Raw genomic sequence first — 72,089 nt, forward strand, 5'->3', positions numbered from 1 at the left:
ATCAAGGGATACATTCGATTAATTTCCAAGTTCTATACAATTATTTAGGAAAAAGTCTAGGTGTACATTTGATTGGGAATCTGCCACCTGGTCTACAACTCTCATTGCAGATCAATTAGGATTGATTGATTGATTGATTGATTGATTGATTGATTGATTGATTGATTGATTGATTGATTGATTGATTGATTGATTGATTGATTGATTGATTGATTGATTGATTGATTGATTGATTGATTGATTGATTGATTGATTGATTGATTGATTGATTCAGCCTGCAGAAATGTGGAGATACTGTAGCGTATGTAGGGGGATCAGACGTCCTATATTTTGACACTTCGTCGGGGATTTCGGAAAAATCGCCAAAAATCCAACATTAGAAGATTTCTTGCCTTAGTGTTTTCTTTTGAAAGCAAGAGGAAGAGGTACCTTTTCTTTCTCTCAAAAGTATGACAAGTTTGGAGCAGTAATCTGAGTTCCTGATAATTGCAAAATATTCACTTTCAGTACCAGGCCATAATATTAATGATGACAGGTTGTTTTCTTCAATATCTGTGCAATGGACTGATACTCGCTATAATGTAAACATTGAATAAGTGAAAGGTTTGTTATTTGTGAAGTACAGTTTGAAAAATGTTGAATGCACCGAATTTTGTATTGAAAATAATCACACCACAAGTATGATTATAATGTCAAATGATGATAAGAAAATCAATGTACTAAATAAGCGCGATGTATTTCTTTATAAAATCCGTAGTAGAACGAATCAGTGACACATTTAAAGACTTGCAATACGATGACAGGTGGTGTTCATGGAAACATATTATTGCTGTATAAAGTGTCCTACGTTTTGGTGAGATGTCCTATTATTCAGGGTTCAGTTTTATCGATTTGAGTAGTTATCTTCTCATCACTGGCCTAAGAAAAATCCTAATGAAGTAGTGACGAACATTAATAAATGGACGCTAGAATATTTTGACTATGTCATGCGACATTCAGAAAAATAGTCTCTTGCACATCGTCAATCAAGGTAGAACTGACGGTAGCGGTAGAGGAAAAATATCGTGGCTAAAGATTATAAAGAACTGGTGAGGAAAATCAATCTTTGAACGCAGTTTCGAGAGGCTACCCATAAAGGTAGGACCCCCAATGCGATCGCCAGCGTTAATTAAGCAGATTCGTTGCCGGAAGAAAAAATCGTTTAAGATAACATTAAGTCAAGAGCACCGGAAGTATTATTCAGTTCGTTTTATAAATGATTAATTGGGATGGTTAAGTTCATAACTTACGAAACATAAAATTTAACGAAAGATTATTTCTTGTACTACGTTTAAAATACACATATTAGGTTACCAATACTGAAAAGAAATGCTAAAGCAGGCAAACAAGGTGGCAGTCTTACGTGACTGTGATAGCTGAGAAACAACGAAAATTCTCATGGATTGTCACCTTCACTTGGCTATCAAGTACTATCAGCTGAGAAATTAAGAGAATTCTCAAATCTCTCACTTTCCCTTGGTTGACATGCATTGTCAGCTGAGAAACAATCTCAGCTCTTATCACCTTCACTTGGCTACCAGCTGAGAAATTAAGAGAATTTTCAAATCTCTCACTTTCCCTTGGTTGTCATGCATTGTCAGCTGAGAAACAACGAGAATTCTCAGCTCTTGTCACCTTCACTTGGCTATCAAATACTATCAGCTAAGCAATTAAGAGAATTCTCAAATCTCTCACTCTCCCTTGGCGGTCACGTATTGTCAGCTGAGAAACAACGAGAATTCTCAGCTCTTGTCACCTTCTCTTGGCTCTCCAGTTTGCCGCGGAATACGAATTGTAAGGATAAAATGTTCATTTGAAAAATCCCACAAGCATTAGCTGGGATTCACAGCATGGCCACCTTCGTGAGAAGCTAATGATTATGCCACTCGGCTATCACGCCCCACCACATAGAAACACAATAATTATGATGTTGGTAATGGTTGCCTTATGGGGAAGTACAATGAGATTTTAAGGCATTAGTAACGTTCATTTATTGAGGAAAATAAGTTCCAATTTCGAATGCAAAGTTTTATATGTTTAGATAAAAACGTAAGGCCGTTGACCTGCCAAGACGACCGCTGCTAAGCCGGATGACATCTTTTTTTCAATGTTTTTTACATCGCACCAACATAGATAGTCCTTTTTTTGCTAGGGGCTTTACGTCGCACCGGCACAGATAGATCTTATTGCGACGATGGAATAGGAAAGGCCTAGGAGTTGGAAGGAAGCGGCCGTGGCCTTAATTAAGGTACAGCCCCAGCATTTGCCTGGTGTGAAAATGGGAAACCACGGAAAACCATTTTCAGGGCTGCCGATAGATAGTTCTTAAGGCGACAATTGGATAGGAAATAGCTAGGAGTAGAGAGGAAGCATCCGTGGCCTTGATTAAGCTACAGCCCCAGCATTTGCTCGTGTGAAAATGGGAACCCACCGAAAACCATTTTCAGGCTATCGACAGTGGGGTCCGAACCCACTCTCTTCCGAATCCATGCTGACAGCTACGTCACCCAAACCGCATAGCCACTTGCTCGGTAGCCTTGAGTTACCGGCTGAAACTAAGTAGATGATGAAGATCAATAGTTGTGGTGAACTTTTTCCAGGTTACTACGGAACGCTTCGCTCGTTTTATAAACACACTGAACAGAGCGCATGCGCTGGGTTATTGATTTTCCGTGAGTGGATCAGAGACCTTGACAATGTCATATGTTTTCAAAGCTTTGATAGAAGGTTATCATAACCTAGCTTTATTTCAAAAAAGAAATTGTTTATTGTATAGTTGGTGAAATGAATATGCGGGAATGTGCCGTGTGGCTGTGGAATATTGGAAGTAGAAGGTACACTGATATTAATATATGTGTCCGAAATGTTTGATTTTGCTATCCTTACCTAATTGGTCAAACAGGTGTATCATGATGAAAATCTGCACTGTGATTGGTGGAGAACCTGTTTCATAATGCAACTTGAACTATAGTGAGCCTCATTAAGATTCAGTTTTCTGGCATATAATATTTATATTTCGGCATCGTCGAGCATAAAAATAAAACCGTAACGGCCGTGTGTCTACACATTGACTATTTTGGCGAAATTTTCGCTCAGTTATCCGTTTCAGGTTTTGTAATGACTTCTTCTTCATCTTCTTCTTCTTCTTCTTCTTCTTCTTCTTCTTATTATTATTATTATTATTATTATTATTATTATTATTATTATTATTATTCACCTGTTTACCCTCCAGGGTCGGTTTTCCTCGGACTCAGCGAGAGATCCCACCTCTACCGCCTCAAGGGCAGTGTCCTTGAACTTCAGACCCTGGGTTGGGGGATACAACTGAGGAGGATGACCAGTACTTCGCCCAGGCGGCCTCACCTGCTATGCTGAACAGAGGCCTTGTGGGGGTTTCGGGAAGATTGGAAGGGATAGACAAGGAAGAGGGAAGGAAGCGGCTGTGGCTTTAAGTTAGGTACCATCCCGGCATTTTCCTGGAGAAGTGGGAAACCACGGAAAACAACTTCCAGGATGGCCGAGGCGGGAATCAAACCCACCTCTACTCAGTTGACCTCCTGGGGGTGAGCGGACCCCGTTCCAGCCCTCGTACCACTTTGTCAAATTTCGTGGCAGAACCGCGAATCGAACCCGGGCTCCGGGCGTGGCAGTTAGTCACACTAGCCACTACACCACATAGGCGGACTTAGTAATGACTAGAGCCCGGATTTCCATGTGCTATCAAATTTCAAAATATGCATGCATTCATGCACTATCAAATGACGGAACATGCACAATAAACTAGAAAATATGCACTATCCAAATTCAGTTCCACATTGTTATATTTTCATTTCATTTTGAAACACTGTACAACAGCTAATGTCTCCACATTGTCTTTGTTACGGGGTTACCCGTGGAATGCAGAGGTGAAAGAAGGTGCGTGTTGGAATGGGTCGAACTACAAAGCTGAGTTATTAATTAAAATTGAATTAAAGGTTATATTTAGCAAAACCTAACAATTTTGACATAGAATTTAAACATACAACAAATAACAACAAGTTAACAAATCAGGTACAAGACCAGGAAAGCCAATATTTAGAGATACATTAACGATCTGGGCTTCGAGCCCCACTTTTTACAATTCCTGAGCTCTCAGCTCACAACCGCATGTTACCAAAGGGCAGAAATACCCTTATTGCCTGGAGCACTTGCTCCCACCTTTTAACTTCAAGCCTCCCAGAGGCACTTTTCAAACACAAGAAAGAGCTGACCCGCTCTCAATTTTTCAAGCCTATTAAAGGCAATACCAGACTTTTACACTAAATTGCCATCAAGACACCGCTTACATCAAATGAAACGGGGGTATCTCGTACCCAACCTACTGGGCCTCAGCAGGAAAGAACAGATTAAGTAAATGGCCCAAAATACCAAGATAAATGGAGGCGTTGCTTGCACTCCTACATGAAACCTTTTAAAACGTAAGGGGCACTAGGCCGAAGAAACAGGGGCTAATCCCAAACTATGGAGGTGACTCGTATGAGAAAACTTTAAGACATTACAGAAGGGAAGAAACAGTTACAAAACGTAGTCACCTCAAACCAAAAATGAAGGGGAGTTCAAGAGGGTAAAGCACTCTCTATCCCCGTTTTACAGTTAAAGATATGTGAAGTTTTTACAAAAGCGACGGAAAATTACATGTTTCAAGATAGGTTACATACTAAAGGTTTCGGACCTTTCCCGCGGTTTAGACTGCTGAGCTAGCGAGAAATAAAGATGTTAAGTGGCCATTACCTTGTTGAAGAGCTGCTGCCGGATGAAAGAGGCGCTTCCCGCCCCCTGCTACACTTCCATACTGCACCCTGGTGGGGGTATGATAAGCGTCATGCAATTGAAATTATGAGGAATTAATGAGGAATATATATTTCATTTTCAGAATAAATAGTATCTTACTGTACGTACAGTAAGAACAGGCCAGGCCGAGATGGCAGGTTTCACCATACCACAGACGCTTGTCTCCAGTGAGATTAACAAACACAATGGGGGGACAGAATTAGGTTTCTCAGAATTTGTAACAACAAGGAAAGAGAGAGGCTAGCTTGTTGCCAAAGTTTTCCTAGCCCGGGGCAGTCTTGGTAGTAGCAACAGCGCAGGGAGCCGGGTGCAAAATTCTGAGAAATGATGGCGAGGTATCTCCATGTAACTAGCCGGAGTGGGACACGGGGTTGGCACTAGAAGAAAAAAATATGAGCCTTCCCGGTCACGTGGTCAAGGTGGACCAATGGAAAAATTCACTTGACCAAAGCAAGGTGACAACTTCGTATTGTCAGAAGCACTAGCGAGGCTAACTCCGTGGATTAAACTTATAGAAAAAAGTGAAGTATCGATTCAGAATAAAGTGGAATTTAGGAACCTTACTATACCATAAAACTTATATAAAGTTAATAATTGCGGGAGATTGCATGGTGTAATTCTGAGAATTCATGGACGCTATTCGTTGATTGGCTGAAGGCAAAGGACGCCACAATAGAGCGCGAAACCCCGAGCCGGGTTACGGCAGCTAAATTCGCGAATATATCCATTACCAGCGAACGATGATAGTTGAGAATTGGTATAGAGCATTTGAGAACATAATTACATCATTGGATCATATATTTAAGCCACCGGCCAAACCGCAAACTGTCGTATGAAGATATCGGGACTGTGCGTTCCAAGATGACCTCCGTTGAACTCGGAAGAGAGGGGATACAAGTATAAATATGAGGTCGTACACTAGGACGGAAGTACTTCTGACGAAGTGTTCGGGCGGATACCACGCCCGTGGTACATGACTACTTTTGACAGTGTGTTCGAGCAGTGACTACGCCAGGGGTGCGAGTGTGTACTTACTCAAAGTAGAGTTCGAAGTATTATATTGTTACATAGTGCAGTGATTCATGACGTGATGTAGCTCATATTACGGACTTGAGCAGTCTACTAGTATGAAGTGTTTTAAATAGACAGGACTCAGTAAAGCATAACTTACGGAGTGTGAGATTCTACCAACAGATTAGGAAGTGCGTTACATGAGAACGGTCATGAGTGTTTATGTCACCTAGTAAACAGTCGATTCTAAACTGATACCTGGTCAGCTACACGAACGTGAGACGGGAAATTCAAGTGCGCGCACGGGCCGTTGTAAAGGGGATCCCGAGGTATCCCATGTTCCTAGTGTCCGGGAAAGGAATGAAGAATGTAAATTTACATTAAGTGGGCTAGATACAAGGCCGAGAGTGTAAAATTTGTGAATAGAATTTAGGGTGGAAATTATTCCAAAGTGCAACAGTTAACTTATTTGTTTTTATTCAGAATGTGTAAAGTTGGAAAGGGTCAAGGATTAATTCTTCAAGCTGGCATGAACACCAGCGGAATGCATTGCTAAAAACCGGAGGGGCTATGGCTTCTCGTCCGGTTTTAGCAGACTACAATGGCAGAGTTGAGTACCTTTTAATGTATTAATAGATAGCTATCGTTAGGGGGAGGAAATCATATTTTATCATGGTAACTTGATTGTGAAACGAGCCGTTACGGCTCGTATAAATTCAAAGATAGATAGACAAAGGGACAAATTAATATGTAGATTAGATCAAGCACTCATCATAATTTTGATTATTAAATAGAGTATAGTAGGGTTGAGTTGTTCAGTCAAGTGCTTGAGTTGTTTGCTATGATTATGGAGCACGTTTCACATAAAGATAATGTAAATATTCATTTAGAAGTGCTTCCAAAGTGGGGTTCCGTTATCGGAACTTTTATAGATATTAAGGCATGTTGTTAAGATAATCCAGAGGTAGGATTGCCAAGTGATTTAAATTGTTGTGGGACGGAATGAAGTCCATTGATATGTGTGTAAACATCGCGAAGTTCGCCAGTGGACAAAATAATAATAGTCTGTACAAGGGTCGAAGTAGGACATTAGAATTTGGTAATGTGTAAAGGCGTGTTTAATAATAATCTTTGAGAATAAAGGCACGGGCCTAGTTGGATAGTATGATTGCAAATTAAAGTAATTTAAAGGTGGAGATCACCGGTGCCGTGAATAATTATAATTTGTGCAGTGAATCCGGTTTTAACACTAAATGTTTGATTTAACGTTTTTTTGGACTCCATAATAATCATAAATAATTTTGGTAGAAACGAGATAGGCACTGTTATAATATGGTCACGCTATGTTTGAGATCCAGAGGGATTTGAGCCAAAGGTTGAGATTTGGAGTTTTGTGGGACAGAAATCCGGCCCGAAATGAAAGTGAATTGTACTGGTGTTGATGAAGAAATAGATGGATCTTAAGGCCCACATAGAGGTTGTATTTATATACCGGTGTATTGAGTGGTAGAATAGAGTCCACACACCGAGGATTAATTGGTGAAAATGTTTTGAAGAGTTCCAATGGATAAATGGACTTAAAAATGGAAAAAGGAAGGAATAATTTAACACTTGCAGAGACTGGAGGTATTTGCCCAACTGCGAGGTGTTATGGGATTTGAGAATCGTCTTAGGAGCATATGGTCTCCATGAATTAACGGCAGTACGAAAATGAGGTGGTGGATTCGAACACTAGTATGTCCTGACCGATGTGAATTCGGATCTTGGTGATTTCTGTTTGGGAGAGAACGTATGTGACCAAATTATAAAGATGGGGAATAAAAATAAAGATTCTCGAAAGAAGTAATAATAATAATAATATTCCAAGTAAATCATATCTGGATTGATTAGTGCCAAAATAAATAGGAATTGTAAAAGGGGTTATGCGTTAAACATATTAAGAGTGGACTACCGTGTAACAGGCGAAATTAATTTTTTTTAAAATAATAATAATAATAATAATAATAAATTTAAAAAAGTACTTTTTTTTTGAAGAAGAATTAATTTTTTTTTATAATTTGGACATAATTATGATGTTGGGAGTTGAAATGAACAATTTGAGATTTTTAACTAATAATCATAATAAGGAGAATATTTGAAGAAGGAGAAGAAGAATTATCAACGAAGGTACTTTTATTTATTTCAGATGAAAATAAAATAAAATCGCGAAAAGTTGAAATATTAGTCCGAGGATGATTACGGGTTACGATAATCATGATCTCCACAGATAATGATAATAATAATAATAATAATAATAATAATAATAATAATAATAATAATAATAATAATAATAATAATATTTAATAAAATATTTTTTTATTTTATTTTTCTTATTTATTTCGGAGGCTGTTGATGGATAATACTAGGGAAGTCAGCTGGCGAATTAACGGAATAATGTCAATTGGTTGTAAATAATAAGTTAAGTTAATATGTGTAAATGAAGGCAAATCCCTACATCTGGACCATTAGGTTAGAGTCCCTTTGTCGTATTCCTTCAACTAACGATTAGCATATCTTGGTTAGGAACCCGGGGAGAGTTTGTAGTTTCCCGGGTTGGTCTCATCTCAATTAAAGTAGAGGCGATAACATGGTCCATGTGATCGCGCCTACTTAGCCAACAGGTTATTGGTCCATGATCAAATAGGGTCATGGTGTTAACGAAGGTAAATCTGATACCTTCAGATATCAACGGTTCTACCACCAAAATGGAAGGGTGGTCAATAGTGACAAATATTATGTAATCATTTTTCAGGAATAATTTGCCAAATTACCGGCAAATCAAGGGTCAACAGATTTTGATTGTGTGTAAAAATTTCATTTGATTACTTAAATAAAATGCTCCTTTAGCATTTGCTAGGAAACAGCTCCAGGTTCTTGTTCTTGTAGAATAGTAAACCCTTGGTGACCGTTTAAATATCCGTCCCCATTCCTAGGACGGAGCCTTCATAATTTCCCTTTGATCTGAATATATATATAAATTTGTGTGTTTTATGATGAGCCTTAAAGATAAAGATTAGAGTGTCCCGTTCAACCCTGTAGTACTGATTGGATGGCGCCCTTACACTTAGTTTGAGATCTTATATCTCAAAACATTATATTTTTATTGAGTAGTAGTTGCGATGGATTCGGACCGTAACACTCCCTGAGATAAATGCTGGTTGGGACTCAGGTTTTGAGCGGGTACAATACACTAGGCTAGATGTTGTTCGAGTGGCCGAGAGACAAGAAAATCAGCAGTTTTTATACTCTCGGGGAAGATTCGAGACCTTTCATGAATAATTAAGACACACCCACAGTCGTTTATTGGCTGGCTAAAAGTTACACATCAAAATTGAAGAAGAAAGACACGATTGGTCAAAAATTAATTACAGAAATTCTGGATTGGCTAAGTTCAAAACTGGCGGAAAGAAAATATTTATATTGCCAACCCACAAATGAAAGAACGAAATTAAGTAAAGAACAAACTTATGAATACAAAATTTCTTCAAATAAAGTTCTTCCACTTCGCACCAGGGTGCATGGTCATAGTTTTTTGTAGAGACATCTATCAGAGAGAGTCCACACTTCTTGATCAATAGAAAACAAAACAAGTTGAACTCTACACAGTACTGACAACTTCGTAATCACAAAATTTACGGTTGTGACATCTTCTGAGAAAACTTATAAGTTGATACAGTTGTTAAAGTTCAGAGTTTCTCCTGTAGAGGAGTACTTACGGGCGGAAAATTCAAATGTGCGGCGTATAGGTGTACCAGCCGGTACAGTCTTCATTTACGTCCATTTGTTTTTCTGACAGAACATCTACGTCACAAGAAGTGACAGGTTCATACTTAAATGAAAACATTTAGGGCGAAGTATATCTGAAGTATATCTCAAGTTATCTCTTTTAAAAAATTAACTTAGCAATTCCTTTCCCTCAAACCATTTAGGCACGACGTCTCTTCGTAGACTTTTAACAGGTGGCGTGACACCAAAACTTCACAGCACAGTCCAACACTAAATTACAGTCTGAAGCGAGTAAGCGTGCTACCTTCCAACGCCCTTCTTTTCTCAATTATTTTGGCCTCATACGTGTTACCAGTGAGAATTTGAGTAGGAAATTCCAGGAAAACAAAACAGGATTCGGTTTGTAAGCTGCTTTCTCAGTGACGCGCCATCACAGAAGTCTGATTCAAGTTTTGATTTCTTCGTCTAACATAGATGAAAAAAAGATATAGCCGTCATTTAGTAATGCAAAATGTAGGGTTCATTTTTTAGTGGGATACCTTATTTCTAAGGATTAGAGCGTTCGACTTGGCGTCTTCCTGCTTATGTCAATGTTTACTCAAGTAACAGATAAGAAAGTGCTTCGCTAATTGGATTATAGAACCTCTATGCATCTAAATTTGGCTGTCAAGTAGTATGCTAGGAATACATTTTCTTTCTCTCTCAATGATAGACAAATAACGTGGACGTACGATCCCAAATTCTGCAAACCAATATTCAAAAAAGACACTATCATGTAAGTTAACATGTTATATGAGTCGAAGTCAGAAGAAAATTCATATAATCCAATATAAATGTTAAATGATTCGCTATTAAATCCAAAATTTTCTAAATATGCATTATGCACGAATTTTCTCCCAAAACATGCAAACATGCACGGAAAAAATACGCTTGTTTGTAATTGATTAGTCATAAAACGAATATTTACAAAGTTTCAAAAATGTAACCAGCTTATTTAGGAACATCCATTTGCAAGGAAATCCGGGCTCTAGTAATGACCATCTGCATATTTTTTAACATTGGTGTCCGTTTGTCTGAATTCTTATAACTTGACAACTACTGGATATATTTCTATCAAACTTCATATTTAGAATCCACCTCCCCTTGGGTAGGTTTTAGTTTCAATATTGCTTCTAAATCCCTGAACTGATTGGGGGAATATACGGAACCGAAACCGTGATTTTGTACTCCCACATAGAAATCTACCTGCCTTAATGGAAATCAATTTCTAAAACTTTTTTTGCTCATGTGCATCATTTCGGTACGAGGATTAATAAGGGAGATAAGGGATGAATCATTACGGTAATGGACTGTTTTACAGGCTGTCATGTCATTTCAAGGTGGATTAAAGCCATCTTTTTCTTTTCCATAGAACAGATAATAAGATAGGTTATCGTCAACGATTGGTTTCATGAGCCTTCAGCCAGTGCCGGTTTCAGAATAACAACAATATGAATAAATTACTAAAGAAAATTACGCTCAACTTCGGATGTTTTTTTTTCTATTTGCTTTACGTCGCACCGACACAGATATGTCTTATGGCGACGATGGGATAGGAAAGGCCTAGGGATTGGAAGGAAGCGGCCGTGGCCTTAATTAAGGTACAGCCCCGGCATTTGCCTGGTGTGAAAATGGGAAACCACGGAAAACCATCTTCAGGGCTGCCGACAGTGGGGCTCGAACCCACTATCTCCCGATTACTGGATACTGGCCGCACTTAAGCGTCTGCAGCTGTCTCGAGGAAATGTACCGCTCAGTAAACTCTGTGATCGTCCTCATTCTGTCTCCCCTTTGTACAGCTTTATCCGACTTCACGTTACTGCCACGTGCTTTTGTAGAAGAATATCAGTTTAACGTGCCGTATTATACGTTGGAATACAGGCGTGTAACTTCGCATAAATTCATTAAGGAATTTTGAATCGATTACCACATCCTTGCGAAAGACGGGTACATAAATATATTCACTGTACAGGATTTATCTTAATAATGCTGGTAGTCTTTAGACTCACATAACAACTGGATATCATACATTAGGACGTACACTACTATCAGACGTAAGTATTAATTAACTGAATACTCCAAATTGTGTGATACTGTTGTAACCATCAATTTTTTCTTTCAATTGAATACTTCACAAGAAACATCGCCAAAGCTAGTCAAAGTATTTTTTTTTGCTATTGGCTTTACGTCGCACCGACACAGATAGGTCTTATGGCGACGATGGGACAGGAAAGGGCTAAGACTGGAAAGGAAGTGGCCGTGGCCTTAATTAAAGTACAGCCCCAGCATTTGCCTGGTGTGAAAATGGGAAACCACGGAAAACCATCTTCAGGGCTGCCGACAGTGGTGTTCGAACTTACTATCTCCCGAATACTGGATACTGGCCGCACTAAAGCGACTGAAGCTATCGAGCTCGGTAGTCAAAGTTTAATAGCACTATCCTGTAAAATGGAGAAAAGCCATATAACATTTGTGTTTCTTGGATTAGAAGTGGGTCTGCCTCTGTGGTGTACTGGTTAGTATGATTAATTGCCACCCCCGTAGGCCGGGTTCGATTCCCGGCTCTGCCACGAAAGTTGAAAAGTGGTACGAGGGCTGGAACGGGGTCCACTCAGCCTCGGGAGGTCAACTGAGTAGAGGTGGGTCCGATTCACACCTCAGCCATCCTGGAAGTTGTTTTCCGTGGTTTCCCACTTCTCCTCCAGGCAAATGCCGGGATGGTACATAACTTAAGGCCACGGCCGCTTCCTTCCCTCTTAACTGTCCATCCCTTCCAAACTTCCCATCCCCCCGCAAGGCCTCTGTTCAGCATAGCAGGTGAGGCCACCTGGGCGAGGTACTGGCCATCCTCCCCAATTGTATCCCCGACCCAGAGCCTAAATCTCCAGGACACTGCCCTTGATGCGGTAGAGGTGTGATCCCTCGCTGAGTCCGAGGGAAAAACCAACCCTGGAGGGTAAACAGATTAAGAGAGAAAAAAGATTGCATGAAAATATGAAAAGAAAATCCCCAGGCCTGCTTCCAGTCATTCGACCGGGTCAGGAATGGAATGAATGATGCCCCCCATCTAGCGGCGAGGATATGAATTGTGCCGCTCCCGAAGCCTGTCGCACTCCTCTGGGGCAACAATTAAAGAATGACAGATGAAATGATATTGGAGAGTGTTGCTGGAATGAAATACGACAGGGGAAACCAGAGTGCCCGGAGAAAATCTTGTCCCACCTCCGCCTTTTCCGGCACAAATCTCACATGGAATGACCGGGATTTGAACCACGAAACCCAGCGGTGAGAGGCCGACATGCTGCCGCCTGTGCCACGGAGGCTCTGCACATGAAAACATATTAGGAATTAATAATAATATGCGAACATCGTCATAAATCGCATGTTGCTCATAGTGTTTACTTACAGTTTACCGTACGGTAATAAACATTAAATCTGTCCATTTCCTGGAGATATTTCCCTTGTGATCTCCTCGTTCGCTGCCGTTTCATTGTGATACTCTACGGAGGGCAGGGATGTGCCTCACACTTAGCAACATCCCTCAGTCATAAAAGACGAAGCCAGTTTTGTTTTGTTTCGATTCCCGGTAATCACAGCATGCCTAGCGGCCTAGCGCGCACCGATATTTGAATTCCATTGGTCGATCCTGTCAAAAATTTGGTAATTCTTTGATCGATTAGAAAATGTCCTATTGCACTTTCAGCACTTTTGGTAACCTTCTCAAGATGTTCAAGTATTGCAAATGATTTGAAAAGTAAACTTGTGAAGTACTGAAAATTGTTGTGAAGTATTGAATTTGATAAACTGTTGATCATGTACACGTTTATTAGACATTGGCCAGCTGTCATTGGATTAATTTCCTGAACTTTCTGTCATTAGACACACAGTAATTACTTTACATCTGCCGACTGTAGATAACCTGAAGTTCTCACATTTGAACACCCTCTAATGCCGACCTCGGTAAGGATCAAACAGGGTATCCTGGGAATAGAAGGACAGGTACTAGAAGATGGTTTATAAAGCCTTGCACAGAACTTGCTGTATGTAACAAAAGTTTCTACATGAAATACATTTTTATTGGTATTTTTGTGTCCAGGATACCGAGTTTCGTTACTTTTCAGGAAAAACTCTTTACATGAGAGCCAAACCTACGTAAGTCATATTTTATGCAACTTAGAAGTCCACTGTAATTTTATTTTATGGCAATAAAGTCATAATTATTCATTTCAGTATGCGCTAGGTAACTGAAGAATGCTACGAGAGGAATAGAGAGTTGTGTTATGTTTCGTAGATCTAGCCAAAGCATATGAGAGGGTACCGAGGGAAAAGATGTTCACCATACTGGGGGCTATGGGATCAAGGGTAGATTAGTAAAATAAATCAAAGGCATTTATGTTAAGAATTGGGCTGCAGTGAGAACTGATGGTAGAATGAGTTCTTGGTTCAGGGTACTTACAGGGTTTAAACAAGGATGTAATATTTCACCTTTGCTGTTCGTAGTTTACATGGATTATCTGCTATATATATATATCTCGTATGGCTTTACAAGTACACAAAAAAAAATATCAAATGGAAATGTCCAAATTTCACAACCAGTCCAGAGCACTCGGAGTCACTTGGTGTAGAAGCCTCAGATCACCATTAAATGCTCGAAGTGGGCACTCCTTAACGATGTGTTCCATTGTCTGCTCCTCCACTCCACAGTCGCAGTCAGTAGATGAACGGAAACCCCATTTCTTCAACATGTAGCCACACCTCCCTTCACCCGTCCTAATTCGGTTCAGCTTCGACCAGGTTTGACGCGGCAGTTGGAATCCTTCAACCTTCTTTGTTGGATCTTGAACCAAGTGAGCGTTGTTGGGTGGATGTTCATGCCAACGCTGTCGCCACTCAGAGGTCATGTCGAAAGAACTGATACTTTTAAAATCAGTCCAGGGTGGTTTGCGTGATTTCAGACGAGTTGTTGGTGGGTGTTGGAGGGCATCGTACATGGGAGAGTTCTTATGGGAAGAGATCTTCTTGAGCAAGTTTACCCTAGCTGCTTTCCTCCTTAGATCTGGCGGGGCAATATTAGCTAAGACAGGTAACCACTGAATGGGAGTAGATCTGACAGTACCAGTGATCACTCTCATGGCTTCATTAAGCTGGACATCAATCTTTGTTGTGTGAATGCTGTCTTACCATACAGGAGCACAGTATTCACCAGCAGAATACACAAGAGCGAGTGCAGCAGTGCGTAGGGTATTGGCGTCCGCACCCCAGCTACTTCCGGCAATCTTGCGGAGTAGATTCACTCTGGAGCCAAGTTTCTTAGATAACGTGATGCACTGTTGTTTGAATGTCAAGGACCGATCCAGAGTGATTCCTAGATATATGGGATTGTAGTTATGCGGTACTTCGGTTCCGTCGAAAGTCACATGTAGCTTCCTATGGGCTTCCTTATTATTTAGATGGAATGCAGTAACCTCAGTTTTATTTGGGTTAGGTTGAAGTCTCCATTTATGTAAATAGTCATTCAATTTCATCAGATCACTTGTCAGTACATTCTCACAGTGCATAAGACCTTTACTCTGGAAGACTAACGCTAGGTCATCTGCATACTGGATTTTCAATGAGTCAGTGTCTGGCATATCATGAATATACAAGTTAAACAGAATGGGGGCCAGAACTGATCCCTGAGGTAGAGTCCTCCATCTGCTAGATTATCCTTTCAGAAACACCTTAAATCGTCTGTCAGAGAGCATGTTGTTCACTAGAAATGCCAGCTTTTGACATGGGATGATTTCAATAAACTTCGACATCAAGGCATCCCTCCACACAGTGTCATAAGCTGCTGTAAGGTCCACAAAAACTGCAGCTGATCGGAGACCTCGTTGAAATCCAGCTTCAACTAGAGTTGTCAATGTTAAAACCTGGTCGCAGCAGCTCCGATGTTTCCTAAAGCCACCTTGTTCAACAGGGATGGTTTGATCAATGGCCTCTTGAATACGATTTAGAATAAGCCTTTCTAGTAGCTTATAGGTCATGATTATCTGCTGAAAGATATAAAGTGGCACGGAGGGATTCAGATAGGTTGAAATGTAGTAAGCAGTCTGGCCTATGCTGACGACTTGGTCTTAATGGCAGATTGTGCCGAAAGCCTGCAGTCTAATATCTTGGATCTTGAAAATAGGTGCAATGAGTATGGTATGAAAATTAGCCCTTCGAAGACTAAATTGTCGGTAGGTAAGAAATTCAACAGAATTGAATGTCACATTGTTGATACAAAGCTGGAACAGGTAGATAATTTCAAGTTTTTAGGATGTGTGTTCTCCCAGGATGGTAATATAGTACGTGAGATTGAATCAAGGGTTAGTAAAGCTAATGCAGTGAGCTCGCAGTTGCGATAAACAGTATTCTGTAAGAACGAAGTCACCTTCCGGACGAAACTATCTTCACATCGGTCTGTTTTCAGACCAACTTTGCTTTACGAGAGCGAAAGCTGGGTGGGCTCAGGACATCTTATTCATAAGTTAGAAATAACAGACGTGAAACTAGCGAGAATGATTGCTGGTACAAACAGGTGGGCACAATGGCAGGAGGGTACTCGAAATGAGGAGATAAAGGCTAAGTTAGGTATGAACTCGATGGACGAAGCAGTACGCATAAATCGTCTTCGGTGGTGGGGTCATGTGAGGTGAATGGAGGAGGAGGATTTACCTAGGAGACTAATAGACTCGTCTGCCTCTGTGGTGTAGTGGTTAGCGTGATTAGCTGCCACTCCCGGAGGCCCGGGTTCGATTCCCGGCTCTGCCACGAAATTTGAAAAGTGGTATGAGGGCTGGAACGGGGTCCACTCAGCCTCGGCAACTGAGTATAGGTGGGTTCGATTCCCACCTCAGCCATCCTGGAAGTGGTTTTCCGTGGTTTCCCACTTCTCCTCCAGGCGAATGTCGGGGTGGTACCTAACATAAGGCCACGGCCGCTTCCTTCCCTCTTCCTTGCTTATCCCTTCCAATCTTCCCATCCCTCCACAAGGCCCCTGTTCAGCATAGCAGGTGAGGCCGCCTGGGTGAGGTACTGGTCATTCTCCCCAGTTGTATCCCCGACCAAGAGTCAGAAGCTCCAGGACACTGCCCTTGAGGCGGTAGAGGTGGGATCCCTCGCTGAGTCCGAGGGAAAAGCCGACCCTGGAGGGTAAGCAGATGATGATGATAATGACTAATAGACTCTGTTATGAAGGGTAAGAGAAGTAGGGGAAGACCGTGACGACGATGGTTAGACTCAGTTTCTAACGATTTAAAAATAAGAGTTATAGAACTAAGTGGGGCCACAGCACTAGTTGCAAATAGAGGATTGTGATGACATTTAGTAAATTCACAGAGGATTGCAGACTGAACACTGAAAGGCATAACGGTCTATAATGAGGATATATGTATTTTAATCATTTTAGGTGTAAATTATATTTGTGAGTGTGTTCAGTGATCAAAATTACACAAAATATATCAAGAACAACGATGAAAACTTATAGCCTAAGTCACAATGCAGCAAAAATGCTCTTCAGCTAATGTTTTGCCTCTCTCCTAAAATGTCACCTACGTTGGTTTAGCTCTCACTTACAGACTGTACATGTATTTAGTTTATATGTTGTTTAACATTAATAATAATAGTAATATTGGGGTCACGTAGCTGTCAGCTTGCAGTCAGGAGATAGTGGGTTCAACCCCCACTGTCGGCAGATCTGTACATTCTGTACCTGAGAACTAAGCCAACGTACAGTAGGTCACATTTTAGTTGGTTGATTTTTTTTTTTTTTTTTTTTTTTTTTACAGTTTGCTTTACGTCGCACCGACACAGACAAGTCTTATGGCGACAATGGGACAGGCAAGGGCTAGGAGTGGGAAGGAAACATCCGTGGCGTTAATTAAGGTACATCCCCACCATGTGCCTGGTGTGAAAATGGGGAAATCACGGAAAGCCATCTTCAGTTTGTTTCGAATCCACTATCTTCCGAATTCTGGATACTGGCCACACTTAGGCGACTGCAGCTATCGAGCTCGGTTTTTAATCATTTTAGAGGGGAGAGGAAAGTCCGACTCGTTGGCTGAATGGTCAGCGTACTGACCTTCGGTTCAGAGGGTCCCGGGTTCGATTCCCGGCCGGGTCGGAGATTTTAATCGCTTCTGATTAATTCTTCTGGCTCGGGGACTGGGTGTTTGTGTCCGTCCCAGCACTCTCCTCTTCATATTCACACAACACACTACACTACCAACCCCCACAGATACACGCAATAGTGATTACATCCCTCCATAGAGGGTTGGCGTCAGGAAGGGCATCCGGCCGTAAAACAGGGCCAAATCCACGTGTGCGACACAGATCGCACCCGCGACCCCACAGGTGTGGGAAAAGCGGTAGGAAAAGAAGAAGAAGAAGAGGGGAGAGAAAAAACATCAGTTGTAGAGCATTTTTTGCTGAATTGTGTAATTTTGATCACTGAACGCATTCACTAATATAATTTACACTTAAAATGGTTAATTATTACTTTATTGCCATAAAAATAAAATGACAATGAACTTAAGTTTATATGGCTCTTAGTTTCATATAGTGAATAACCCGTGACTAACGTTGCTTTAGCTCTCATGTAAAAAAAATTCCATATCCCTGTTAAGGGTTAAATTAAAACCACACCTAAAGATTGGAACGTTTACTAACGCGATCAATTTTCCACGTCCTTTAGAAAGTACAGAGAAGAATAGTCCAATTCTAAATCTACCTCAAAACCTTCCATGCCTGAGGCGTTCTTCTTTCATTTGCGCTAACGAGGTCGCAAAAGCAATTCGACTGCAGAAATATTATCATTATATCTTACTGGCAATTTTATCTTTTAATTTATCACACAACGCCTTCGAAATGTTTTGTAAAGCTCGGTGAATAATAAAGTAAAGGAGAAAGAAAACTTGCCTGGGATAATGAGCACTGACCTCAACACGAAGGCATGCAAATTTGACTTTATAATGCAATTATAAAGATATCACTAGCACGGCTATGTCGAGCACACTTCTTTCTCTTCCTAGTGTGATAAGATAATGCGATATAATACAGCCGCAGGACATTCAGAATTCAAAAAAGGTTCATTAGGCTACTTCTGACGTGAATATAGAGTCCTATAGGTTCAACCATTAGACAAGGGTCCTGCCGTCTAAGCACTACGATCACAAGAACAAGTGAATATATCGAGCGGCAGACCTAAAGATGGCTTTTCCGAGGTTTCCCATTTTCACACCAGGAAAATGCTGTGCTTGAACCTCAATTTTGGCCACGGCCGTTTGTTATTGTACAGTAATAATGATGCCCATGTTGCCGAAGTTACTCAAGTTATTTGACACTGCAGCAGGTAATATTCCCCTCCCTTCCCACCCCCACTCGTTATGGGATACAGGACCTAAAAAGATCGAGATTCCCACCTTTCATTAATCCGCGAGTGTTCGCACTCTCTGTCGTCACACGATCGGTCGCGCGTATACCTACATTTTATCTAACACGATCTTTTTAAGTAATTGTCTAATTCTGTCTAATTTTCATATTTTATTCTTCAAAAATGCATTACGGCTATTAAAGCGTCCGTGGCTCAGGCGGCAGCGTGCCGGCTTCTCACCGCTGTGTTCCGTGGTTCGAATCCCGGTCACTTTGTTCTGGACAAAGCGGGGGCGGGACAGGTCTTTCCTGTCATCTTTCATTCCATTGACACTCTTCAATGCCACTTCATTTCATCTGTCCGTCATGAATCATTGCTCCAGAGGAATGTTACAAGCTTCGCCAGCCGGCACAATTCCTATCCTCGCCGCTAGATGGGGTCTTCATTCATCCCATTCCTGCCCCGGCCGAATGACTGGAGACTGATTGAGGATTTTCTTTTTTCATTAAGGCTACTGTCTGAATATTTATAACTGCTTGCTTCAACATCACTTTCTTATAAATAAAAACATACAGATTATGGAAAAAAATTACTAAAAATTTCATAGGCTAATTTTTCATTTCATTCATAAAATGAACTCATCCTCTTAATGACATAAACTCCTCAGTTTAGTGTAGAAAAATCACTATTTAAAAGTCAGAACCAGTTTAGAGTATTCTTCTCGTCAGATCTTAATGCCCACAGAAGAATGTGGAATATTCTCTCGAACATAACAGCCACAAAAATTCCGGCATCCACATTTAAGTAGTGTTCAACACCCTGCATGGACAGTACTCCGAAAACAGTTGTATCACTATCTCTGGGTACACAGCCTCTTACACATAGCCTACGTTACTACACTGTAAAAAAGAAAAATGTTGACGCCGTAGGTCGCATCGTTAGAAGTAATATAAGACATTAGCGTGAGCAGTCCAAATACCATGAGGGTGGTGTCCACTTCAGAATGTTCTAAAAAGTCACGTGCAACCCCTATACCCCTCAAAAGAATGGTATGACGTGGCTAAGGAAGAGGGGAAAGAATTCCAGAGAAGATCTACCCACTGATCTAGACGTAGACAATATCGCGACGTTGGGGAATAAAACAGGGCTGTATAACAATCATCAGTCATTAGCAAGCTGTCTGTGAATGAAGTCGCGATCCTATTAAACATCAGTACGAAGATGAATTTTTTTATAAATTCAACTCAAAAAAGTACAAGAATAGAAATTATTCACGCCTGAAATTTTTGAAAGTATTATCACATGATCATGGTTATTAAATTGTGACAGTGGTGCATTTTAAATCATTTTGTAACCCAGATATAGTTCAATCGATAATTCTTTGACACGTGGTTTGAAAATATATTTAACACAAGAGTTAAACTGCACACCAGGAATGACTTTCCCGTACATATCACAGGGTATCTACTCTCAACAATTATGAATACTGTTATTGTGGACAATCTTTTGTTAAGGGGTTATAAGATGCGGAGGGCCTCGAGCCCGGGTAGGATAGTAAAATAATAAAAAGGAAAATCGAAAAATAATATATTCTTTAAAATATTTTTCTTTCTCTCAGAATAAATTAATTAAAATGAGAACAAAACATCCGGCCCTGTGGTATAGTGGTTAGTGTGATTAGCTGCCACGCCCGGAGGGCCAAGTTCGATTCTCCGCTCGGCCACGAAATTTGAAAAGTGGTACGAGGACTGGAACGGGGTCCACTCAGCCTCGGGAGGTAAACAGATTAGAGGGAGGGGGGTTCGATTTCCACCTCAGCCATCCTCGAAGTGGTTTTTCGTGTGATTTCCCACTTTTGTTCCAGGTTATTGCCGGGATGGTTCCTAACTTAAGGCCTCTTCCTTCCTTCTTCCTTGCCTATCCCTTCCACCATCCTCCCACAACGCCTCTGTTCAGTATAGAATGTGAGACCCCCCTGCGCGATGTAGCGGTCCTCCTTACCAGTTGTATCCTCGATTCAAAGTCTCACGCTCCAGAACACTGTCCTTGAGGCGGTAGAGGTGGGATCCCTCGCTGAATCCGAGAGAAGAAACAACCCTGGACGTAAACAGATTAAGCAGAAAGGAAGAAACAGAAAGGAAGAAAAGAGAAAGAAAGAAAGAAAGAAAGAAAGAAAGAAAGAAAGAAAGAAAGAAAGAAAGAAAGAAGGAACAATTAACAAAACAGAATTAGGCCTAAAACTAGAAAGTATGGACACCGAACCTATAGAGAGGAAAGTAATCATTGCCAACAAAAGCAATAAGAACCTAACAGAAGGCAAACGGAAACAGTACAAGGGTATACGGATTGAAATGATAGTTATAAGTTCGAATATACAAATCCCTATTTTCATGCATCCAAATAAAATAAAAAAGGAAACGTGGTAAACTTACTTTGGGAATGGAGAATCCCCATTAGGACAAAGGCAATTACCATGCTAACAACGACAAGCAAAGTTTATAATATTACAAGGACACTCGTCTAACAAGGGCCCACTAGGCCTATATCAGAGTTACGGAAGGTCATAAATGCTGAAAAGTACAAGGGGATTTTCGAGTGTAGATTACATAAAACTACGTACTAATATCCTAATATCCTAAGTGGGCATATTTATCCAATAAAACAGTTGCTGTTCTCGTATCAAATGAGGCCTACCCGAGTATTATATTCTAATGCAAGAAAGGGTAAACCTAAAATATTCTAAGATCGCCCATAACTAGAGGCAAGAGATACATAGGAATGGCTAAGAAATTCCTCTACATGAACACCCCAGATAAAACGCATCTTAGTGGGGTATGACTGTCCAATTTTACAGGAGCTAGGTTCATACTACACTGCGAGAGAAGGGAAAACATATCTAAACACTTAGAAGAGAGGTAAATATTTTGGAAAATCCTGTCACAGCAATTTAAAATGAAGAGGAATCCGAGTGAAATATTCAACAAATATCCCAGTGACACGGTAGGCTATCATAATAGGTGTGTTTACCTTAGACTCACATCATATAGCGGCCCAGCTTTAACGTTTCTTTTAAATATTTGAATAGTGCCTAGCTCGAATAGGCACACGTTTGTTACACGATACGCCGAAGACATTAAAACGAATAATCACATAGTATTACATATTAAGCTCTGACCTTAAAATTAATATCTCCCGCACCAGGAGGGACGGAGAGATGGAGTCTAACTTATCAATTCATTGTCCTACCTTCACTCTGCCCACCATCGCCAAACGTCAGGTAACCTTCCTGTACCAACATTTCAGTTGTACACACAATCTTCCTATCCTGCTGGTTCGTAACATCAGCAGGCACCAACACAGATTTGGATGGTAGGAAGCTTAGTCATCCTACACAAATTTAGAGGAAGGTTTTTTAACCCTTAAGTGCACAATTAAATTTTTCTTTTAAATTTGATCGCTTTTCATTCAAAAAAATAATAGATTGTTACCGGAAAATTCTTTTTTAAAAAATAAGTGTCAAAATTAATATATTTATTTGGATCAGTCAAAATGTTAAGATTTCTGAATATTTTACGTACCGGTAAATGCAAAGCTGTACGATTACTGTAGCTACTGCCACTCTTCAGTCTAAGGGATGTCCTGGCTCAGGAATTCTCTGAGGTAAACCCGATTTTATTTGTTTTACCTTAACTGTGTAAAGTTTACACCACTCCGGCTAATTAGCAAGAAAAGTCATAAAGTATAAGATTGTTCATTTTAATTACACCAGCGACCCCTAGTAAGTTCATTTGCAAGGCAGAAGTAAATGGACACGTCTTGTAAAATCATAAAGCAGATATAACAACCAAGTATTTTCTCCTTTGCACATATGCAATGCTGCGCATTTAAGGGTTAAAATGCTATTTATTCGGAGCGTTGACCTAAGAAGATCTTTTGCTCCTACTTTGCACCGTATGTTGTAAACCTGCGTGTAATTGGAAATGGCGGAAGTGTTGAGTGTTGAATGTGAGGAAAGGAACATTAAGGACGACACAAACACCCACTCCCCAGGCCAAGGATATTAACCATTTACAATTAAAAACCCCTGGCTTGGCCGGGAATCGAACCCGGGGCCGCCGGGTGACAAGCGGATGCATTGCCCCCACACTGTGGGGCTGAACTAGAGGAAGGTCAATGAGGTGAACACACGTGCTTCCTCACATTTCAAGTATTTTCCCAGGGGAAATGAAAATATAAAAATCTAAAGACGAAAAGTTACATTCGTTCTTGAAAGAGAAAACCTACATTTAATTTGGGAACAGATTCAGCGACCTATTACTAAGGGGGACATAGAAATCTTCCCTAGCTTCACACGCAGTAGTTCACGTAATAAAATAGACTGCCATACCATGTTTATTATGTCACGATGCCGAAGCCCCGCCTCTTAATCTCCCGAAGGAGATATCCTCTCTCCTTAGTTTGTAGTACACACACTAAAGCTGCTGCAAGATCATACAGACTCTCCTCAAAGCTCGCGGCTTAAATAGGGGGTTCCCATCTAGATGCGAAAAGCTACTACGATTTCCTCAAGTTCACAATTTTTTCTAGAGATGGATACACAGTGTAGAATACACAGTTTAAAATTCAACGGGGGCTTTACTCATGTCACTATTATTATTATTATTATTATTATTATTATTATTATTATTATTATTATTATTATTATTATTACGGTGCGTGCCTTCCGAGGAAGCCTGGTGCAGGTCTTTCGAATTGATGCCCAATCCCCAAGCAAGAGGAATTAGCCAATGAATGTTAAAACCCCCGACCCGGCGACTGAGAATCGATCCTTGGATCCCTACGACTAAAAGCAAGGATACTAACCAGTTAGCGACAGAGACGGAAAATTTGAAAATGGGATACTGAAATCATTGTATAGAATGAATAATATATTCTACTACCAATGTGCATTTATAAATTAGGCAGCTTATTAGGCCCTAAATCTCTACAATCGTGTCACGTGACTGGTTTGAAACTAGCCGATATGTGGAAATGAACGAAAAGAGCGAGCTCTGATTATTACACTACAATGATTAATCTTCACGTTACCTTCCCTTTCAGTGGGATCCGAATTTTTAATTTAGCTAAATCTCACTTGCACTCAAAGGAATTCGAACTACGCCCACCTTAATGGGAAGCTAGCGACAATACCAATCAGCCATCATGCCCACAAAATAAGTGTTCAGTACGCCTACAGATAAATCGAGATATAACGCCCATATCTGGTTAACTCGTGTTCGTGTGTATTCCTCCATAAAAATCTGATAGGGTAAAGTTCATTTCCCTCGGGAATTGTAATGAAGTGGGCACACGATAATAATTATCCTTTGCCTCTGCGCAGATAAAATAACGTCGTTTTCGATCTTTCTATATCGGATAGCTTTCAACTTACTCTCACACAATTTCCAGAGTAGTGTTGCGATAATGTTCCAAAGTGTGGGATGGGAAGACTTGGGTGGAGAGATGGCGTGGAATGAATTATATTAGTAGACGAATACGTTTGTGTGGTGTTTTTAAGAGTAGGAAAGATCACAATATGAAGATGAAGTTGGGATTCAAGAGGACAAATTGGGGCAAATATTCATTCATATCGGAATTATTTACCAAGGGAGATGTTCAATAAATTTCCAAATTCTTTTCAGTTATTTCAGAAAAAGTCTAGCAAACGACTGATAAGGATTCTGCCACCTGGGTGATAGCAATAAACGCTAATGAATGGTGAGTGATTGATTTTTTAAATATATTTTTGTTATGTATCTATGAAGCGTGCCTGCCTCTCGCCCGGAGGCCTCGGGCTCGATTCCCGGCCAGGTCAGGGATTTTTCTCCCGACCTGAGGGCTGGTTCTAGATCCACTCAGCCTACGTGATTAGAATTGAAGAGCTATCTGATGGTGAGATCGCGGCCCCGGTCTCGAAAGCCCAGAATAACGGCTGAGAGGATGCGTCGTGCTGACCACGCGACCCCTCGTAATCTGCAGGCCTTCGGGCTGAGCAGCGGTCGCTTTCAAGGGCGTTAAGTGCCATGGGTTTTTTTAAATACAACATGTGAAGCGTCAACGTTTTAGCACTCGTGCGATTTAAATCTTTCCTCTCAGAGCTAAGAAAGTCAACTTTATGCACGAGTTGCATAAATAACTGAGGTTCGGATGTTGAGGAAAAATCATATTTCATTCCTGAGGTAATTTTAACCGAAATCTGGAAAATAACTCTGAATGATGGTTTCCTGACCCCGTTTAAAGCAATTATATGTTGCATATAAATGCATATTGCCTGCGCCGTGGTGTAGGGGTAGCGTGCCTGCCTCTTACTCGGAGGCCCCGGGTTCGATTCTCGGTCAGGTCAGGGTTTTTTACCACGTCGACCTGAGGGGTAGTTCGAGATCCACTCAGCCTACGCGATTAGAGTTGAGGAGCTATCTGACGGTGAGATAGCGGCCCCGGTCTTGAAAGCCAAAAATAACGACCTTGAGTCCGGCTCCATGGCTAAATAGTTAGCGTGCTGGCCTTTGGTCACAGGGGTCCCGGGTTCGATTCCCGGCAGGGTCAGGAATTTTAACCTTAATTGGTTAATTTCGCTGGCACGGGGGCTGGGTGTATGTGTCGTCTTCATCATCATTTCATCCTCATCACGACGCGCAGGTCTCGTACGGGTGTCAAATCGAAAGACCTGCATCTGGCGAGCCGAACTTGTCCTCGGACACTCCCGGCACTAAAAGCCATACGCCATTTCATTTCATTTCATTTCATTTCAACGGCCGAGAGTATTCGTCGTGCTGACCACACGACACCTCGCAACCTGCAGGCCTCCGCTTGGTAGGCCAATGTCCTTCATGAGCTGTAGTGTCATGGGGTTTGGTTTGGTTTGGTTTGGTTTGGTTTGATGAATGCATATTTCCACCATTGTTGTTGCTTTGGTCATATTTTGCATATTTTAGTGATATAAGGTCATATTTGGTTATGTTTGAGTATTTTTGTTTAAATTAAGGCTTAGTTTATAACAAAGTACACGTTATCTGCGTCAGTTTTCAAACACAGGATTTCAAAGTACTGGAGTAGATGTATTTTCCTTTTTCCAGAAGGGGTTGGGTAGCAGGTTTAGAAGAAATTATTCCTAGAAAGAGATGTACGAACGTACGCGGACAGATACAAAAAAGCATGCTAATACTTCATTTTCCGGTTTTCTTCAGGAAAACAGAGTGAGAACTGCCCCTCAGGGCTATGATACTGAATGAATGTAAACAATTTTAATTTTTGTTACTAAATAATTTCGTTAGTAGGAAATGTCGACTGCCCGCTCTAACGTAATGTAGTGGGAGTAACATAAATTCTATGGGTTCTAATGGGCTGAACCCCTAATGTTTATGCAAACCTCATAGCATTACCGTCGCGTGGGTACACTCTACTTATTACCCGCTTCAATAAGTTTGCATTCTAACCTATTGCTGCATAAACATCCGGGCCGTAGTCAGAAACTTCCAAACACTATTACAAACGCATTGACAATTTTTTTTTTTTTTTTCAAGTGTAATATCAGCCTGAGCAGAGAAGAAGAGGACTAGCGAGAATAGAAAATTGTGACAAGAGTTTACTTTTAGAGAAATGATTATGATGATGATGATGAGAATTACTTCACACACATACTGTACATTCACAATGTTAAGCTATGCAGGGGGCATTTGCTCAGTGGACTGATGTTTTTACGCTGACAGTAACGTGCAACAGCACCCCCTTCCTAGCACGCGCCAACCAGCCAGCCAGCCAGCCAGCAGCCCCTATCTCTCACCCCCTAGGGACTAGCAATTCAATTCCATGGGCGCTTGCCTGCGGCGGTCGACCATTATTATGAGGGGGCCACAACAAAGACGGGTGGGCACGCAGCCACTTATTCGCACCCTCATTACTTCGTCATTATGAGTGGATGCCGATACTCCTCACCATATGCTGCTGGGGCCTTCTCCTTTATGCCCCTTTCATCCAATTGATTCAGGTCACCTTATGTGAAGACATCCATACTTCTAAAAGATAATATTAATTTGAATAAATTTTAATCTGCTTTCCCCCATAGCTGGAACGTGACTAGATTGATGAAGATTTCAAGAAAATTAAGATATCGAATGCTAACTTTATTAAAAGCGCAAAAATAATAGAGAATTACAAACAAAACGTGCAACAGTTTAAGTTATCATTAATCTAGAAATCAGCGTTTTAATTTGGAAACATTACTTAACAGCCAAAGCAGGGGTCCCCATTCAACAAAAAAAGTATAAAATTAAGCAATTTCTTCAATTGTACCGAAAGTTGAAGGGCTAATGGTCCTGGAAAGGTTTCAAATTGCGAGTCTTAGATAGCTCTATCGAACTAAAAAGAAATTCGAAAATCACTTCCTGCTTAAAATGCATTTCCGAAAAAAAATCAGGCTAAAATCGCATGTTTCTTTACCCGTTTTCTTTCTTATTCTAATCCTAGCCAAATTAACTTATTTATATGCTTCTTTCTGTAATGTGTTCCTTGGTTCAATACCTCTGTTATTTTTTTATATTTTGAAAAAATATCCACACTGAATGAAGATATAAGGGATTAAGTGTAACTCTGCATTAACTCACATTAGCGCTCGTACTGGTGCTTAAATGAAACAAATCATTGACTCACATTAGCGCTCACAGTGGTGCATAAATGAAACAATGCATTGACTCACATTACAGCTCGTAGTGGTGCTTAAATGAAACAATGCATTGACTCACATTAGCGCTCGTAATGGTGCTTAAATGAAACAATGCATTGACTCACATTAGACCTCGTAGTGGTGCTTAAATGAAACAATGCACGACTCACATTAGCGCTCGTAGTGGTGCTTAAATGAAACAATGCATTGACTCACATTAGCGCTCGTAGTGGTGCTTAAATGAAACAATGCATTGACTCACATTAGACCTCGTAGTGGTGCTTAAATGAAACAATGCACGACTCACATTAGCGCTCGTAGTGGTGCTTAAATGAAACAATGCATTGACTCACATTAGCGCTCGTAGTGGTGCTTAAATGAAACAATGCATTGACTCACATTAGCACTCGTAGTGGTGCTTAAATGAAACAATGCACTGACTCACATTAGCGCTCGTAGTGGTATAAAAAGGCAAACTGCTAGACCTAATCGACCGGATAACGAAGATTAAGAATAGGATTGTAATTTTTAGGAATAAATAAAGAATTGATTCTCATACTTTATTATATTTTATTTGCCTAAATTTCGTAGCTCATATCCCCAGGATGTTTTCAACATTGAGTTGCTTGCCTGAAGGTCTAGAACTGTAGATTTTTCAATCGTGGTATGCAACGAGTTGGCTGTGTAAAATTTTAAGACATGTACACTAAAATGTAAAAAAAAATTAGAAAGGGATATTTTTGGAAGAAATTAATGTTGCGTGGCCTATAATATCAGATTGAAAATTCTTGTTAAGTCTGCCACCTATAAGCAGGTGAACAAAGGATGTGCTTATGGCTACACTCCCCTTTTCGACCTCCTTTTAATATTCTCTCTCAGCCTTTTGGATGTGACTGCTCTGAGCTCGCTAAAACTAGTTCTTGGTGCTCCTTTCGATCATTTAAGTTTGTGAGCTAGGACTCTCAAGACATGTGTTCATCAATTACAGTGTATATTACTAATTACTTACCTGGCAACTGACAAAGAATATATTATTATTATTATCATTATTGATTATCCAATTGCAAACCCTACTTTACACATCGTATTTTAGGGCTATAGATAAAAAAAACTACATAAATACATGAAGTAACAACTAAAACCCTTTCGGAAAGACCAGGCGAAAGAGATCAGTAGAATAATGGTAGAGTATTTCCACGATCTACCGAACAGCAAACCACCTGAAAGCGAGCTGGAACTCGGACTTGATAAAGAAAAGTGGTTTTTTTTTTTTTTTGCTAGGGGCTTTTCGTCGCACCGACACATATATGTCTTATGGCGACGCTGGGATTGAAAAGGGCTAGGAGTTGGAAGGAAGCGGCCATGGCCTTAATTAAGGTACAGCCCTAGCATTTGCCTGGTATGAAAATGGAAAAGCACGGAAAACCATCTTCAGGGCTGCCTACAATGGGATTCGAACCCACTACCTCCCGGATGCAAGCTCCCAGCTGCGCGCCCCTAACCGCAAGGCCAACTCGCCCGGTAAGAAAAATAGCCGCAAGCTCCACCCAGGTTAGCACAAGCCATGGGGGACCTCAAGAATAACAAGGTAAATAAAATGGAGACGACGGGGTAGCAGCAGAGATGATAAAGTTGGGAGACGACAAGGGGATTGGCAACATGACAGAGGTCACCACTAAAGCTAGGAATTGTAGCTGCTGCGCCTTGATAATATTTTTGCTATTAACATTTAAAAATTGTCTTGTCTTGCAAGGAAAACATAAAATAAACTATCTTAGCTGTGTTTTGTTCGCACCTTTTTTCCCTTTTCTCAGAGCCAGCACGTTTCTGCACCTCAACTCAATGTCCGCACCTTTCTGTACTCTCCCCCTAACTCATGCTTTTGCTCCTTTGCCGCGTTCTGCTTCCTTAAAAATTAAACAAGGTAAACCGAGCGACTGCGGATTAATCTATTTTCCTCCCGTTTACGGTTTTTTGTTTCTAAATGGACAAATCTCCCACTTTCAGTATTCAGCGTAGTCGTGTTAGGCGAACGTTTTCAGATTACTTTGCACTCAATGAACTCCCATTAGGTAAAAGGTCCACAAATCAGTTTGAGCTTCATCATACTACAGGAAGAAAAGGAGGAAGTTGAAGTCAAATAAGCAATCCCATCAATCAGTATCGTAGACTGCTGGAATGGGGAACGAATTTAAACTGTTGTAATTTTTCAGCCCAGAGTACAATTTGGCTAGTGTGTAGTGCCTCTGTCACTCTCCTTTGTTGCCAATATTCAGCACGTCAGAACAGAAAATGAACGCTGATGATATTAAACACTTTCGTACAGATGATAATCAAAATGACGGGTCTGTTCTGAAGTGCAATGTATGTGATATTTCAGTAATAATTGATGAAAAACACCAAAGTAACCGCGTCAAGCGGCATATAGGTGAAGCATAGGGAAATTTAATATAGTGAAGATTGATTACGACATCAGTTTACCGGTGAGGCACTGGCCCGTTCAAATTCAAGAAATTAAAGTGAATTTCTTACTGATACTGTAAAAATGTGAAGACATTTGGGGCGCGTGGTGTTCCACTTTCAAAGCTTAACAGCCCTATTATGAAATAGTTTTTGCATAAATATACTGGGAGATCTGTTCCAGATGAGACCACTTTACGAAAATCATGTCTTCAGCCTCTGTACGAAGTGAAAGATGAAAACAAATCGGGCAAGTACCAGCCGAGAATCCAGTTTTTTTCTTAAATGAAACCACCGAAAGGCAGAACAGATATGTTTTGAACATTTTAGTAACACCGCTAGTCCGCCTCTGTGGTGTAGTGGTTAGTGTGATTAGCTGCCATTCCCGGAGGCACGGGTTCGATTCCCGGCTCTGCCACGAAATTTGGACAGTGGTACGAGGGCTGGAACGGGGTCCACTCAGCCTCGGGAGGTCAACTGAGTAGAGGTGGGTTCGATTCCAAACTCAGCCAACCTCGAAGTGATTTCCCGTGGTTTCCCACTTCTCCTCCAGGCAAATGCCGGGATGGTACCTAACTTAAGGCCACGACCACTTCCTTCACTCTTCCTTGTCTATCCCTTCCCATCCTCCCATCCCCCACCAAGGCCCCTGTTCAGCATAGCAGGTGAGGCCGCCTGGGCGAGGCACTGGTCATCCTCCCCAGTTGTATCCCCGACCCAATGTCTCACGCTCCAGGACACTGTCCTTGAGGCGGTAGAGATGGGATCCCTCGCCGAGTCCGAGGGAAAAGCCAACCCTGGAGGGTAAACAGATTAAGTAAATCAATAAGAACCGCAAGTGAAACTTTCAAAAATGCATGGGTTCTGTTGCGGCCTGAAGTAAATGAAAGTGACAGAGTGTTTTCGGACCAAGGGTCTTACTGTTGGCTATTGCCAAACCCAAATCTTCATTTTATATACATTGCATGGAGCTTGCAATATATTACGTTTTGTTTCCATGGAGTAGAGAACGTAGTTCCCAATTTTATCACTACACGGTTCATTTGTTGAATTATTTACGCACACTGGATTTCTGAATTTCATTTGTTTTTCTGGTCACGTGACGATTGACAGTTACATTACGGCAATTAGCCTACCGAACATATACTTTTCAAATTTTCTGTGTTTATTCACTTGGATGGCTGCATTGCAGAGGGATTGCCACATTCTATTTGTAATTTTAATTTTGAATTATTTTATTGCTACTTTTGAAATTTGATATTTGTTTTCAAAGTGTTCAGAATTTTTTTAAAAAATATATCTTTTGAAACGTATCGATATTGCAATCATTGTCGGGGTAAGTTCATACCATCCTCAACATTTCCTGTAAGATTAAAGAATCAAAATATTAAAATTTGTAAATTATGCGGCGCTTTGAATAGGGACTTGCGAAATGCTACTAATTAGCCTGGCATTCTGAGCATATTCTCAATATGAGAGCCTGGCACTGAGAAGGTTAAGTACCTGGGAGAATATAGTATATGAAGAAACAGAAGCAGTAAGGAGATAAAAAGAAGGCGAGAAAGTTGAAGATGACATACCTCGCGGCCAGAGAAGTGTAATAGAACATATCTATGAACGCGAAGATCAAATACTAGAAGGCAACGGTGAGGAACTTGATAGGGTCTACAGTACGTGGCCGAGACGATGTCACTTAGAAGACATAGGGAAGAACAACTACATACCGTATATCGTCAAAAACAAGCCCAATAACTAGCCAAGAAAGAAAGAGTGGGTATACAAGCCTTTGAAATGTGGTGATACAGAAAAATGTTATAATAATAGAGTTAAGCATATTAAAAAAAGATGTTGGAAAACACTTTGATGTGGTGCGTGGCGTTATGTAAAAGTGAAACGTACCCAATAACTAGCCTAGAAATAATATATAAGCCTTCGAAATGTTGTGATAGAACAGAATAGTGTTGATGATTAGAACGGGTGGATCAGATCGCAAATGAAGAGATACTAAATCCAGTTTGGATGAGGGAAAGGATTTATTTATTTATTTATTTATTTATTTATTTATTTATTTATTTATTTATTTATTTATTTATTTATTTATTTATTTATTTATTTATTTATTTATTTATTTATTTATTTATTTATTTATTTATTTATTTGCAAGTTTCTTTACGTAGCACTGACACAGATAGGTCTTAGTGTGACGATGGGATAGAAAAGAGCTAGGAGTGGGGAGGTAGCGGCATGGCCTTTATTAAGGGTACAGCCCCAACATTTGCATGGTGTGAAAATTGGGAAACTACGGGAAACCATATTCACGGCTGCTGGCAGTGGGGTTCGAGCCCACTATCTCCCGAATACAAGCTCATAGCTGCGCGCCCCTATCCGCATGGCCAGCTCTATCGTTTAGTGAAACTTAACCAAAAGATAAGACAGATAGATTGACCCTATCTTAAGACATCTGAGACTTAGTTGTTGTGGGACGTGTAGTGGGAGAAAGACCGGTAGGGATAGACTAAGCATGAATTTGACAAAGAGAATTGATTGTATTAGGAAAAGATAAAATGTTTACTATAACATAGGGTGATACGGAGAGTTGCATGAAACCAGTCTATGGACTGATGACCCAAACGCCTTAGCCATAGTAGACTTACCATTTCACACTGTTACGTTTGACGAAGAAGCTTAAATGTCCTTTTTAAAATAGAGTAGTTTAGATGCAGACGGTTTTATACGTCCCTCTACCGCGTTCTGTCAGTACAACAGTAAGCAAAGATATTTCCGAGAAGAAGACATCAGCAGTTACATCGGCCATTGCAATTTGAACGACCGGAAACAATACTTAGAAGCACATTAGAGCCATTAAGGGCCAGCAATCATCCAGCGAAGGGAGCCTAATGCTCTAATAAGACATGGGAACAAAAAGCAACAGGGGAGGGTTACGGTTAAAAACTAGCATTTAAATCCTCGTTGATTATGTTGATGATGAATTATTATAAACTAAACACTTCCAGCTCAGAAACTTCGAAATTATTCACAAAGACGAACATACACATATCCTTTCTCTTCAGTCAAAGACCTATTAGGCAAATATGCGAATCTTGGAGCAATTTTACATCCATAACAGCCGAATATCCTTTCTGCACGACACTTACATTGCAGTAAATATACATATTCAAGGCGGTCTGAATATAACAGAATTCTACATGAGTTATAGAGGATAAAATTCACATGTTCGTAATCTGTATTATTATTATTTTCTTAATTGTTTAACGTCCCACTGACATATCGAAGGTCTTCAGCGACTCAAGGATGGGAAAAGGCTACGATTGGGAAGTTAGCGGCCGTGGCCTTAATAAAGGTACAGCCCTAGCAATTCCCTGGTGCAAAAATGGGTAGCCACGGAAAACATCTTCCGAGTTGTCGGCGACCCTAACAGCACGGCCAACTCGCCCGGTATTATCTTGATGATGATGATGATGATGATGATTATTATTATTATTATTATTATTATTATTATTATTATTATTATTATTATTATTATTATTATTATTATTATATACTCGTTATTTTGAGTACTCGCCAGGATGCAAATACTAAATTCGTTAAGTTCAGGAATGAAAAAATTGGAAGACTACTGTATCCGAAGATGAGTTTTCTTTCGTAAATATGGTCTAGATTTTACAATTTCGTGTAGATATGACTTTTACCTTTATAGAGAGTGTCCCAGAAAATGTACTCACCCTTCGACTGTCAGTACCTCATGCATTTATTTTCGTTTTTATTTGTTCTGGGTGCCCCAAAACATATATTTTTTTTTGCTATTGGTTTATGTCGCACCGACACAAACAGGTCTTATGGCGACGATGGGATAGGAAAGGCCTAGGAGTTGGAAGGAAGCGGCCGTGGCCTTAATTAAGGTACAGCTCCAGCATTTGTCTGATGTGAAAATGGGAAACCACGGAAAACCATTTTCAGGGCTGCCCACAGTGGGATTCGAACCCACTATCTCCCAGATGCAAGCTCACAGCCGCGCGCTCCTAACCGAACGGCCAACTCGCTCGGTGTGTTACAAAAAAATGTACTCACTCTTCGACTGTCAGTATTTCATAGATTTCCTTTTGTTTTTGTTTGTTCTCTGCGTCCCAAAAAATGTGCTCACTTTCGACTGTCAGTATTTCATAGATTTCTTTTTGTTTTTGTTTGTTCTGTGCGTCCCAAAAAATGTGCTCACTTTCGACTGTCAGTATTTCATAGATTTCTTTTTGTTTTTGTTTGTTCTGTGCGTCCCAAAAAATGTTCTCCTCTTTCTACATTATTCCTGCAATCACCGAAACTAAAGGACCATTCCGCGTTTCTTTGAAAACCTCCGCAAGCAGTTTGGATTGTCGAAGGCATTCATCATAGACGCTGTAAAAATATAGCCATACAGTGCACAATGGGTCCAAACCCATACCTTTCTTTGCATCCCTTAGCAAATGATTACCAATACTTTCACAGGAGGATTGCCCTCTTTGTTATGCCTGGGTCATGTAATCATTTTAGTTCATAAAGCATCAATCAGAAACCATCAGACATAAAGTTTTTCAGATGATTCCACGAAAACAGTTATTACTCCAATCCTTGACGTTCTCTTGTTTATAACAAGGTGCTGAGATTGACGAATTTCAGTTTGGAATCATACTGTCTATGCTTTATTACTTAAGGTTTTCAGAATAATGTAAACACGTTTTTAGCGGAAATGTGTTTGTCTGCAACAAGGAACTGAGTGAAAACTCTTTGTTCCTGCGGGGATCCATCGTGCAATCAGCAATATTTTTATGGAGACCGTGTTAGAGATTATTTCACTTTGTAAACATTGATTTGGTTTCCCTTTGGGGCCTAACGCCTAAGTGAAGTGATTTTAAGTTGTCTTTATGTGTTTCATGTGTGTTCATGCGTAATGGATTAATGATATCAAATAAGTTAATTGTAAAGTAACTGACGTAAAATTATTTACCGCAATAGAAGAAATTCCTGCAGGATCTCAACGTGGTGATGATGAATGAATTGTTATTTAAATCTAATTATAACTAGGCGTGTGGAGGAATCAAATTTTAATTTTAATAATCCCCTAGAGCTAATAGCCTCGAGGGACCTTTGGCCTACCAATCGACCTGTGCTCAGCCTGAAAGCCTGCAGATTACGGGATGATGTATGGTCAGCGTGACGAATAATCTCAGCCGTTATTGTTGGTTTCTTCTACCGGAGCCGCCCTCTCCCTCTCAGACATCTGCTCAAGTGAGGAGTGTTGTTCAATATGCGCTATTTCCACCTTATGAAAGTTGTGGAAAAACGCAAGGAAACGTATAATAAAAGACACACGGTACATTGCCTTATTGCATGAATAATGTAGAAGGAGGAGAACTATTCTTCAAATACGGTGTTTCTGAAGAATGCTGGAGGTGAAAAAGTTATTTGCATTACACATGAATTACATCTTTCTGGTCTGGATTACTCACGGCTAGGGCCCAGATATTTATACAGTAATAGGTTAGAAACTTACTGAAGCGAGTAATATGTAGAGTCTACCAGCACCACGATAACCCTATGCGGTTTGCATAACTATTAGGGGTTCGGCCCATTAGAATACCTAGAATTTATGTTGCTCCCACTGCATTACGTTAGCGCGGGCTAGTCGGCATTTCCTACTAAGTAATTTTGTTAGCCATGACATTCAATAGTATGCAATTAATGTGAACCAAATACAAACAAAACAAACAAAAAATGAAGTGTACTCACAATTTGAAACCTTTTCGGGCCCTGTAGCCCTCCAGCTTTCGGCACAATTGAGGAAATTACTTAATTTTTCGTTCTTCATTGTATGGGATCCCCTATTTGTCTGGTAAGAAATGTTTTCAACCTCAAAATCTTCTGCAATGAGTGTATCAACGTCCTGAGCTAACCGCGTCAATATTAGGTTAGCTCTAAACGGGCCATTCGAACGTAGGTCACTTTCCTATAAAGTACATTCACGAAGAAATGTTCTTGAAGGTTTACCTGATTTCGCTGCCCCATTGTTGTGCCTATAAGAGAGAGCTGGTTGTTGATATACTTTCTTATAAATGCTGCGTGTCCTCAGAAGGTAAGTTTCACCCGAAGTCAAAGCAATCAAGCTTGTATTGTTATGTGACTGCAAATATCGTAATCGTAGCTACGGTTTCTCCAGTTTTACGAGAAATTCAAACCAGAGAGACATGACTTTATTATTTACAAAATCCTAACATGCATTTGCCAGAATTCGAATTGAGGCTGCCTTGGGTTTTTTTTGTTTCTTTTTTTTGCTAGGGGCTTTACATCGCACCGGGTGATAATTTAGTGACTCCACTACTCGGTTACCATACCTCTCATAAAAGGTCATTTGAACCTTTTTTTCGCTTAGACTGCATTTTAACATTATACTTCGAGCTACGTTTTTAAAACAACTCAAGACTGTTAGAATACACATCGTGTTGAAAATTGTGTACCCGTAGAGTATCATCGAAGTATACTGCCACTTACGTAACAAAACTGACACTGTCACAAACTGAGAATTTCCCGTATTAGGACATTGAAGGGATGTTAAACAAGTACCATTACTAGCGCGACTCCGTGGCTAACTGGTTGCTAGCCTGGTCCTAGGAGTCTCGGTTTCGATTCTCGGCCGAGTCGGGGATTTGAACCTAAAATGGTTATTCTCTCTGGCTCAGGGATTGGGTGTTTGTACCGTCTTCAAGATTAGATTACACCCTAGGCAGAGCCTCATCCTCATACACGCACATGTCACCTATGGGAGTCAACTCCAAAGACCTTCACAAAGCCTCTTCAGAAACCACACGTCAATACTGTTAATGATCAATTGCCATTGAGAAGAAACAAATCGTGCATTTTGGTTGTGATGCGCGAAGTGATAATTAAAATTTGAAGAAAGATAGTTCGGCGCAAGTGAATTTAGAACTCTGTGTATTAAAAAAGCAGATGTGGTAGGCTGCTAGATTTATTTACGTGTAACTCTCTTGTTTATTGTAATTGGAAATAGTAAAGAAGTTGAAATTTATTTATTTATTTATTTATTTATTTATTTATTTATTTATTTAATTAATTATTTATTTATTTATAGAAATTTTAATTTGAAAAATATTTAGCGATTGCCAAAATGTTACTTCACAATGGTGAATTATGTTAAAAATAAGAGATGTATGATTTACAAATCCCTTGTTTTTTACAAGAGGGCAGCTGTGCAAGCTCCTGTAGCCGTCTCATTTGTCCTGTAGATATACTTTTGGTCATATGCGATCCCATGTGCACTCTGCTTTCCTCCTGAATACGTTTTCTATAGCCTTTCTCCACCTTATTATTCGTATACTTCGACAGTTTTGTAAAGTATGCCAAAATTCGTCAATTGTCAGTCCCACATTCTTCAATATATTTTTCTATTTACAGTCACGTTTTAATTATTTGTGTGTGCGTGTGTGTGTTCTCTAACAGATCACCTGGCAATAAATCAACTTACAGTTCACCCGTCTTTAAGGGATTTCTACACTCAAAGCTACACTACGCGGTATTAACTTTCGACTGACAAAAATATTCTTTAATTGGATGACCAGTTTCTGATAACATGATACTCATTACGTCCGCTACCGCGTTCAAATTTTGTGTATTCACACCTCTACTTGCCAACGGCCGTAGCCGTGTTGAAACACCGGATCCCGTGCGATCTCCGCAGTTAAGCAACATTGGGCGTGGTCAAGAGTTGGATGGGTTGCCACGCGCTGTTGGTGAGGGGGTAAGGGAATGGAGGAGCGGAAAGGAACTGGCCACCCTACCCTACGTAAACTCCGACTCAAGAACATCTCTGCGGAGGTTCGGACCTGCCTTCGGGCAGAATACACCCTTACCTTACACTTCTACTTTTAAAAAATTTACAAACTCTTCACGTATACGCAATACGTTTTAGGATACAATAACTTTTCGCCCGAAACCGCCGATTCCAAATTGAATGATGCTTCAAGTGAAAACAAACATATCCTATCGTGGTACAGCCCTGAGTGGGCTTGGCTTACCAAGCGACTGCTGCTCAGTCCAAAGACCTGCAGATTACGAAGTAACCCGTGGTCTACACGACGAACCCCCCTCGGGCGTTATTCTTCAGGGCCGTTGTCTCACCATCACACAGCTCATCACGTAGGCTGAGTGGATCTCGAAGTTCTGGGTGATTTCAGACAAAAGAGTAGCGTTACAAAAATGTAGCAAAGTATGGGCTGGGAAGACTTGGAGGAAAGGAGACGAGCTGCTTGAGTAAGCGGTATGTTCCGAGCTGTCAGTGGACAGATGGCGTGGAATGACATCAGTAGACGAATAAGTTTGAGTGGTGTCTTTAAAAGTAGGAACGATCACAATATGAAGATAAAGTTGGAATTCAAGAGGACAGATTGGGGCAAATATTCGTTTATAGGAAGGGGAGTTAGGGGTTAGAATAACTTACCATGGGAGATGTTCAATATATTTCCTATTTCTTTGCAATCATTTAAGAAAAGGCTAGGAAAACAGCAGATAAGGAATCTGCCACCTAGGCGACGGCCCTAAATGCAGATCAGTAGTGATTGATTGAACCAGTCCTCAGATCCGGGTAAAGGACGCTGGCTGGTCGGGAATCGAACCCCAGGGCCTCTAGGCAAGAGCGTGGCTACCTCTAGACCACTAAGCCGGTGAAGTGAAAACTTATGGCGATTACATCTTTACTGTCTTCTGAGTTCGAATCCCGACTGGGCTGGGGATTTTAATCGCATCTGATTTAACACGTTGGCTGCTACTATATAAGCAATGACATCCTTACCCAAGTGCCACAGTAAGGGAAGGGTAAATAAGTACCAAAGAAAATGAACAAGTCCCCAGATTGCCTGTTAGATGGCAGTTTCATGTCTATGTATTATGGGGCATTCCCTCTGTGCCATACTACAAGTAGAGGCCGTTACTGATGTGCCACAACATAGGCTACTACGTTCCATTAAATATGATTAGACTTGCGGATCCACTGTGGTTCCTCATGGCAGCCAACGCGTTAATTTAATTTCTTGTACGCGGGGACTGGGTATTTGTGTTTGTCCCAGCACATTTCTCTTCATATATACATGCAACATCATCAATGATCTGCATTTAGGTTCGTCGCTCAAGTGGCAGATTTCCTATCAATTGTTTACCTAACTTTTTCTTAAATATTTTCAACGAACTATGAAATTTACCGAACATTTCCCTTGATAATTTACTCCAATTCCATACTCCTCGTGCTATAAATGAATATTTGCCCCAATCTGTCCTCTTCAATTCCAACTTTATTTCCTTTTATTATGAACTTTCCTACTTTTAAAAGTTCCACACAAGCTTTTTCTTCTTCTTATGTCATTCCACGCCAACTCACCACTGAAAGCTAGAAACATACCACATAGTCGAGTATCTCGTCTCCTTTCTCCCAAGTCTTCCCAGCATAAACTTCGCAAAATTTTAGTTACACTCCTCCTTTGTCGGAAATCACCCAGAACAAATCGTGCTTCTTTGATTTGATTTTGTCTAGTTCTCGAATCAAGTAGCCCTGGTGAGGGTCCCATACACTGGAGCCATACTCTAACTGCGGTCTTACCAGACACTTATACGCCTTCTCCTTTACTCCTTACTAAATCCCCTAAATACTCCCATAACCATGTGAAGAGATCTGTAACCTTTCTTAACTACCTCGTTAATATGATTACCGCAATGAATATCATTTCTTATATTAACACTCAGGTAATTGCATTGTTCGCTAGATGAAGAATACACCCACAGTATCTCCTGCCTGTCGTAAGAGGTGACTAAAAGGGGCCCCAGGGGCTCACAACTTGGGAGCGTGGATTGGCGACCACGGGGCCTTTAGCTGAGTCCTTATATTGCTTCCACTTACTTGTGCCAGACTCCCCACTTTCACCTATCCTGTCCGACCTCCCTTGGTCAACTCTTGTTCTTTTCCGGCCCCGACGGTATTAGAGCATTCGAGGCCTAGGGAGTCTTTCATTTTCACGCCCTTCGTGGCCCTTGCCTTTCTTCATCCATTACTTCAGTTTTCGAAGTGGCGGATCCCTTCCTTTTTCTTCTTTTTTCTCTCTGTCTACCCCCTTTGGGTGGGGGATGTAGACGAAGAATACACCCATGGTATCTTCTGTCTGTCTTGAGAGGCGACTAAAAGGGGCGACCAAGCGATGATTGTATTAGGACCATGAAACTACTTTTGATTAGTACCATCACGCGGGGAACACCATGGGTCCCTTTACTTTGCGAGTAGTACAGTACCACTATAATTGGTACACAATAGGTTTGTGATCAGTAGCAGCAGAGTGGTTTACTGTGGGTTTCCAGTACCCTTGATTAGTACCATTGTGAGAAACACCACGGGTCTGGGCGTTGCCTGTGATTAGTACCACTATATGAGCGACATCGTGGGTGTGTGTTGCCTGTGATTAGTACCCACTACGTGAGGAACACCACGGGAATACCGGCGCGCGTGATTAGTACACCTAGGTGAGGAACACCATCGGTTTGCTTTGCCTATGACTGGCGCCATTGTGTGAGAAACACCATAGGTCTGCGTTACCTGTACGACGTACAGTACTTGTGATTAGTACCATTATGTGTGGAACACCATGAGTCTACGCTACTTTTGAATAGTTCCCCAACATGACAAATACCATGGTTCTACTTTACTAGCGACAAGCACCATTATGAGGGGCCGATGACCTGGATTTTGGACCCCTTTAGACAGCAAGCATAATCGATTCAGGATTGTGCTTTCGAAGTGGTCCCTTGGTCAGTAATACTACATTTTATTATAGTTTTTGCGTCGGATTCACTGATTGTTTTAAATTTATATCCATCCATTCATTCTTCATGACATCTTTTTATTTTGGTCAGTGGATGATTTTGAACTTTTAATTTGTCATTTCATTTTGTACCATTAGGGGCCGATGACCTAGATGTTAGGCCCCTTTAAACAACAAGCATCATCATCATCATCACACGAGGTACTATCACCTCATCAACATAATAATTAAAACTGAGTAGACTTTTCCTCTTGGTGGAACATACAACTTGAATTTTCATCCCATTTACATTCATACCATTGTCTGCTGTCCATCTCGTTACATGTTTAAGTTCCCCTCCAGTCGTTCACAGTCCCGCAACTCATTCACTACTCTCTACAGTATAATATCATCCAAAAATATCCTTATCTGTGATTCATAGCATACTACCAACCACCACAAAAACACGCAGTAGTAAATACATTCCTCTAAATAGGGTTGGCGCCTGGAAGATCATCCGGCCATAAAACAAGAGCCAAATCCACATGTGCGATACAGTTCGCATCCACGACCCCACCAGTGTAGAAAAAGTGGAAGAATACCATAGAAAACCCTAGGAATCTTTGAATATCAAAACTCGGGACTGTCTTTGAACGTTACGGTGGTTTCTAATGAACTCTTGACAGTTTTCAACTCCAATTCTCTGAGTTAATGTTGGCGGTAACCCGGTAACTTTATCAGAAAGGCTCCAGGAGTTCTCTCATTCAACGTTCTATTTAACTTGTAGCTGATTGTTTAGCTACGCGGGATTTTCTGTGACAGGTACTGCCATTCACTTCTGACGAGTTTCAGTTCCACAACAGCTCGTCTTGGCGCAGCTGTCTGGTCTAAGCCTCCTGGAACAAAACAGCCCACGGCGAAAAACGTTTTTGCTTGGTTGCGCTCGACCTTTCGTCTGTCTCTATCTCTGCTTTCTACCTCTCTCTCTCTTCACACGTGCACCGGTCCAAACAGCTCGGAATGGCGGCGCAGTGGCTGGAGGGGAAGAGAGAAAACGCTTAAAGCACGATGGAGCAAGAGCGTGCTTTGTGTTTCGCTTCTCTCTTTGTTGTGTAAAGCAAGGTTGTCTGCGCATGCCTGTATTGATACGGCTAGCTCATTTCATTCTGTATACAGGCAAGCGAACGGTGTTAAGTGCTGTGTTATAGGCCTACATTCCGATATTAGTTATGGAATTGGACGCAGAGAAATTAATTTTGCTGGTTGGATTAAGACCTGCTATTTTTGATTATTCAATGAAGGAACATCGGAACCAAACAATTACGGACATGTTGTGGGAAGAAATAGCGAACGAAATGAATGCCTCGGGTAAGTTCTTTCATTAAATTTCCTTCATGAACAAAAATGAATTATTGTATATGTTAAATTATTGCAATATTTTAGAATTAAGCAAAAGTAAAGAAGCTTTTAGTTTGATGTCACTGCTAACGTGACTGCATTCTAGGGATATCCAGTTGAATATGCAATCCGTATCACATGCACTAATACTCTGGTGTAGGGGGTAACGTGCCTTTCTCCCGCCTGGAGGACTCGGATTCGATTTCCTCCCCGTCCAAGGATTTTAATTCTGGACAGAAGGTGGAACGAGTTCACTTAGCCTCATGAGACCAAATGAGGAACTGCCTGATAGAGAAGCAGCGGATCCGGTCACAAAAGCCAAACAATACATCTGAGAATCTCGTTACGCTGACCACGTAGAACTCCAATGTCTGCTGATCATCTCGCTAGGCATCAGTTGCCTTGGAAGGCCAAGGCTTTAGTTTTTCGAACTAGAAATCTTAACAGTCCAATAATTTGATTTCCTGAGGAAATAGTTTACTTCTTTAACCTGAACTTAACCACCTCCGTGAGGTAGGGGTAGCGTGCCTGCCTCTTATTCCGAGGCTCCGAGTTCAATTCCCGATCGGTCAAGGGAATTTAATATTGGTATATGAACTGCAATTGGATTCGTTTAGTCTCGAAAGACCAACTGTGTAGTGTCTGATGAGAGAAAGCCGAGCAATGTGGCTGAGGATGTTACCACGTTGACCATGGACATTCCGTGATCTATAGGCCATCTGGCTAGGCCTCTAGTCATCTTGGCAGGCCAAGGTTCCAGAGGCAGATGGGCCGCCACCTGAACCTGAAAATCCGTTCATTGTAACCTCTCTGGGTTTAAAATAGACGTCCTTTGAGTTGGTCATGAGACTAAGACATTGAATGCTTTGTAGGATTATCTCAAAGGTCTCGCCTACAAAACAGTGATCGGTCTGGAAGAGGCACTTGTAGCAAGATGAAAAAAACAGCTTGTAATACCGTCAGGAACGTGCTGTGAGTTATAAAACAGGTGTCGAATCCGAAGTGCGGCGAACAGTTCCTAGTTGATATTAAGTAAATCGGTGTGGTGCGCCTCTTTTCAGGAGGTGACTTGCACCTACTATTTTAACCACATGCCGGCAATCACTCCTGTCATTCTTAGATCTCTGGTAGTGCCGGGAATCGAGCTCGCTCCTTTAAAAATGGCAGCTAAGACTGTAAACCGTTCCACTGCGAAGGCGGAGAGTGAGGTTTATGAGAGAATCCCTGTAAGGTTTTCAAATGGATTTGGTATAATTAAGAGTTTTTGAGTGAGATATCGGTATATTTTGCTTTTCGTTTTACATTTTGACGTAGAATACGTCTTTCGTTTCGTACGTGTACCGTTCTCCCACGTAGAATTTCGAGTGTCACACGGAAATGTGTCTTACGCTAACTTCGGCTTCATAACTTTGCAACTGGTTAATATACGGCTAAAAAGGTGAAGGACAAAATATTCTTTGAAGTTAGTTTTAGTAATTGGTGACGTCAGTTCGGGTGGTGGAGACGTCTGCCATTTTGTGTTTAAATCAAGATTCTCGCCAAGCAGTAAAATTAGAATATCTCGTGACTCCTTAGTGCTAGAATGGTGCAAATGGTATCGATACATTTGCCTCCCATAATTCTATCTTACTAGCTACCATTGGTCACCATGACCTCGATCTAACTAGAACAGAACTTACTGTAAATGCATTCAGGTGGTTAGAGGGAAATCTGAGGAATCCAGAAAGCCCGAGAAGTCTGCAGCAGAACATATCCGAAAGTATCGGCAGTGCAGGAAAGAGGAGGCGTCAGCGTAGCGGGATGTACAACCGAGCACGTTTGTACTGTTACATCCAGTTCGATCTACTTAATTTCTGTCAGAAATACGTATTCTAAGCCAGAAATCTTGCCTCCAACACAGCCTATCCGTTTAAAAATCTTTATCAGTTAATACAATACATACATAACAAAGCATCGCATTAATTTACGTACGAATTCGCGAACTGAAGAATAGGAACACCCCCATCCCTTAAATTTTACTTGAATCATTTTCTAAAATAATTCTTAAAAAATTTCGTTGTGAAATATCTACGTGAAAAATAGATGTGTCCGCCTTTGTGGTGTAGTGGTTAGTGTGATTAGCTGCCACCCCCGGATGCTCGAGTCCGATCCCCGGCTCTGCCACGAAAATTTGAAAAGTGGTACGAGGGCTGGAATGAGGTCCACTCAGCCTCAGGAGGTCAGCTGAGTAGAGAAAGGTTCGATTCCCTCCTCAGCCACCCTCGAAGTGGTTTTCCGTAGTTTCCCACTACTCCTCCAGGCAAATGACGGCATGGTACCTAACATAAGGCCACGCCGCTTCCTTCCCTCTTCGTTGTCTATCCCTTCCAATCTTCCCATCCCCCCACAAGGCCCCTGATCCGCATAGCAGGTGAGGCCGCCTGGGCGAGGTACTGGTCTTCCTTCCCAGTTGTATCTCCCCGACCCAAAGTCTCATGTTCCAGGATACTGCCCTTGAGGTGGTATAGGTGAGATCCCTCGCTGAGTCGGAGAGAAAAACCAACCCTGCAGGGTAAACGGATTAAGAGGAAGAGAAAGAAACAAAGATATATAAATAGAAACAATATTGATAATCATTCATTAATCTTTATGATATTTTGATTAGGACTATAATATAGACCTATTCAAGGTTGCATAATAAAGTACTGATGATGATGATGATGAAGATGATGATGATGATTGTTGTTGTTTAAAGGGGCCTAACATCGAGGTCATCGGCCCCTAATAAATAAAAATAAAGTACTCTTTCAGCCTTCAAGACTATGGCTTTTTCCCTGTAAGGCCACACCATCAAGGGATTTCCTAGAATATCAAAACGAACAGGTACCGTTATTTCTGTCGAAGTAACAAAGCTTTATTCCGTTTTTAGTTTCTCTTCACATAAAAAAATATTGGAATAAAATTTCAAGCTCGATATTTTCCAGTTTCCCAGTTATCGCAAAATGAGTTACTTTCGCCTTAAACTGGCCTTATCCCTTTAATTCGCAAAACAAAATCACTGTTTTCTTAACCAGAATCGTATGATTCGTTAAGATGTCTCAGAATTTTCCCAAATATATATTTTGTCGCGTTTATCATCAATGCGAAAAAATCGTGCCTCTAGCCAACTCCCATGCAAATTTCGCAGGCTCTATTGGAATGAGGGGTGAAGCTTCCTCTATTCCTAACTTGGGGCCAACGACCTAGATGTTAGGCCCCTTAACACAGCAACAATCATCATCATCATCATCATCATCAACATTTCCGGCTCCATGGCTGAATGGTTAGCGTGCTACCCTTTGGTCCACGAGGTCCTGGGTTCGATTCTCAGCCACTTCGGGGATTTTAACCTTCGTTCATTCATTCCGATGGCTCAAAGGCTAGGTGTGTGTGCCGCTCTCATCATGAGAATTCATCATAAATAGGGTCCCATCTTCACAGACTTGCAGGTCGCCTGTAAGGAGTCAACTCGAAAGACCTGCACCACGCCCCTCCGGAGACCACGCGCCATTATTATTATTATTATTATTATTATTATTATTATTATTATTATTATTATTATTATTATTATTATTATTATTATTATTATTATTATTATTATCAGCAGCATTCTTAACTTGGGCATTAAGTGGTTAGTTGTATGCCCGACTGCATTTACCTCGAGGAATTGACCCGATGCTAATTATGTAGGAAGTTAATTGAACCCCAGGGCCTGTCAACAAGTGGGTGTATGTTTCATGGCCAGGAACTGATCACACGTCCTTCACCAACCCCAACTAAGCATGCATTCAGGTTTGTAAATACCAAATGGGATGTTGCTGCCCAAAGGTAACCTAATGATATGTTGTTATTCTGATAATTTCAAAATGTGTATTGTCGTCGCAGACCAGGCGGTGTAAGACCTGTTTGTGGACAATGCCGACCGGCCGCGCTGCTAAGCGCTGTTGTCTCGTTTACTTTCTCCACCAAAGGGTAACTCATTAATGTGCACAAGACTAACGCACACGGTTTGTATTACATCATGCAGTTTTACACTTAACTGCTTTACACTTCGTCATTGTCATCGGTGACACCAGTAGCGGCAATTGGGAATTAAAAGTGGGAGGGCAAAAAATAAAGTGTGCAGGCAACATTAAGAACCCGGGTTAGTGGAATATAGCGTGCGGGGAGGGGGGTATATGCATGCAAACTGTAAAATGATTTATTAACTTATTTTTTGAATACTTGTTTCCTCAAAAATATGCAGAAGAATTTTCTTAATCTGAGCAGGACTATGAACGTCTAAATTATTTCTTTTCACAAAACGAAGCATATCATCTTTCCTGGTAGACGTAGTGGATACCTTAATTTCCAGTCCAGGATAGTAGCTTGCATTATCTAGGCTAGGGCCTCTCAGGGTGCATGCACCAGTGCATTGCACTGTGCAAAAGACGACTTCGCTTGGTTGACCAGAGTGCAGACCCCCACTCCTCGATTTGGAGCATTAGCGCTGTCTCTTTCTTTCCCCACGCCTGTCTCCCTCTTCCTCACTTGCTCCGTAGCGCTCCAAATCCGAGCCGTGTTGGGCTGAGCTTAGCCGAGTAGCCCAGAGACGAAGCGTTGGTACTAGCCGAGCCGAGTGGGACCGATGCACTGTGCACAGGAACTCTGCGCCTCAGTTTGCACGCGTGAGATTTTGAGCGTTTATAAACTTCCCAACGTATCACGTCCGAAGTCAAACCGTCTATTTTTCCAAACCTACAATTTTTATAGCGTTGTTATACACTGACTGACAGAGCAAATGCAACACCAAGAAGGAGTGGTCAGAACTTTATGCCAATTGCAGGGTAGACTGACGTCACTGAGGTATGCTCATGATGTGAAATGCGCCGCTGTGCTGCGCACGTAGCGAACGATAAATGGGACACGGCGTTGGCGAATGGCCCACTTCGTACCGTGATTTCTCAGCCGACAGTCATTGTAGAACGTGTTGTCGTGTGCCACAGGACACGTGTATAGCTAAGAATGCCAGGCCGCCGTCAACGGAGGCATTTCCAGCAGACAGACGACTTTACGAGGGGTATGGTGATCGGGCTGAGAAGGGCAGGTTGGTCGCTTCGTCAAATCGCAGCCGATACCCATAGGGATGTGTCCACGGTGCAGCGCCTGTGGCGAAGATGGTTGGCGCAGGGACATGTGGCACGTGCGAGTGGTCCAGGCGCAGCCCGAGTGACGTCAGCACGCGAGGATCGGCCCATCCGCCGCCAAGCGGTGGCAGCCCCTCACGCCACGTCAACCGCCATTCTTCAGCATGTGCAAGACACCCTGGCTGTTCCAATATCGACCAGAACAATTTCCCGTCGATTGGTTGAAGGAGGCCTGCACTCCCGGCGTCCGCTCAGAAGACTACCATTGACTCCACAGCATAGACGTGCACGCCTGGCATGGTGCCGGGCTAGAGCGACTTGGATGAGGGAATGGCGGAACGTCGTGTTCTCCGATGAGTCACGCTTCTGTTCTGTCAGTGATAGTCACCGCAGACGAGTGTGGCGTCGGCGTGGAGAAAGGTCAAATCCGGCAGTAACTGTGGAGCGCCCTACCGCTAGACAACGCGGCATCATGGTTTGGGGCGCTCTTGCGTATGATTCCACGTCACCTCTAGTGCGTATTCAAGGCACGTTAAATGCCCACCGCTACGTGCAGCATGTGCTGCGGCCGGTGGCACTCCCGTACCTTCAGGGGCTGCCCAATGCTCTGTTTCAGCAGGATAATGCCCGCCCACACACTGCTCGCATCTCCCAACAGGCTCTACGAGGTGTACAGATGCTTCCGTGGCCAGCGTACTCTCCGGATCTCTCACCAAGCGAACACGTGCGGGATCTCATTGGACGCCGTTTGCAAACTCTGCCCCAGCCTCGTACGGACGACCAACTGTGGCAAATTGTTGACAGAGAATGGAGAACCATCCCTCAGGACACCATCCGCACTCTTATTGACTCTGCACCTCGACGTGTTTCTGCGTGCATCGCCGCTCGCGGTGGTCCTACATCCTACTGAGTCGATGCCGTGCGCATTGTGTAACCTGCATATCGGTTTGAAAAAAACATCAATTATTCGTCCGTGCCGTCTCTGTTTTTTTCCCCAACTTTCATCCCTTTCGAACCACTCCTTCTTGGTGTTGCATTTGCTCTGTCAGTCAGTGTACTTTAATAGGCTACGCGTATGAATTGTTTCTCTTACAGTAGGCCTACTTGTATTGAAGGTACAATAAAATGAAAGGAGGTAACAACAATTAATCACTTTGTAAGATTTTACACTTAAACTTCCTGAAAAAATGAGTTCTTTTCGTTTTATAGCAGTAATATAGTCTACATGAGCGGCACAGTATTCATGACGAAACTTTTAATAATTACTGCATTAAAAGTATTGTAGATTTTTAAACTTATAAATTTGGCTTGGATAATACGGCGCCTCGATTAATCGAAACTCGGACAACCAGTTTCTAATAATATTCATATTCTTCAGTTGAAGCTTCCACGACCATTCTGTCATGTCTATATTTTTTTAAAAAAATGTGCGTAAGGGACACACTGCAGGGAAACTTCACGTTTAGCGATGACTTTGTTCTGCTTCCTCAGAAATGAACCGCGATCCACGGCATAAACAAAATGAATAGCATATCTAATATTGAAATGAATTAATTTATTCATTCATTAACACATTCGCTCAATAATTCGTAGTGGATTGGAACCCTCTGTGGGTGGGAGTGGTAGAATGCATCCACTGAATCCCCTGTCTGTCGTAAGAGGCGACTGAAAGGGGTACCAGATGATCTCAAATTGGGAGCGTGGGTTGGAAACCATGGTTTCCCAAGCTAAGTCTGGCATTGTATTAGATGGGTTTGTATTACATATTTTTACTTCCAACCATAGTACATCACCATCGGTATCTGGTAATAAAGAGACTGAGCAATTACTATCCCCCTAAATCTATAGCTAACAATCTACTACATCTACTCTGTAGCATCCGACACATGCGCGGATAGCGAGCACCACATGTAAGATGCTACCGCGCATGTGTCGGATGCTACAGAGTAGATGTAGTAGATAGCTATAGAGTCTGGCATTGCTTCCACTTACTTGTGCTAGCTCTTCCAGCTTTTATCTTTCCTGTCCGACATATCTTTGTTAACTCTTGTCCTTTTCCAACTTGTGATGCTAGAGCGTCTTTCATTTTCACGCCCTTCGTGGTCCTGAATTTCCTTTGCCGATATCTTTCTTCTTCAAAGTATCGGACTTCTTCCTTTTCCCTTCCGATGACAGCAGTGTTAAGAGAGGATGGTTGCCCAGGTGCACTTCCTCTTAAAACAGTAATCACTACCACGACGGTGCCTTGGACTGCTGCCCATAGGTGGCCTGCAGATGTTAAGAGTACCACATGAAAACTGTGACGACATCCTCAACCATATTGTTTGGCATAATAATACTCAATCTGAGGATATTAGGTCGCGTAGCCTAATGTTAAATAATCTGCTGATGCGTTTCGATCCTGCGACCAGGATCGTCTTCAGAGCAACAACAAAGCATTTATTGGCAACTGCCACTCCATAGTAACCAGATTTAAGATACAAGAGACCCTGTTAGAAATGTAGTTCATTCCAGGGCCTCCAGAGTCTAGGAGAAAGATGTTGACGAGATAACTATGGAGGGTAGCCATGATCAACTCAGTACATATATCGTATAGGCAATGAAAATTGCTGAACACTGAAACAATTTTAACAAAGGTGACGCCCCCCACCCCCACCCAATCACCGCTACTGCGGAAAAAACCAAAAGCTTATTATCTACAATTACGGGCCGTGAAGGTATCAAACTAAACAAAAACAATATTGCGATCTATGCCTTGTGAACTTCCTTGAAAAGTCTTTACGAATTTTTCTTACGATAAGGTAGAAGAAATTACCGAAAGGAATTCTATAAAACAACTTCATGTTGATCTTTTCATAAAATGTTGACGCACTTAGTTCGAAAACACCTATCTCCACCTTTTCCAGAAAGAAGCCCGGTTTGTTGAATAAGGAAATTTCAATTTTTTGCACTTCATTCGAAAGTTATCAAAGTCGTCCATACTGAAAAGGAAAATCATGGGTGCACTTCAGGTTGTTTCTTTGGTAACATCGGTGCATATATTACTGATGCGTACACGTTCTAATGAAAGAAGAACGTTGAATAGAAATTATTCACACATCTTAGTCCTCTAAATGTGTCCGACCAACGTCCTGAGGTCGTCAGGTAAGACACAATGTTGTTCATTGCTGGGGATACAAGTGCTGTGTGACGTCAACACACCTTCTACATAGGCAGGCTCGCAACCAGAGTGTGTAGGATTTTTGAAATGGTAAACCAATTTATTAGTTTGGAATTCACACAAGACTGTTGGACCCATGAATTATGGTCACCAATGAGTTTTGTCGTGCTAAACTCCTAGTTTACTTCTTCTTCTTTTTATCATCATCATCATCATCATCATCATCATCATTATAATCTTCTTCTTCTTTCCCACCATAGTGGGATCACAGGTAAGCTCTAAGGAGCAAATGTTGAGTTGGCCCATTTTTGCGGCCGGTTTTCCCTCCTGACGCCAGCCGTATGTGAAGTGATATATTCACTATCGCCATTTTCAAGACTTCTGCATAAAGTTGGTGTTTTGATTTAGATGCCTCATTTCTCCTTATTCCATAACTATATACGATATTTTCATTTCATTCCATCAGCAAGCTTCTCACTGGTTTCTTCTTTGACTTGTACATAGCCAATGCAAGGGTATTGATTTTGGACGATTTTTTCGATCCAGCTGATACCCCATGAAAGGGTATTTGGTATGGGCGATGAAAATACTTCGTCAAATTTAATGGCAATTGGTGTAATATCCTTTTCATTGCCGTAACATTTCTTTCACGTTCCATGTCTCTCTTTCTCAATTTATATTTTAATTAGTACCTCCCATAATTGTTTACAACTACAAGGCATAATTAATGGAAATTGTTATACAGTGCCCAGACCAAGCTGAAAATATTAAATCACTCAACCAGACCTTCCTGCCATCCTGAAGAAAAACAAATTTGCCCTTCAAATGACACACCTTTCCACTGAAAAACATACGTAGATATCCACACACGTATCACCACCATACCCTACTCCCACAGGCTCCTGAGGCACCAAAAGCACTGACAGAAAACCCAATCACGCCTCAGGAGCCCAGAATACTATTCATACCACTATAATAATAGATAACTTGTCGGAGTAAAGAATGCCTAGCAAACGTGACCATCTCGCTCGTTGTCCAGTTCTATAACTGCCTAAAATTTAACCACCCCGTGGCCTTATGCCTGAAAGTCATCCGCTGCTACAGATCGTATGATATCTTAACGCCACACCGACTGTAAGATGTCAAGGCACCAGACGACGTGTGCTAACCGCCATAACAAGGGCGCCGCGGCGTTTCGGGCTGCCCTTCTGTTATAGAGACAATCAAAATGTCATATACAAATGCACAGAAACACACACACAGCCATGCTCACACTTCAGCCTCCCTATATCCGCCCCCCCCCCCATTGTACCCAACATGGAAACGCAGATTCAGCTGCTACAGACCTACAACATCCACCTAAATTTAACGCTCTAGCACTGGGATTGAGGAAGAAGCCTGTGGTGAATTAACGTGCTGCTACACATGCTGCTTTTCTGATATGCAAATTAACCACAGTGCTCAGTAAAGTCTTCTGTTCAAAAGTCATTATTTTCGAACATCCTCTTCAAGATCATAACTCATCCATTAAATGAACGCAACACATTATGTGTCAGCCATGACTTGATCAGAGGTGCACATAAACCCACCAATCGTAACAAACTTAATTTAAAATCTCTACAACATCTTCACCCTCAACATTTTGTAACGTCATGGAAAAAGTTAACAGTCCTCACAAAATTCCCCCTCGTATTAACTTCATTCGCTAAAAGTGAATACGAACACCCCAAAAGAAAGTTGTGATCTCTACGTTTTATGTCTTAACATTAGCAGTTATACTTTCACAACAGTTAACTTCAAATTTTTCAAATTCCGAATAAGTCTTAGGACTTCAAACCAAGGTCATAAATTACTTCATTCCTTCTTTTTTTCTTTTCAGTTGCTGAATGCAAGTCGAAATGGAATATACTTCGAAACTCCTACGCAAGGTATTTGCGGGAATCAAGAAAATCATCGCCCAGTGTTTCCGGGATTTGTAAAAGGAAGAAGTGGTATCTAGCAGACAGCATGGCTTTCCTGCAAAATTTCATTGGCCATCACAAGAAAATAGGAAATTTCTCCAGTGGATTGGACGAAGATGAACAAACGGGCAGTTTAACACCTGATGAGGAATCTAGTGCCGAAATATTTAAGACCGAAAGAACCCCTCATTTTATGAACACCTTCGGCCCTGAGAAACATAACTTAACTCCTTCTGATATGGTCACAACATCTATGATGGACATCTCAAGACAAGTCTCTCTAAATGATGAAAGGAAAGAGCAAGATAATACTCAGTTGCTCTTCTTCAAGAGTATAATACCAGACGTGGAGAAACTTACGGCAAAGAATCAAAGAAAATTTAAAATCAAGGTTATGTCCTTATTGAACGATTTACTGGATGAACAGGAAGATGCAAGCAGTAGGTTACAGCCGTCTCCCGCATATCTGGAGCAGAATATGCAGATACCGTCTCCTCGTGAAGAGAAATACTCAAGAATATTGCTGAATGAGTAAATTATGGAGGAGACAGTCGATGATGGACGTGTTAATTACACTTCTGGAAAACGTACGAGCAATTGTGTAATAATTCTGTGTACTGTACTCCACTTAGAACTTCCTGAAGCTTCCTCCCGGCAAGCATGCGTAACATGCAGTGTTTCCCATTCTATTTATCCCACAGAATGTTTATGAGGTGATTTGAAACAAAAGTTGCAATAAACAGTCTATATATATAAAATAAGAGTTTTGTCTGTACATTGCTCAGAATTTGAAAATAATGGTATTTCTGTATCGGTCATGTCCATAGTAACAAGAAAATGCAGTTTTTACTTTTCCGTAATTTATGTCTGTCTGTCTGTCTGTCTGTCTGTCTGTCTGTCTGTCTGTCTGTCTGTCTGTCTGTCTGTCTGTCTGTCTGTCTGTCTGTCTGTCTGTCTGTCTGTCTGTATGTATGTATGTATGTATGTATGTACACGCATCACGAGAAAACGGCTGAAGAGAATTTAATAAAAATCGGTATGTAGAGTCGGGGGGTGAGCAGCTACAATCTAGGCTGTAAATTATTTTATTCGCGCTAAGTGAAATGGTAGTTTAGGGGAAGGCCTGAAATTCAATTCCCAAATATTTATATTATTAGTGGTCATATCGATAAATACTACAGAACTAAAGTTATGTAGAATTAAATTTCTGATCATTTACGTCTTATGTATTTTTACCGTACCGGCTATGATAACAGAGATATTCATGAATTTGAATTTTTGTTGCCGAGTCCATATCAACGCCGAGCCCCGACAAAATGGGTAAACAGAATTTAATGAAAATCGGTATATAAAGTCGGGGAATAAGAAACTACAGTTTAAGCTATAAACAATGTTATTCACCCTGGGTGAAATGGTAGTTTAGGGGAAGGCACATAAAAATTTTTAAATACCTATGTTCTTGGTCCTATGGAAAAGTACTACATAATAAAAGTTATAGAGAATATAATTTCCGATCATTTATGTTTTATTCAGTTTTACCGTACCGACTATGATGAGAGTGGTATTTCAGAACTAGAAGACAATTAATAATGTGACTGTCTACAATATCGAAAGCGCGTAACATAGATCAACAATAACATTATACTGACCGTTGTTTGTTGTAATGTTCTTTGTCTCTTATGCTGACATTCAACTCCAATAGATGGGATTACTGCTGCGTACCGAGTATAACAGCCTAACTGAATATTGGCGGGAAATAGTTGAGGAGTTAGATAACTTTCTTCTTTAGCATGCCAGTCCTCTGGTTCATACATTTTTTGATACTGCTAGTACGTAACACACTGGTTCATCATAGTATGCCAGCTATTCGATACCTACTCTGACGCGCTGTTTTGAATGAGCAGTATGCGCACTTAAGTCGGAGGCTCAGTTAGTAGTAGTAGTATGAACTGGTCTGGAATTACAATTTATCCCTATTCCAAATTATAGTACCAGAATTCACTAAATAACTCAAAATTCAACCATGAAAAGAGCCGTTTCTTAGGAAAAGCTTCTTCCTCGTCACTTTCATTAAATCTACATTAATTTTATTCCAAATTAGCAGCGAAGATGTGGTTTCTTCTCTGGCTTGGGGAAAAAATTGCCTCCACGTCAGATAGTTCCTTCCCCTGCCAGTATAGTGAACTGAAATTTTCCGACTCATCGGGTACTCCCAGGTAGCCGATAAGTAAACGGGCATAGTTCTTGCCCTGGGACTATCCACTATTTGAACATACACACACACACACACACATACACACACACACACACACACACACACACACACACAACCGCCGAAAAAAAGGACGACAATTGTTCACGGATCACGGATGTCTGCGTCTTGGTCATTCCAGCTCTGTAGCTTTGGACTGTTAGTTCGGCAGCATAGTACTGTTCGTTAAAAGTGAAAGAATGTGTGGATTTTCATTTGATCGAGTATTTCATATGAAGGCATTGCTCTTAATCGCGCCATTCCTACCGACGTCATTGTAATGACCCATGTTCATTTCAGTTGGGAAAACCTCTAAGAGAGTCTTTCTGAGAATCTACAAAGGCAGGCGGAGAGTGAGTGTCTGCCATTATAATGAAAACTCCCCAACAGCCTAACTGAATATTGGCGGGAAATAGCTGAGGAGTTAGATAACTTTCTTCTTTAGCATGCCAATCCTCTGGTTCATACATTTTCTGATACTGCTGGTACGTAACACATTGGTTTATCATAGTATGCCAACTATTCGATAACTACTCTGACGCGCTGTTTTGAATGAGCAGTGTGCGCACTTAAGTCGGAGGCTCAGTTAGTAGTAGTAGGAGTAGTAGTATGAACTGGTCTGGAATTACAATTTAGCCCTATTCCAAATTATAGTGACTGACGGTATGCAAGCTCGCCTACCATTAAAATGAAAATTCCCTAACCCAGTCTTGATATGAGAAAAGACGTTGGTGACTTGCCCGTCGTGCTTCTAGGGCAACATTGAGAGCTATGCAACTTAATACAATCTTGCTCACAAGGTTTACACTACCTAACCTAGAATTCTGTATAAAATTCAGAATTCCGTAGCGAAGCACGGGTACATCAGCTAGTCATAAATAAAATAGGAACTAAAAAAAAACGCTCCATGAAAACTGCATGTTAAATAAATACAGTGGGATGTGTGTACAAGTATTAAAACTCGAGTGTATGCAATTAAAAGAATATATATACCGCATTTTTTTAGAATCAAGGTACTAGCCTACAGCCTTTTATCATTAAAATTAATTTTTGAAAACTATGCTGAATAGCTTTCAAAGATCTTCATATTTACATTTTAATTGCCATTATTTATAAATATACGTATTTATCTATTATCAACACAAGCTGTAATAAACACTATGGCACAAAATGAAAACCCTGTCGATGCCCACCATACCCCTTATTCTATAGGTTCAATCGTATCTGCGAAAAGTGTCCACTCATGAAACAATGCCAAGCACCCATTTTTTTGAGTGACTGTATATTTTCAGCAAATACAACCGTACCTACTGTAAAGATGCTACGAAACCCTTAATTTATAACTTGAACTAACAGATGGGAGTAACATAACCGAGCAGGACATATTACAAACCAAAGGTTGCCATTTTAAATTGGACCGATAGGGTTAAAATTTGTAAAGAGACACCTAGTGATTTAATCTTCAGGCTAGGTTATTGAACTAAAAGGTCTTAGTTGAAAGTATTTGTGCAAAAATAGAGCATTCTGTTTTTGCTTGCTTTCATCACTCAACGTAGTAACTGTCGAAAGCAAGATCCAGTTGGATAAACATTAATATTGCAACAGCTGAACGGTGATGACAACGTCGTGATCTCAAGCAGCCTGGTGTCCTGTCTTCTATCAAACTTAGAAATAAGAAGTGATTTAGTAGCTAAAAATATTCGTTGCAAAAGTTACAGTATCGACATTTATACTCCAGTAATGCAGTAATGAGGTCACGTGTGCGAACTGAGTCGCACAGGGGGGACATGGCCCCGTTTTACGGCCGGATGCCGCAACAGTAGAATAATTTCCTAGCACATTTGATCTCCATCAGTGTGAAGTAAAATATTGAAGGTGCGGAAAAAGAAAGTAAGTCAATTAAGGAGGAGGTGTTGTTACAGTTGATGCTTCATGGTGTCCATAAGTAATTCTTTTGGGGATCAATTCACCTTCAGCAAAAAAAAAAAAAAAAGAGAGAAAAAAAAAGTCCAAGCGTTTGATTTTATAGTCGCCAGGGGCGTAGCCAGGGGCGGGGGTGTTACTAGGGGTTAGAACATCCCCCCTTCCCATGGAATTTCTACTAAAAGAAAATAAACAGAGAATGACAATAAATTAAGCAAATATTCAGAGACATAATCGTAAAACCAACAGATCTGTTGAATATGTTTTCTAAGAAGCCTCGAAAATGGCATTTTATATTGCAAACTGAACATACAATTCGCTGTAAAACTGTTGACCTTGATCGTATTGTCCTTGTTCTGTAGTGTATTGTAATCTGAATATAAACACAGTTCACTTGCATCAGGGTCCTTATAATGACTAGTCATTCATGCGTGCACCACACACGCACCAGCACCATCATCATGCTCGATTTGTTTTTCGTCGTACCGACACAGATAGGTCTTATGGCGGCGATGGGATAGGAAAGGGCTAGGAGTAAGAAAGGAACAGTCCGGCGTTAATTAAGGTACAGCCCCAGCATTTGCCTGGTGTGAAAATGGGAATCCACAGAAAACCATCTTCAGGGCTACCGACAGTGGGGTTCGAACCCAGTATCTCCCGGATGCAAGCTCACAGCGGCGCCCCCTAACCGCACGGCCAACTCGCCCGGTATCCTTATGTTCTATCAGCATTTTCTAACTATAATCCACCCCCATCGACCGATCCTAGCTACGCTACTGATAGTCACTGCCATTATATTTATGTATTTTATGACATGATCTATCACCCTGAAATGCATGTTTTCTTAATATTTTATTTTCGTATCCCTGCAAGATTTATAACAAGGAGAAACAGTTTCTTCTTCTTCTCCTCCTTCTATCGTTTTTTTCCGACACCTGCGGGGTCACGGGTGTGTTTGTCTCACATGTGGATTAAGCTCTGTTTTACTATTGGCCCTTCCCGACGCCAACTCCACGTGTATTCACTATTGTGAGTTTCCGTGGTGGTTGGTAGTGTGGTGTGTTGTCTGAATGTGAAGAGGAAAGTGTCGGGATGAACACAAACTCCCAGTCCCAGAGCCAGAATAATTAATTAGACGCTATTAAAATCCTCGACCCAACACGGAATCGAACACGGAACCCTCTGAACCAAAGGTCTCAACGCTCACCATTCAGCCGAGGAGTCAGATCTTTTATAACAAGAAAAAATAATTTTAAAATTTCAGTGCCTTTGCTGGTGAGATGTAGTGTTTAGCGTGCACTATGTCTTCTGGTATGGACTAGAATAAATTTGTTACTTTCATTGCCCTGTCTCAGTCTCATCCTTGGCTTTGACAATATGAAAGTGACCGAGGTATGAACGATGCTAGTAATACCATTCCTTATGCAGCCAGTCCCTGTTATGAATGGTGTGAAAATAGCACTCATAGGGTCGGTTGGTGCATGCATTTCAGTGGGCTTGACAGACTGATATGCAATAGCAATTTCTGGCTCGGTGTGGAAAGCAACGGGAAACTAACTCACTCCTCATTTTCCTAGTATCCTCTTCAGCGATGCCTAGGCTAACTATGACGGCAGTTGGTGGAACTGTGGAGGATCAAACCAGCCTTCGGGCTTTTTTAACTTATTTTCTCCAAATGGTTTGCGTACATGGTGTGTGTGTTCCTTCGCTAATAAAGCTGTAGACGAACGCATGATTCATTCTGCTTTCTTGGTGTCAGTATTTCTGACACTTGAGGAGCACTGTAACATCCCGGCCAAAAGTACCATAGTGACCATTCTATGCTTTTCTTCAAAAATAGCCTTTGGGGAGACAAAACGAAATCCACACTCAGCTGAAAGCAGCGTGATGTAACCTCTTCCCGCTCATCAGTACAAAAAAGAACCATGGTACTACAGCCCTAATAGGTCTTGGTTTACCAAACGACCGCTGTTCAGCCTGAAGGGTCTGCAGATTACGAGATGACTCGTGATCAATGCGACGAATCTTTTGGATCATTACTCTTGGTATCTAGGCCTGGGCCTTCATCTCACTGTCAGATAGCTTCTCAATTGTAATTATGTAGGCTGAGTGGACCTCGAACCAGCCTTCAGATCCAGGTAAAAAAATCCCTGACTTGGCTGGCAATTGAACCAGGGACCTTGGGCCCTAGACTATCGGGCTGGCTGCACTGTCAGTCCTCAGTGCAGCCAATCATTGAGCAACAATTGTCAAATATTTGTGTTAATCCTTTAAAGCTCAAAATTCTGTAATAGGCGTAATTAAATATTTTTTGCAGTGTTTAGCTCCTTAGAAGGTCGGTTTTGACAAAACTTGGTTATCAAAATTTTGGTTGGTCAATTCCAACAAACATTTGAACTGGGGCACATACTGTATGTCCCACGAAACGTGAAAGGCATGGTTGTATTTTACGAGTTCTAAATATTTTGGGAATAACTTTCAAATAAACAATGTAACGTATCATACTTTCAAAATGAATTTATTACCAGCAAAGAAAATATAAATAAGAAAATCACAAAATACTAAGTACCGTCAAATAAAACTGACTTCAATTTGCAAACAAGGATATGAAGCAAAATTTGTCTCGCAAATTGAACATTGCTATAAAATACCCTTATACTACCTGGGTAGAAAGACAGAGTCCACAGTTGCAAAGTTACAAAGTACTTTTCTTCTCAGTAATAGGGTAGAAAAGTTAAAAATACACCTGTCCCTTAATAGTGAGGTATCTTACTGATTATGAAAATGTGAAAAGCATGGGCTGGTACACAAGGGTACATTGCAGGCTTTGAATAATATTTTAGTTTTCTTCTGCTTCTCTTTTGTGCTGCACAGTCTGCACCTCCTTCTTGTCTCACATTGCTGTTGAAGATGATTGCCTACATTTTGGAGTCGAACTTCATCAGGAACTCCTACATGACCAAGCTTTTTGCGTACCATAAACTGAAATTTTATTCCCCCTTTCTTCCTGGATGAATAGCCATCAATAAGCTGTCTAGCAAGCTTCAACCTAAAATTCAGCTGTGTACTTTTGGGGTGCTGGAGCTTGTATATAATAAAATAATGTATTATAGCTAAATCCAGGAGAAAATAAAACAGTCTATGTCATCACTTTATAGATTTCCTGCACAACTCATAGCACTCTCGAAATTGATCAAAATGATCGACTCCACCCATGATGTTGTTGTCTGTACGAACCACCTTAGGATAAGATATTTCTTCCTTCGAACCATCTTTCTGCTTTCTTGTTACATAAACCACATCTTTTGGATTGTGCAGTGTTGAAAGAAAGTCAACATCTCCATTATCTTTCCATTTGGTTGCAGCAACTCCGGATTTAGTTTGGAATGAAAATTCTCCTAGATTCAGTTTCAGTTTCTTGTCACCCATCATTGCAGGAAGTCCAGTTCGATTTGTTCTGACAGTTCCACAAGAGTACAGACCATCAGACATCATCTTCCTCATCAGTTTGCAAGTGGTGAAAAGTTTCCAGCATTGTTGTCATCAGATTTTCCTATATACACTGTAAAATTGTACACATAGCCTGTAAGTGCATCTGCCAAACACCATACTTTGTACCTTCGTTTCACTGGTTTGAGGGGCATGAACTGTTTTATGGAGGTTCTCCCCTTGAACTACACCATGGCTTCATCCACAACTACATTTTCAGAACAGCTGTAATCGGAAATACATTTCTTCACTAATTCTTCAATGAGAGGTCTAATTTTGTCGAGTTTATCAAATGCTGGATCACCTAATTTTGGTTGTTTTTCGTTGTCATTTAGATGAAGATTTTGCAAAATTTTCTTAAACCTGTTATTTTCATAACATTTGACACTCCTGCAACATGCAGCATAGCATCACTGTGCCAATAATGAGATGCAGCAGGTAAAACATGTATCCCCATTATAATATTCATCCCAATAAAATCTTTCAGTCTCCCCAGTTCAGCCTTCCATTCTGAATTGCATATTTATTTGATTCATCACAAATCAAGTTTAGAAAGTCCATGCCTAGGAATTTATCAAAATATACGATTTCTTGATCATTAGCAGTAAACTGGTAGGTTAATTCTGCAGTATAATGGGGAAAAACTTCACCTAATTTTTCTCAACTCTCAACACCATCTCCCAATTCCTCATCACTGTCTTCGTCTGACGGAAGTGTATTTGCCACAGAATCTCTATCAACATGTCTCTCGTGAGGATTTTGTCCATTTGTGACAAGGCCTGTAGATGTAGGGCTATTTGAATTTATACAGCCTGAGTTTATACTGTTACTAATCCTATCAGGAGATACAACGTTTGTTGAAATTTTAGTAGTTACCATTAGAGGTTCTGGACTATCAGCAAAACCGGGTTGTTCATCAGAAAATATGCGTTCACATTCACAGGGCCTAAATCTGTATCTCTACTACAATACTCATCTTCCTGTAGAGAGATCAATGGTTCAGGTATGCTACACTCACACACTGTTTCATCATCAGCCTCATCACAAGCTGTTTCACCATCAGCCTCAAATGACACAACGGAACCACTTGCACGCAACAGGGAAAATTGCCACTTGATAGGGTTTCATTATCTTCAGAATCGTCCCAATTATCTCTTTCGACATCAGAAGAAGTTGGATCATCTGGCAAGCGATGCAGGTAGCACAAAATGTCTTTCTCCCGCAATCTCTGGAAGGCAAGCAATTTGCATAAATTTCTCCAAATATACTCGCCTGAATACTCCTCTTAGTTAATTAATAATAAATCAATGGCATTTTAAAAAGAAAATACATTAGGAAACTTCGCAAGTTCAGAAAGTAAACACCATCAAGTTAGCACCTGTTTTCGCCTACCAAGTCACTATAGTACTTATTTCTTACCTTTAAGAATGAGTAATATACTACTTGATTTGTAAGCATAAATATATTAACAAAATTAACACATGTTTACTAAATGAAGAAGTTTTGCGTTAATATTTGCTCAATTATAGTATTTATATAATACTTGATTATCATTGTTCATTTTACTTCAGAAACATTATTCAACACAGTGATATTGAATATACTCACTTCATCCATGATGAACGCCAGATAATGACGTATTTGCGCCAAAACAGACTTGTGTAGCCTCCATACTCTGGTGAATCAGCTGTTCCACAGAGGTCAGTCGCTGCCACCCCGATCTACAGTGAATGTTCGTATAACTTCCATGTGCATTCATTACACAAGTCATCCAGTAGATTGCAGCACCAGCTTCATGTGTTCTAGATAGGTCCCAAAGAGTCTATGAAAGAAATATGGAAGTGTTCCACATAAGTTCCACAAAGCTATAAAGGGTTCCTATTGGAGAGCATAGAACACAAGCTGTTACGGAACTGTCGTAACAAAGAGGTGGCAATCCTCAGGCACTGCAGAGTTGTCTTTGGACTGCCGTGTCATATCTTGCTGGCATATCTATGAACATTACAAGTGACACAACACTGTTTATCTTGTTTGTGTAATCTTTGGTTGTGGTGTAGATCATGGCGTACAATGTATCTCTTGGTCAGTGCAGTGAATTGTAAACTTGTTTTATGTAAATAAATTGGAGCATTTGTGTTAAATTGTGTTAACGTTACATTATAAGCACTTTTCTCAACATCTGGCGACCGTGACAGGATTAGTTTCCGCGTAAATATGGCAGAAATTACGAAATTGAAAAGTGAATGAACACAATTGCGCCGATTGTTTACACGTGCTGGCAATGACTTTGAACAGAAGTTAAATGCAGAACAACCCACAAGAGAAGAGGTCTCCGCAGGATTCAAGATCTTCGAGGACAAAGCTGAACGATTATTCGTGCTCGATGAAAAAATTCGTGATGTTTGGTACGCCGGAGAGCACGAAGAAGAAGAAGAGATCGCTGCCGAATACGAAATCATGGAGGGATACCGCGAAAGGTGGTTAACCTTAAAGACCAGGTATGAGAATTTTTTGCATGATGACACACTCAGTGACAATGGGGCAAATAGTATTGCTAGTACTAGTTCTAGTAAATCCAGGAGTAAAAGAAATTAAGATTGCCGAAATTAGAAATTAAACAGTTCGATGGAGATGTGCGCAACTGGATAGCCTTCTGGGGGCAGTTCAGAAAGATACATGAGGATGACGAAATCGAGGAAGAGGATAAATTCCAATACCTTTGCCAGGCTACTGTACCCGGGACGTCAGCTAGAGAACTCGTGGAAAGTTTCCCACCCTCAGCTTCAAATTATCAGAAAGCTATAGAGTAATTAAAATCGAGGTGTGCAAGAGATGAACTTCTGATTGAGATTTACGTTCGTGAACTCTTGCAATTAGTACTTCAAAAGAGTAGCATGCTAAATGATATAAGTCTACGGAGTCTTTTTGATAAACTGGAGACCCAGTTAAGGGCACTAGAGTCACTAGGGGTTACTAGCGATAAATATGCGGCAATGCTCTACCCGCTTGTAGAATCAGCACTATCAGATGACATTTTGAAAGCATGGGAGCGGTCTCGTGTGTCGCAGGCATGTAAGAAGGGTGACCAATCTAATTATCTCGAGACACTTTTGAGATTTTTGAGACAAGAGGTAGAAAGTGAAGAACGTCTCCTTCTGGCTCGTTCTAATTTCCTAGGTGGCTGTGGGAGTGCAACGCAAAATAACAAAGAAAAGCTACCGACAGCAGCAGTAATTTTCTCGAGTGAAGAGAAAAGGGGTGATAGGGCATGTATTTGGTGCGATAAAGGGAACCACATGTCTCAGGACTGTTTTAAAGCTAGAGGTCACACTACAGAGAAAAAACAAGAAGTTTTGAAAAAGAAAGGAGCATGTTTCCATTGCCTCAAGGTGGGCCATAGTGCAAAAAAGTGCAAAGTTGTGCTCAAGTGCTTGATTTGTTGCAAGGGGCATCACACTATTATGTGCAAGGGTTTAAAGGATATAATTCCAGTCGATAGCAGCAAGAAAAGTTCAGTTGAGAAAGGAAACGAACCAGGTAGAACAGAGAACTTACTGTCTCATCAAAAGGGTCAGACATTGTTGCAAACTTTGGTAGTTAAAGTGTCGGTGGACAAGGTTGTTAAGTTGGCAAGAGTGTTACTAGACTCGGGATCTCAAGGATCATACATCACGAAGGACAGTGTTCACAAGCTTGGGCTGAAGAAGATAGGGGAAGAGACGTTAATACATAATCTGTTTGGTGGAGTAGAGACAGGGCGAGAAGTGCATGGTATTTATGAAGTTACTCTTAGAAGTTTAGATGAAAAATTTGAGTGCACCATTCCTATGTTGGACCAACAGAAAATTTGTGATTTTGTACCCCGGCTTGAGACACAGCGGTATTACCCAGTGCTTCGAAACCACAACATAATCTTATCAGATGTAGGCTATAATGTTCCTGAGGTAAAGATATTACTTGGGGCAGACGTAATGGGGCAACTGCTAACAGGCTGCAGATTAGTTTTAGATGACACGATGGTTGCTCTCGAAACTAAGCTGGGCTGGACGGTGATGGGGCAGCGTAGAATATTCAGCAACTGCAATACAGTAACTGACCTCTTTTGTATGGCAGGTTTTAATGTAGCTGATTTGTGGCGTCTGGAAGCCATAGGCATTAGCGACCCGGCAGATGTCAAAACCAAAGAAGTTCTAGAAGCAGAGACACTTGAATTCTTCGAGAAGACAGTGAAAGTTGACCAAGAAGGAAGATACGAGGTTTGCCTTCCCTGGAAAGAGGGGCACCCGCAGCTGAGGGACAACTACGATTTAGCGGAGAAGAGATTGTTGAGTGTAAGCAAAAGACTAGAAACCATTGGCAAGTTGAAAGAGTATGATGAAATCTTTCGTGAATGGCTGCGGGAGGGCATAGTGGAAATGATACCCTCTGCCAGCACGAATGATGGTCACTACCTCCCTCACCAGCCAGTAATAAAGGAATCTAGTATGACCACCAAAATTAGGCCTGTGTTCGATGCCTCAGCCCAAGATAAAAGAGGCAACTCACTTAACAGCTGTCTGGAAAAAGGGCCCAATTTGGTGGAATTAATACCCAAGCTGTTGATACAATTCAGAAAACATGCTATTGGAGTGACAGCTGATATCAGAAAGGCATTTTTACAAATCAAGCTAGCCCAAGGTGACAAGGATTTTTTAAGATTTCTTTGGTGGAAGGACTGTCGTAACAAAGAGGTGGCAATTCTCAGGCACTGCAGAGTTGTCTTTGGAGTGTCGTCTAGTCTATTTCTACTGGGTGCGACTATATCACATCACTTGAGACATGCGCCTGAGGAACTGAATAGTACTGCAGAGCGACTCAGAGACTCTTTCTACGTGGACAACTGTGTTACCAGTGTAGCCAATGAAGAACAGCTGCAGAAATTTGTGAGGGAAGCTACTGCACTGATGTCTACAGCACAATTTGATCTTCGCGGATGGATCAGCAGCCCCGTTCATCAAGAAGACAGAGCTGCGATGCAAGATGGAGTTGTTCCAGTCCTGGGTCTCTTATGGGATGTCACTACAGATGAGCTTCTCTGTGATGTCAAAACCATTGCCATGACCACTTGTCGAGTTACCAAGAGGAATCTGTTGTCTGTGGCTCAGCGTGTTTTCGACCCAATTGGCTTCACATGTCCGTCTACCTTACTACCAAAGCTGATGCTGCAAGAAACATGGAAACACAAATTTCGATGGGATGAAGAGCTTCCAGATAGCATTACGAGTACATTCAAGAACTGGGTGGAGCAGATGCAATGGTTAGCTAGATGTCGCCTTCCAAGGAGAATGGTACAAGTGGACTGGGGAGCGGAAGATATCAGTCTTCATGTATTTTGTGATGCGAGCAAACTTGCTTATGCAGCTTATGTATTCTTAAGGGCAAGGAGAGGCGCAGAGGTATCGGTCCAGTTGGTCCAGGCTAAGGCGAGGATTGCTCCTGTCAAACATGTCACTATACCACGTTTGGAACTGTTGGCAGCAGTCATTGGTACCAGAATTTCTACCCAAGTGAAAGAGGCGTTGGGACTACAACGGTGCAGAACATTCTTTTGGAGCGACTCGTCAGTAGCCTTGACCTGGATAAAGCGGGCGGACAACTGGAGTACATTCGTGGGTAACCGTTGTCATGAAATACGACAGTACACCAATACTGATGATTGGCGCCACCTACCGGGGACTCTGAACGCAGCAGATCTTCCATCAAGGGGATGCAGTCCAAAGGCACTCTTTGAGAGCAAATGGTGGCAAGGACCACGGTGGCTGAAGGATAATCCAGAGCAGTGGCCTTTTTATGAAATTGCCGCACCTGAAGACGAAGTCAATATTGAGAAACGGAAGACAGTTATATCGAGTGTGGCGTGTAGTTCACCTGACTTTTGCTCGCGTCTCTTGTATTTCTCAAGTTATGTCAAGATAGTCAGAATGATTGGTTGGATCATCAGATTTTTCCACAACCTTACTAAGGTAAAACAAGCAAGAAGAGGTGAACTCACTGGTAAAGAAATGCAACAAGCCGAGAACACCTTGTTGAGAGTTGTGCAGCAGGAATGCTTTCGAGATCACGAGCAGGAACTTGAGAAGAAAGTCAGGGTATTCAAGGACGAAATGGGAGTTCTGAGGGTTGAAACAAAACTTACCTTTGGGGAAGAAAGTGAAGCATTCACGAAACCCATCTTGTTGCCGTCAAACCATGCCATCGTGACCAGATTGGTTTGGGACGAACATCATCGGTCACTGCATGCAGGGCTACTGACGCTGTTAGCTAGACTCAGGGAAAGATTCTGGATTCTTGGAGTTAGGAAAGTGGCAAAAAGAGTTATTGCAAGATGTGTCAAATGTAAAAGGTACAAGGCTAGTCCTACAGCACCAGCTTTTGCTCCTTTGCCCAAGGATAGAGTGGGCTCAACAGCAGCTTTCGAGGTCTCGGGAGTGGATTATGCTGGACCGCTGTACCTAAAGTCTGGAGAAAAGGCGTGGGTTGTATTAATAACTTGTGCGGTGTATCGTGCGATACATCTGGAGCTGGTGCAGTCTTTGACAACTGATGCTTTCATTCTGGCGTTAAGAAGATTCATTGCCCGGCGTGGAAGAATTTCTGTGCTGTACTCAGACAACGGGACCAATTTCATAGGACTTAATAATGCCCTGAAAGCGTTGGATTGGGATGAGATTGTCACCCACTCGGCTGTGAGAAAGATTACTTGGAAATTTATCCCACCTACAGCAGCCTGGTGGGGAGGATGGTGGGAGAGACTAATCAGAACAGTGAAAGAACTACTGCGTTGAATCTTGGGACGAGCCTCTGTGTACTATGAAGAGTTATATACTGTGTTGTGTGATTGCGAGGCGACGATCAACTCTAGACCACTTACATACATTGCGGACCATTCGTCTGAACTAAAGCCATTGACACCAGCAACATTTCTGCAGGGTATAGCTACAAATGAGACTCCAGATTTGGATGCAGTTGACAAGGTTGACTATGTTAAACGATGTAGGTACCTCCAGAAACTACGTGAGGACCTACGACAAAGATTCAGGAATGAATATTTGGCGCTCCTAGTTCACCACGGCCAGAGGAAGACCAACAGCATCAAGGTGGGAGATGTGGTATTGATAGGAGCAGATTCCACAAAACGCATCAACTGGCCCCTCGCGGTCGTCGTGGAAGTGTATCCAGGGAAGGATGAAGTAGCAAGAGTAGCCAAACTGAAGACATCTGAGGGAGAGCTGATCAGACCACTCCAGCGTCTCCAGGTGCACACAACTCCAGAGGATTGGAAGCAGCCTGAAACTGTGACTATCACTTCGCCTGAGACAAAGCCTCCACATGAAGAATTCAAATTGTCAAAAGGGGGGCGGAGAATTAAAGTGCCATCAAGACTTGATCTGTGAATACTCTTGATGTGACCTTGCTTTTGTGTTCATTTATTTATTGTGTTATGTGTTTGTGTTTCAGTTGTGGTACGGAGTATTTTGCAATTGAAAATAACAATTGCAAGGTGGGAGGATGTTACGGAACCACATTTATTCCATGGACTGCCGTATCATATCTTGCTGGCATATCTATGAACATTACAAGTGACACAACACTGTTTATCTTATTTGTGTAATCTTTGGTTGTGGTGTAGATCATGGCGTACAATGTATCTCTTGGTCAGTGCAGTGAATTGTAAACTTGTTTTATGTAAATAAATTGGAGCATTTGTGTTAAATTGTGTTAACGTTACATTATAAGCACTTTTCTCAACACAAGCACTACTTTACGAAGTTCCCTGCTGAAGCGCCCTCATTTTTTAAAACCTTGTGACAGATACGCTTCACAATGCATTGAAGGTTAATATAAATTATTGAGCTATTCAGTGTTATTGGTAATTTTTCAGAGAATATATTTCATCTTGTCTTGAGACTGTAAACTACAAGGTCAGCAGGATAATGAGCCATCATCTACACATTCCTCATGTTTATTAGCATTCAGTATGCTAGAAATTACAAATAGTTTTCTTTAATATTAATATATTACAATTCTGTATTTATTTATTTATCTGAAAATACACATGTTTTACACCCAATTAAGTACCTTCTTAACATTCAGTAGCAATCTTTATATGTGAAGTTAAAATTTAACAAAAACTAAGTTGAAAATCAACAAAAAAACAAAATGAATATTAACATTTTATAATTATGATATCATCCACAATTTAAAAGAAATGAAAAATCCACTGAGAAATCGCACGGTAATACAAAGCAAAAGACAATACAAAAACAAACGAACTTAAAAACACAAATTAGTACACTGGGAAATATGATGAATACCAGAAAGAATTACCAAAATTTACAAATTGTAAAGGCAGGCTTCTAGTTTCTTATTGAATTCGTTATCCGATTCGGTGAATATATTTACTCCTTTTGTTACAGTGTTGACTGATGCAATGTTTTTGACCTTTGAATGTGAAATAATTGGTGCTGACGTGATCTTGTCTGCGGAACATGGAATGAAATGCGTTTTAATAGGTCCAAAGAATCAAATCTTCCTATTACAATTTTTCTTAGTATTTGTGTAGAAATTAAGGACCGCCTGGTTTTCAATGAAGAAAATTGAAACATATTCCTCAATAACTGGGTTGATGTGTAGAAAGGGCAAAAAGCATTAAAAGTTTTGAAATAAAAATAACGTAGGAACTTGTTTTGTGCAATATCAATAGTATTCACTTGTTGTTTTTGTACGGGCTCCAAATTATTATCCATTACTGGTGTAGGCTGTAGTATAAGAGATCCTTTTAGTCGTCTGTAGTTTCCGGAAAATTAATAACGAAAGTATTTTTCAACATTTGCAGTATACCGAGTGCGTTAACATGCAGAAGAATATACAAAGTTTCATCGAGGCTTTAAAAGAAATTAAAGGGAGCACTGATTCAAGTCAGGAAAGGAAGTTAACTCCATTCTGGTTCTGTGAACTTACGATATATTGTGATATTAAAGGCCGAGAGTGCGCGGAGACAGGCAGAAGGCAACTATGTGGGAGCAGCGGCGATAATGTGTGCGGGACCTGAAGCGAGCTAAACAATACCGCCGGCGAATTCTTAAGGCCGATTTTCAAGGCTTACCATAAGGAAGCTCCATAGAAGAAACTAGAATCTGGTTAACAATCGACAATACGCCTAGAATGATCTGGAAGTGCAAAATACGAGAATTTTCCGCTGGCCGAAGCCGGCGAGAGTCTGTCAGTCGTGAGTTAGCCACGAGTGAGTTACGAGACGATCGCGAGTCAGTGCCGAGTAATTCGATAGTGCGTCAGTAATTAGTACGACGGTATTGGTTATGGGAAGTGTAGCGAGCTACGTAGTGAACTAATCTGTGAATGAGGCTGCTCTGTAAGAGGTTGTGTTGGAGAACAGAAGTTTGACACGCCAGAGGGCTGTGTATTCATGAATATAACCTGTGTTGAGTTAAAAATCTCAAATGCGTGTGAACTTAGAAATAACTGTAAATAGTAGTGTAATAAATTTAATGGATAGTAATATATATGCTACCTCTCTGAGTAGTGATAACTCGCCACAATTTGACAAAAACAGATTTGAATATTTCAAGATTGTAGCTGAGGAGATTTCAGGGACGTAGGAATATGCAATTGGTTATTTTATCATACGTGATACAGGGCACTCCATGAGTAGCATCTACTGTATTGATTACAGAAGAGTCGATAATGGTTCCCATTAAGGTACAATGACGACAAGGGCGACCTCAAACAGAAATTGAGGAAGCACTTCAATATACCTGCTATTAACATTCAGTAAATAACGAAGGACAGAGCGAGCTATCGTAGTATCTAACCAAGTGTACATATTTCCAATTCTTGTCACCCGAAATCGATTTACCATGTTTAGCGCTTCAGCGACGATGAAAGCTGTCAACGCTAGGCGATTGGTTGCGTGGAAATAGTTCCATTAATGTGTAGTGCATGCTTTCCCTTTCAGCTCCGAATAGAGAATTAATGCTCTATAATGGATTTCTTCCTTAATTAAATAACATCTGGTTGGAATGCTCGTTGAATTACGTTCATAATGTAGAAACAGTTACTCACTCCAATTGAATTAATAAAGCTGTTGTATGCTAAGTACCTCCTCTACCCTATATTATGCGCGCGGTACCTCAGGGAGACGATTTAACATTGCACAGGCGTTTATCCAACATAGCATATTATGCAAGTCGATATAAGGTTATACAGATCTGCATGTTGTTCTGAGTCACTGATATAAGTGTAGTAATAAATATATTATTTATCCCACTAATGGTTCATGTTTGTGGGTTACTGTAGTCACGTCCTAGTTCGTGAACCATGGGCAACGGCTGAGTGGCCTAGTAAGTGGTCCTGAGAGTCGGGATACCAGTTGCTATGGAATGGGAGTGGGCATCTCGGACATATTCTGAGTCGTGGCCCTCCTTGTGCTCAGGCGGCTAGGACTATACAATTCACCGGTGGTCCATAACCCGTTAGAGGAGAGATCCTCACTTGGACTATGTGCAAGTAGGGCAGCATCCTGCTTCATGAATTTACCGAGCTCAGAACACTCTAAGCAAGCCTCGGACCTATGGGAGTAATGGAGTCCCACTCCCATTTGACAGGCGAGGGACTCCTTGGAAACAACTTGGCGAACGAAATGGAATTCGATGGGGAGCTATCAATATTAATGGGGCTTATGGAAGAAAGAAGGTAGAACTTGCTGAGTCAGCAAAGGGGATGCATCTGGATGTGCTAGGAGTAAGTGATATTCGGGTAAGGGGAGATAAGGAGGAAGAGATAGGAGATTATAAAGTGTACTTGACGGGTGTTAGAAAGGGAAGGGCAGAGTCTGGGGTAGGGCTCTTTATCAGGAATACCATTGCACGCAACATAGTTTCTGTTAGGCACGTAAGTGAGCGAATGATGTGGGTAGATTTGTCAGTGGGAGGAATTAGGACAAGAATTGTGTCCGTGTATTCACCATGTGAGGGTGCAGATGAGGATGAAGTTGACAAGTTTTATGAAGCATTGAGTGACATCGTGGTCAGGGTCAACAGCAAGGATAGAATAGTGCTAATGGGCGATTTCAATGCGAGAGTTGGGAATAGAACTGAAGGATACGAAAGGGTGATTGGTAAATGTGGGGAAGATATTGAAGCTAATGGGAATAGGAAGCGTTTGCTGGACTTCTGTGCTAGTATGGGTTTAGCTGTTACGAATACATTCTTCAAGCATAAGGCTATTCACCGCTACACATGGGAGGCTAGGGGTACCAGATCCATAATAGACTATATCTTAACAGACTTTGAATTCAGGAAATCTTTTAGGAATGTACGAGTTTTTCGGGGATTTTTCGATGATACAGACCATTATCTGATCTGTAGTGAACTAAGTATCTCTAGGCCTAGGGTAGAGAAAGTGAAATCTGTCTGCAAACGAATAAGGGTAGAAAATCTCCAGGACGAGGAAATTAGACAGAAGTACATGGATATGATTAGTGAGAAGTTTCGAACAGTAGACAGTAAGCAGGTTCAGGATATAGAAAGTGAATGGGTGGCATACAGGGATGCTGTAGTAGAAACAGCAAGGGAATGCCTAGGAACAACTGTGTGTAAAGATGGGAAAAGGCGAACATCTT

General features: G+C 41.1%; 1 protein-coding gene across 1 annotated transcript; it reads left to right on the top strand.

Moving 5' to 3' along the window:
- Positions 1-42,265: 42,265 nt before the first annotated feature.
- Positions 42,266-53,564, top strand: LOC137501875 (uncharacterized). The gene is made up of 2 exons (XM_068229002.1): positions 42,266-42,451; positions 52,665-53,564. The coding sequence occupies exons 1-2, from the start codon at positions 42,313-42,315 to the stop codon at positions 53,279-53,281; spliced, it is 756 nt and encodes a 251-aa protein (XP_068085103.1). The 5' UTR covers positions 42,266-42,312; the 3' UTR covers positions 53,282-53,564.
- The last annotated feature ends 18,525 nt before the right edge of the window (positions 53,565-72,089 follow it).

Source organism: Anabrus simplex, chromosome 8, assembly GCF_040414725.1.
Source record: "Anabrus simplex isolate iqAnaSimp1 chromosome 8, ASM4041472v1, whole genome shotgun sequence".
Lineage (NCBI taxonomy): Eukaryota > Metazoa > Arthropoda > Insecta > Orthoptera > Tettigoniidae > Anabrus > Anabrus simplex.

Bases quoted from the DNA above. Each gene is read 5' to 3' on its own strand.
- LOC137501875 (XM_068229002.1), top strand. From the start codon at position 42,313: ATGGAATTGGACGCAGAGAAATTAATTTTGCTGGTTGGATTAAGACCT. The intron at 42,452-52,664 runs GTAAGTTCTTTC...TTTTCTTTTCAG, and splicing joins GAACGAAATGAATGCCTCGG to TTGCTGAATGCAAGTCGAAA.